The sequence below is a fragment of the Lagenorhynchus albirostris genome, chromosome 5 (genome assembly GCF_949774975.1).
Source record: "Lagenorhynchus albirostris chromosome 5, mLagAlb1.1, whole genome shotgun sequence".
In the NCBI taxonomy this organism is placed as follows: domain Eukaryota; kingdom Metazoa; phylum Chordata; class Mammalia; order Artiodactyla; family Delphinidae; genus Lagenorhynchus; species Lagenorhynchus albirostris.
In genome coordinates, this window is record NC_083099.1 from 7,165,237 (window position 1) to 7,237,325 (window position 72,089).

A 72,089-nucleotide genomic window follows, 5' to 3' on the forward strand; every position below is an offset into this window, starting at 1 on the left:
GAAACGAAAATGAGTTATTTGTAGTGAAGTGGATGGACCTACAGTCTGTCATACAGAGTGAAGTAAGTCAGAAAGAGAAACAAATACTGTATGCTAACACATATATATGGATTCTAATAAAAATAATAATAAAAAGAAAGAAGGGCTAGTCACATAAACAAATTACTCAATTTGTCAGATGACTAAACAGAAACAGAGCTCCAATGACATGACTCAAGCCTCATAGACAACAGAGTGAGCAAAATCAAGACAGTTAAGCCAACATCCTGGGTATTTCTGTTCATCTGTGCTATTCTCTCTGGGAATTGTCTTAGTGAAAATTAAATTATGTGAAGTTTGTGTCCAAGTCTGACAACTTTCTCTCTCCCTCCAAGTATCGTAGTATATACTCCCCTCCTCAACTATTAACACCCCCATCTCACCCCAACTCATCGTGTCTTGAAGTTTCTTCTTGGCCTTCCAAAACTCTTTTCAGGAAAGTGCTGTGAAAACTGATTTATACTGAGGTACCAATGTCTAACAAAATGATGAGTGTGCACCTGAACCTATCACAAATTGTTAATCGGCTCTACTCCAATATAAAATAAACAGTTTAAAAAAAATGTTGATGAATAACTTCCCTCTGAGTTGTCTTATTTTAAGATTTAGCACCGAGAAACATTACTCTAAATGAAGACATCAACACGACATGTTTGGGTGAAGCAAAGCCTTCCTGAAGAGCCTAAAAAGCTGGGCACATAGGGCGCCTCCTATTCATAACCATCCCCATTTGAGGAAAATGGCTCCAGAAATATATTTACACTCTATTGTCCTAACAATATAGAGATGGGGTAACACCAGTGAAAGTGAAAGGAAAGAGAATACAGTTTACAGCCCACAGGGAACTGGTGGGTCAAGCTGTGAAAATAACTTGCAAGTATCACAAGCGAGTCTTGTAGCCACAAAGTAAGGCAGTGAATCATTGCACAACAAGCCTCCTGAGTCTTTGGAAATTGCTTCCCCATAAAAAAAAGAAGTACTTCTTAGTTTTTTAAGAGCAAATAAATACAAACAATCTTCAGGTTGAGGAGGAGGCCTCCCCTAGGAAGGACAGGGTTCAGTCCACACACAGACCCCTTATTTTGGTGGTCAGCAAAGGGAAGTAACCTATAGTGTGGTTTAGACACTGAGAAATTACACTTATGGAACTGATTTGACACTACCTATAACTGGTCAAATCCCATTATGGGGAAGATCATTTTTCTAAAAGCTCAGGATAAATATTTGCCATCATTTTGTGTATTTGCCCCCCCCCCCAAAACAGCACAATTTTCATCTGAGCAGCTATTATCATATTAATGTAGATTTCTCTTTTATCTCTGACACCTCTGGTGGGAAAAGGAGAAATCACAATCCAGAAAAATTAAGAGCTGGTGGGAAAAGGAGAAATCACAATCCCCTTCCCCATGACTCGAAAGAAGTGGTGGGTGCTGAGCTCTGTGGTCCACCTCATCTGGCACATGTCTTGGCTTTAAGAAAATGAGTCAAACTCATGAGTGGACAGAGTTGGCATATGCCTTCTTCTTTACTTTTAGGGTTACCAACAGGCTCTCAGCTTATGAAGCATTGCTCCCTCATTATGTTGCTGTCTGAAACACCATGGTACCTGACAGCTAACCCAGTAGCTAACCCAGCCATCTCTCTGATTTGTGATAAGCTTACCAATGGTCAACTTTCTGCCCAATGACCTTTGGAAAATTTTAAGGGATACTAGTTTATAAAAATTCTCCATCTCCATTTAAAAACCATAACAGTGTCCTAATTCAACGGCTCAAGAAAGTAATAGAGTAACATTTCTTGGCTGAATCAATATTGCATTAAAGAAAGGTGCTATCATTGAAAAGTTATGAATACAAAACAGCTCAATGATGTATTAGTGTCATTGTTTGCTGTCTCTTTCAGTTTGCTTGCATCACTGAATCTGAGCAGAAAGAACCCTTCTCATGTTTGGATTTGTCAGCGAGATCCTATTGGTATTCCATTCTGTCTTGTGTAAAGGTGTTTTACATCTTCCATTCAAAGCACTGCAGGTGCAAAAGAAGCAACCTAAAAACTGGAACGACTACTGAAGCTTATTTAGTATTCATTAGTACATTCTTGAAGAGTTCATGTTTAAAAATCATTTAGTAACTTGTTTATCAAAGAAGGCAAATTATTCCTGCCACTTTTTCTTTGCTTTGTGTTCCAGGAAGTCAAGGTCACTTAGCACAAACTTAGATGCATATAGTTTTCAAAAATTAAGCTTTTTAAAAGATCCAGGGACTTCCCTGGTGGCGCAGTGGTTAAGAATCCACCTGTCAATGCAGGGGACATGGATTCGAGCCCTGGTCCAGGAAGGTCCCACATGCCGTGGAGCAACTAAGCCTGTGCACCACCACTACTGAGCCTGCACTCTAGAGCCCTTGAGCCACAACTACTGAGCCCACACGCCACAACTACTGAATCCCACGTGCCTAGACCCCATGCTCTGCAATAAGAGAAGCCACCACAATGAGAAGCCCTCACACTGCAGCAAAGAGTAGCCCCCATTCGCCGCAACTAGAGAAAACACACGCACAGCAACAAAGACACAATGCAAAGAAAAACAAATAAAAAAAATATCCATATCAGTGATAGATAAAGGACTCTAAAAATCAGTAAGGAAGAGACAAACACCTAAATGGAAATTATAATACCTGGTGGTAATGGAGATTTTTTAAAATAGATATTCTCTTCCATTGTATTGGGTAGTAAATTAACAAAACCTTTCTGAAAAATAATTTGATAACTTCATATCAAAATCCTTAAAAATGTTTTACCCCATGATAAAGCAATTTCACATCTAGTTTACCCAGAAAAGGAGGAAAAAACTTCAGGCATAGGTAAAAATGCTGATAGGTGATCTCTGAAAGTATTAATTATATCATTAGATTCCAGGGAAATTAGACATTAGGTTAGTAACCAAAAGTAAGATTGTCCAGAGCATGGACTATAGCTCATTATCCAGCAGAATACCTGGCACATAGTAAAGTCTTAAAAAATATTTGTTGACTGATTAAATACATAAGTGAATGTTCACTTTAAAATCCAGTGCTACTCAAAATGGGATCTACCAATTGTCAATACCAGCATCACCCCGGAGCTTGTTAGAAATGCACATTTGGGGACCCCAGTCCAGACCTACAAATTCATAACCCTTGGGGGTGGAGCTGAGGAAACTGTATTTTAATAAGCCCTCTAGGTGATTTTGATGTAGACAAAAATTTGTGAAGCACCAGGCAATCTTCAAAGATCAAAATCTCTCGGCTTCATTCTATTTTTAACAATCCTTTTCCACTTCTATCTCTACCACCAGAGTAGGCAATTTGATTCTCCCAGCGGCAGAAGCCTAGTTCTTTCTAAGCCCAGATTCCTCTGGAAACCAAACACAGAAAGAAGCTGAAAGGTATGGAAGACTTTATTGAATTCTCCCTGTCAAGTTTTATTAGGATCCTGCCAGGTTTGTGATTGAAAGACTCCAGATTCTGGAGACAGCGAGAACTGTGTTGAAATTCTGGCTGTACTACTACTTACTAATTTGGCCCCTTGAACAAATTATTTAAATTCTTTGAGTTTCAATTTCTCAGCCATAGAACGGGGTTCAGACACCTATGTGCCAATCTTTCAGAGTACCATCAAATAATATAAAGTCTATAATGCTCCTTGAGGAGCATATATTAAATCCTCAATGAATATTCATCACCTTTCCTTAGATCAGTGCTGGTTTCCTTAAGATACTGTATCTATGCTTAGTAAGCAGGAAGTTATGTAAGCACATATCTTACCATTTTTGGTATTTGTCACAGTGTTTGACACATGTTCAGTTATTCATAGATACTCAATGGTTGATTGATTGACAGGTGTGAGGCAGGGTCAGAGAATCTGGTCCCTTGAACCTCACTGAACTGTCTTAAACCACTTGAGAAAAGAGGAATGCATTAAGCCTGTTACCACCAAAAGAAACACACCTGTGAACACAGTAAAATTCACACTCCTTACCAAGCACTGCTATTCTCCTCGGCCTGTGCTTTTCTTCTTCTGAAAGAGCCGGTCTCTTCAAACATCTGGTAGGCTGCCTTTCAAGCAGAAAGCCCCTGGATGATATCTACCAAGCCAGAGTAAGAGATAACACACAACTCCCAGATGTCTCTCATATGGATGAAGGGAAGTGTTGAAAACACGTGAAGGAGAAGAACTAAAGGAATTTAGGACTTTTTTTCCAAATTGGCAACACAAATTGAAAAGATGACATAATGAGACCAATGTGAACATGGAGCAGAAAAATCTGTCAAAATAAGGCACTGAATCCTTCCTTGGGAACCCATTATAAGGCAGAAGTTATTGTGAAGAATTTATCCTTCAACATAATAAACCCTCCACATTGCAAACTAACTCCTAAGAAAAGAAACACATACACACACACCCCTAGAGACAGTCTGCTATGAAATGAGGGCAGATGGGCAGCGTTGTTAAGTACTTACTCTGTTCCTACCACTGCCAGAGTGCTTGGGGGAAAGGGTAAGTAAGACCTGGTCCTTGCCATGAAGGAACATATAGACCAACAGGCAGGCACATAAACATGAAAATAAAATGAAGAATTACAGTCGCCTTTATAGAGGTTGGATTAGGATACAGCAGGTGCATTGAAAAAAAGAGGGTCAATTCTAGTAATGGTGGGAGGAAGGGAGAGGCTTAAATGGCTTATCTTGAGATAAATATCTAAAGATGAGAGGGTCCTCTGAAGCCTTGCTTCTCAAAGTGTGGTCCACAGCAGCATCACATGGGAGTTTGCTAGAAATGCAAAACTCAGGTCTTTCCCCAGATCTTTCCAAATCAGAATTCATTCTTACATTTTAACAGAATCCCTAGAAGATTCATGGGCACATATACGTAAACCTTTGAGAAGTGCTGATCTAAAGCAGTTTGCAAGGACTGTTAAAGACAGAAAATGGATTGCAGTAGGTTGATTAAATGAGATGAGATACCAAGATAGTGTAGGCCAAGAGTTTAAAACTGGGGTCAATAATCTAAATCCAGCCCACATGTGTACTTTATTAGGACTGTAAAGTGTTTTAAACATTGAGAAATGTCTAATAGAAATCCAGAAACTAACACAACATTGTTAATCAACTATACTCCTATATAAAATAAAAATTAAAAACAAAACAAAAAAAAGAAAACCAGATTTTCTTAGGAAAAAATCAGACTTTTATCCAAATTGGACCCCCATTCCCAAATGAGAGCAAAGGGTTGAATAGAGTGTCAGTTTCAGGCAAAGGTGAGCCCACGATTACCTTACGTTCAGCCCTATTCACTCTTCATCATTATTACCTCTCTGGGTTTCCATAGACCTTTGAAACTGTGACGTTTGAGTTGGGAGCCAACTCTGCTTCTGAGCAAGAAGGGAGAGGTATAGGACAGCAACTAAAATGGAATACAGAGTTAATGAAGGAATTCTTTCTTTGAAGTTGTTTTAGGCTGTGAAGGAAATGCCAGTAGAAAAAGAGAGGGTGGAAATATGAGATGGGGAGGGATAAGGGGCATTAGAAAAAAGGAGATCATATCAAGAGTACAGAAGGGCTTAGCCTATCTCTCCTTCTGAGGCAGGATAGAGGGCAATGAGGGGGTTCAGATATAATTTTTCATGTGCTTACACAGAAGAGTTTCTGCCTGAAGACTCCATCTAATCAATCAGAGACGAGATCTACTGAAAGTGAAGCAGCAGTAATGGGAAATTCGGAAGAAGAGTGGACATTTAGGAGAGCAACCCACTGTTGTTAATGGGGGCAGGAAATCACTGAAGCGTGAAGGTGAATTTTCAAGTGATCCTGGGAACCCCACAGAAGTCAGGGAGCAGAGAAGAAAAACAGCAAGTTTTGCAACAATGTGGTGTTCTGGGATGCTTCCCTCCAGCCACAGTGAGCATCCCAGGACAAGAAAGCGCTTATTTGGATGGGCCAATGTTTGCAGGTTGAATACAGAAGGTCAAGCAGGTACAGATGCTAGGGATGTTGAGAAGAGTGGCTGGAGTGACTTGCCACAAGGTCCTGGCTACACTGCAAAGCAAGGAATACTCTGAGAGCAATAGTAAACTTGGAGAGGAAAGAGGAAACTGAGGAGCTAGAGGTTCCAGCGACTTAGTCACTGGTGGAGCCAGGATTTGAAATCAGCGTGTCTGATTCCAAAATCTATACTCTTTCTGCTCTAACCCTCCATCTCTATGAGTCACACAGAAATATAAGGATAAGTCTCCACTTTTCTGACACGGCACAAGTGGGTTCTATTTGCACTGGAATTCCTGGTGGGAAGCACCAGGAAATCATCTGTACATAGTTAAAGAAGTTGGATGCTTTCACTTCCGTGGCCTCCTCTGCTTCCATTTTATTCCCCATTTCCTCACGTCAACTGTTTTTTATATTCTATTAACATCCTCAAAGTAAAGCAAAAGCAGGGATATTTATATATCACCATCTCTAGACCTGCCAGTTCAAAAGAGGACAAATAAACTACTGTTACACAAGTTCCGTGTGTGTTAAAGAAGCAGGGCTGTCAACACTGAGATTTCTGACTTCAAATTACCACCTTTGGAATTGTACATCTTGCAGATTCATTAAACTAACATGATGATGATAATAACCATTATTTTCTCTCTTACTATGAAGACTGAAACACTGAGACTTCAGAATGCAAATATCAAAAAAAATACTACTGAGATAGTGGGCCCATCTAAAATTAAAGAATAAGTGATTTTAAAATATACTTAATCCCATCTTATATACGTGATTATTATTGTCATTAAAACTGTTGCTTGTATTTGCATGCTGCTTTCAGTGATTTTCTCATGCTTCATTTTACTTCATTTAGTTCACATAAGTGAATATCAAATGTCAGTGCTATATGTATATTATACCCTCAATCATCCAATTACAAATATAATAAGTTCAGATTTGGAAGGAGTGTAATTCCCAACATGTATGAGTTTGAAACAGCAATAGAGAAAACTGTCAGTATGTGTGGAGTTTTTAAACTCTGCTTTAGAAGTTGAGGAAAAATCCTTAATTGAGGAAGGCAAGAAATAACCAGAGAGAAGAAGAATAGTAAGCAATGGAGAACTGTGTTCCAGAACACACTCATCCCAGAAATCTCATTTCCTCTACCTAAATTTAGGGAATGGGGAGAGAAAAGGCATTCAGGAGTCTATAAACCCACCTCTGTTAACAACTGCAAAAGCATTTTGCAGAAGTTAGTCACAGCATTTGCAAATTATTTGCATTCAGAAAGTCTCAGTTCTGCATTAGGTAATCCTGTACCATGATCAAAAGAAATAAAAATAGCTAACTTAGTGTTAATAGGCAACTTAAGCATGCATTTGGCTAGTTATATGTAGTAAAGTGAGACCCATCACTGAACTTTATTGACAAACTTTGTTTAGTTGCATAAGAACAGGACAGGATGCACGATAATTAGTATATTAGTTTTGATCCCCCCAAAAGTTTCATTGAATAAAGGCCAATAAGTGTCAATATGAAAGATATCAGCAAGGGACATTAAATCATCAGATTGAAAAGGGGGTCCTGGTCCACCCAGATATTTCATCAGACACCTGGCAGATTTTCATTCATAACCTAGTAAGAACACTGTGCTTTGGGCATTCTGGCTCATGAAAAGATATCAATGTATGCGTATGCCTCCTGGCATGAAAGTAGATTGAATGGATGTCTGAATTGGTCTAAGAAGTCTTAGTTTAGCTTTTTTCAAAAATGTGCCATTTATTAGCATGGATTCAGTTCTTCTTAGCTAATTCTTTCACTATTTTAACATGTGCTCAATTTTACAGCAAACTTTGTGTTCATTGAAACTAGTTATCTAGACAATATTTGTTACATTAATCTCATTTTTCTGTATTTTTAAAATTGAACCAAATGATGCATACTGATATTCCTAGTCCCTTTTCTTGGTGTCCCCCAAGTGAGTGGGTTCCTTCTAATGTTGACTGACAAGCAACCTAATTTTGATGGATCTGGATGAGCCACCTCCTGCCGAAGACGGTGCTCAGTGCTGTAAAGTTAAAGTAGGTGTAAAATTCAATTCCTGTGCACAGAGGACTTACAATGTGGCACTAGAAATAAACTATAAACAAGAGCTTAGATAGGCAGGTCTTCTGTCCGCCCCTCCAGCTCTGTCTTTTACCACATCACTCTATCCGTGTTCCATGAACACAGAAGTATTCACAACTAACCTAGAAGCTCGTGCTACATGAAGTGTCCATACTGTGGACTCTGTCAGAAATAACCCTCATTTTTCCACAGATGCCTTTATCCTGCCTATTTGTAATACTTGTAACTATAGGCGTTGCCTCATCTATGAAGCCTTTTTTTTTTAACATCTTTATTGGGGTATAATTGCTTTACAATGGTGTGTTAGTTTCTGCCCCACAACAAAGCGAATCAGTCATACATAGACATATGTTCCCATATGTCCTCCCTCTTGCGTCTCCCTCCCTCCCACCCTCCCCATCCCACCCCTCCAGGCTGTCACAAAGCACCTAGCCAATATCCCCATGCCATGCGGCTGCTTCCCACTAGCTATCTACCCTACTATGTTTGTTAGTGTGTATATGCCCATGACTCCCTCCCGCCCCGTCATAGCTCACCCCCCCCACCCATAACCTCAAGTCCGTTATGAAGCCATTTTTGAACCATAAGGAAAGAAACTCCTACTCTGTCTTCTCTTCCTTCACTATATCCCATACTGGCTTTGGTCATAGCACCCAGGGTGTACAGACTAACATCTGTAGACCCCAGAGAAAGCAAACGCAAGGATATGTATTGAGCTGCCCACCACTACAGGTAGTTGGTGCTCGATTCTCTAGAATCTTCTGAGGACATTTATGAAATACATTCCAGAACTGTCCACCTGGGGTACAAAGGAGAGAAGCATTTATTCATGGGTTTTGTCCTCCGTTGTTCACGGGTGACCCTACAGGCATTAACTCAGCCACATTCCATGCAGCACGTATGTGAGTGCTGGCAGATGTTCTCCTCCTTGATATCAAAATATCTACAGGGAAGGAAGCAAGAGTTATGTAGCATGGGTGCAATGCAAGACACTATCAGGTGGTTCCTGGTTTGAAACCAGTCAAAATCTACTAGGTCGTGTCACCATGGCAGTGCCTAGAGTCAGCAGTGGGGCTGAGAATGTTGCATACAAAATCACATTCATTCCTATGGAGAATTCATCAGATATTTCCAGCTTGTCACACATTTCACCAGAATAGTTCTGATATAGCTCATGACAGAAAATACGATAATCTAGAATGAGAAAATGCTCATAACCAGCACACATATTTTCTATATCCACTAACTTTTTCTAGCTAAAATGTGCTATGTTTTGACTCTGCTTAATTTCTTTCAGATACCACCTTTTGACATTTCTGTTGTATTTTCTGAGTAATCTTTGGTGAGGACCCATGTTCTTATCTCCTTTGTAAACACAACTAATGAACTCACTTTTATTATCTTTACTGTATTTCTCATACAATAATATAGCTCAAGAGCCAGGGCGATCAAGCCTAAAGCACATTTCAAGTCCTCAAATGGAAATGTCCATCGTGCTTTCTATTCTCATACTCTTCATCTGTCCTAATCTATTTTCCACCCAACACCCTCCTTTCCAGCCCCACAAGGAAGTTTATTATCATAAATTAGCCCATTAATCCAATTCCCTGGAAGTTAGGTTTGAGCAATAAATGACAGTTTCCCAAAAAATAATATAGTGCCTTTGAGTTAGTTTTTAAACAGGAAAATATTACTCTTAAATGAGCAGGGCACAAGTGGGAATTTGTAGGCTTGTTTTCTCAACTCACTGGCTCACTCTGAATGCAAGAAATTCTTAAACTGTGCCTGGATTAAAGATGAAAGGAGATACCAAGAGGAATAAAATATGGACCAAAGTGTTCACATCTGGCTCCATCCTCTTGAGAATGTCTACTCCTGGAGAGAAGATGTAAGCTATTCAAAACCAGGCTAGGATGACTCCTTGGATAAAATTCTCAACCTTTGCTGGAAAATGACATTGCCAGATGTCTTCTGTCTACTCCCATATTCCCTAAATAGATCAAAGCTTCCATATAAACAAAAGGAAAGGGGTAGGGAGGAAGGAAATGTTTCTGGAACCCTGCTGGGAAACACATGCATCAATGATCTTGATGAAGTAAACCAGTGACTTCTCTTAATAAACTGACACCCAGCCCTTCTAGAAACCATTTAGAAGCAAGAGGCAAAGGCAAGACCATTTTTTTTCTTTTAAAGGCTAAGAATTCTTATATCTGCATAAAATATTTTTTAAGAGATTCCTAGTAGATCCATGAGAGAGTATGCTTATTCTTCACTCTTCAAGACAGAACATTCTCAATTACCTAGATAATATGTGTTACTGTATAAGTCAAAACACACTACCCCTTCTCTTCCACATTCAGGAAGTGCTAGAAGACAGTTTGTAAAGTTTCTGGTCTCTCTAAAGGGGGGAAATAGCAAAGAAAATGGATAGGCAGGGAAGCTTTTCAAAGCCTCTTGAGGGCTTCCCTGGCGGCGCAGTGGTTGAGAGTCCACCTGCCGATGCAGGGGACGCGGGTTCGTGCCCCGGTCCGGGAAGATCCCACATGCCGTGGAGCGGCTGGGCCCGTGAGCCATGGCCACTGAGCCTGCACATCAGGAGCCTGTGCTCCGCAACGGGAGAGGCCACAACAGTGAGAGGCCCGTGTGCCACAAAAATAAAAATAAAAAATCCTCTTGAAAACAAGATTAGAAATACCTTACTAATATTGCTAAGACCAATTGAAGTTGGCAGAAGTGAGAAACTCTCATTTCCTACAGGGGAATAAGCCTTGTTGATTTAATACTTATATTGAGCTCCTGGCTTTCTAACTCTAATATGCACTGGAAGGAAGGAAGGAGGGAAGGAGGGAAGGAAGGAAGGGAGGGAGGAAGAAATGGAGGAGACAGGAACAACTTGTTATCACCTACTATGAGCCAGGTGATATAGAAAATAGTTTCATATTTATTATCTCATTTTAGTACACCTAACTGTTGTGTGATAGACTGAGCGTCTATCAATGGAAGGCTACAAAATGGTTGAGAAAGTCCAATTTTAGAGAAACAAGGCAGTAAATCTATGTTAAAGACTAATTCATGAGATAACCTTGAGCCACCTACAAAGTCCCTTCATGCTTTGGTACCCTCACCATTAAACTGAAGGGATTGGCCTACATAATATTTAAGGTCTAATATTCTATGGCTTAATGATAGACTTCTGTTATTTGAGATAGAAATCTATTATTTGAGCCACACTTGCACCCTCTCTCCCTTCCACCTCACTGGTATTATCAGCATGTATTTCATTGGGTTATCTTCTTTTGTTTATACAATAGCAAATGTTTCAATTAGAGAGATGGGAGGAGTCCCTGGCTCATAGAATGTGAAATTTGCTCAAGAACTGGATGGCAGTGGTCATTTCCTGAAACACCGCATATAAGACACCATGAGATATTCAAAACATTTTTTTTTCTAGCCAAACTTTCTGTATTCTTGTCTCAGAACAAACACTCTGTACACCAATAGTGGAATCCCAACCGCTGCTGTGGTCCCCTGTTTTTAAGCAACTTTAAGGTTCCATAGTATTGGGCTCCAGAACTTAGTCTCCAATGGAGAACCAATCTCATAGGAAGGACTATGCACTGCAGTAGTGGATCCAGCTCACTCACTCTCCTAAGAGGACAAGTCAAACTAATTACCTACACTCGGGCTTCTAAAGCAGAAGCAACTTTACTTAAGGTACATGGGACAAGAAAGGACACAGATTTGGTCCCCGTACCCAAAAGAGGCTACAGCCCCACATCCTCCAAGGTGAAGGATGTGGATGATGGCAGATGCAGTGATAAAGCCTCCTTCTGGCCTATAGACCAGCCATGTAGGGGCCCTACCTCATGACTCGTATCATGAGGAGGCCCTAGGGTGTATCTCAGGCAATTATTGAGACAGGAAAGATGTAACAGTCAGCAGGGGCAGCCCTGGAGTGTAATATCTAGGATTCACTCCTTTTCTCCTATCCTTAGATAGAAATAGAAATTATAGTAACTAAAATCAATGAGTTCTTACCTGTGAAAAGCACAGTCCTAATTGATTTATGTGTTTTGCCTTATTTAAGTATGGAGGGGATATATGTATACATATAGCTGATTCACTTTGCTGTACAACAGAAACTAACACAACACTGTAAAGTAACTATACTCCAATAAAAAATAAATAATTTAAGAAATATATATATGGCAATAATTCTATCAAGGAGGCACCATAATTATATGCCTCACAGAATTATATCACCCTCATTTTGTAGATAAGAAAATTCAGTATGAAAAAGGTTAAGGCAATGGCCCAAAGTTATAGTGCTAATAAAGGCAATGTTGATAGTCACACTCTGTCCTTTGACAAAAATAGTTCTCTTTGCAGAGTCAGATGTCCTAGGTGTTGGGAAGACTTTTTTTAAAAAGATATTCTAACGAATTGAAGTGAGGTGTATTCAGCATCTAGCTTGAGGGCTGGGAGTCTACAACTAGTCTGTCTTTTCCCCTCCCTTAATTACCCTAGATGTACACTTACTGCTCACCAGGACCCTGTATTCCTTTTATGTTAGATTCTTTTTGGCTTTGGAGTATGGTAAGCAAAGCTGGAATTCTTTGTTGCTCATGAGACTGTAGACTCGGGAGACCTTGGACAGAAACCCTGACTCCAAATGAGAGTTTAAAATGCTGATGGGCCAGTGCCTGTCAAGGTCTCATGAGATGACCCAGTGATACCTTTTTTTTTTTTTAATAATTCTTCCACATTAAGGGTGTAGTGGCAGAGCCCCATTTGCAGGGTCATTTCTGGCAACTTGTCCAGGTTCTCTTCTTTGAGCTGTCATCCAGGCATCATGTTGCCTACACTCATTATGCTCACTGGGAGACTGCAGAAACTTAGGGTGGTGAAAATGTTGCCAGTGATAATACTGCTTTTAAGCCTAACTCTGACAAATGAATGTGATTTAAATAAATAAAACTGGTCGTGTGTACACATGTATTATGTTATATTTTGTTATATATAGAATAGATACATTACACATTATATACATAGGCATAGACATAGTTGTAGACATACATATACACATAGTCTAGACATAGACACAGTCATACACATAGACAGATACATACATACACATGAACATAGTCATGGACATACAAATACACATAGGCACTGGCCCAGGCACAGACACAGACTAAGTCACAGGCATAGACATAGTCATAGACATACACTTACACATACATATAAACAAAAACATAGGCAATAGTCATAGACATGGACATAGTCATACATATAGACATAGGCATGGTCATAGGCAGAGCAACAGACTCAGTCATAGGCATAGACAGAGACATTGATATCGATATGGACATGAACATGCATTGTTAGGGTTCAAATCCCAGCTCACAGTTTCCAGGTCAGATTACATGTACTTCCTAAACTTCCTAATCTGAACAGTGGAAACTATGGTACTATGATATTAAGAGGGCTTAAAACTGAGATACTTGGAGTTTAACCACAGTAAACTCCCTTGGCTCCCTCTGCTGTCTCAAAGCTGCCCCACAAGCTTAGTCTGTACTCTGGGCGACATCCTACATTCTTTTTTATCCCAGGATATATCATAGACGTTTATGCTTAGGATATGGATGTGGTCCAAGTATTTGTTTCATAGGATCAGTGTGATTTAATTAATTAATTTATTTGTTTGTTTATTTTTGGCTTCCTTGGGTCTTTGTTGCTGTGCATGGGCTTTCTCTAGTTGTGGCGAGCGGGGGCTACGCTTCATTGCGGTGCACGGGCTTCTCACTAAGGTGGCTTCTCTTTGTTGCAGAGCACAGGCTCTAGGCGCAGGCTCAGTAGTTGTGGCACACAGGCTTAGCTGCTCCGCGGCATGTGGGATCTTCCCGGACAAGGGCCCGAACCTGTGTCCTCTGCATTGGCAGGCAGATTCTTAACCACTGAGCCACCAGGGAAGTCCAGGGATCAATGTGATTTTAACACTCACTTTATGTTAGATGTCTTGATGCTAAATGTTGGATAAGACATTACTGCTCTGGGGATTAGCCCTTGAGCCATGATAACAGGTGCAGCACCTGGATCCAGAGAGGAATTATTTAACGTGCTGATTGGCTAGGGCAAATATGCTAATATATCAAGGACCTAAAGATAAGATTTAGAATGAAACCTTAAATATAATGACTGAATTATTTGTCTTTTTCCATCTCTTACTAATAGTTCCCATTGTTTGTTGTGAGCTATGGGATAATGTGATTGGAGGAAGCTGAATTAGGAGGGGATACACAAGGAGAGACTTATTCTACATAAATAAGGATTTTCAATACTAATGCTCCATGGAAGGCATTCAGGCCATCTAATGGGGGACCACTGCTACTCAACTCATATTGTCAGATCATCCAATTATCTTTAAGAGGCACGAATCAAAATTTATGTGGGAAACCACCAAGTTTTTAAATACTGGCAGTCATCTAAAATTTTTTTAACAATGTGAGGACCAAATACTTATGTCAGCAAGCCAGACTCAGCCTGGCACCACCAGTTCCAACCTATAATGTCAGTTGTTGTAAAGGATCACCTCCCTGAGTTGGGCGAGAGGGGATGTCTGTGTGCATTGTGAGGGGAATAAATCTCTCATACGCTGCAAGCATAACTGTCTGTTTCTCTCAGTCAAACTGCAGAAATCATGACTATTAAAGGGATTCCTGGTACCAGTTTCAAACAGTGTCAATTCCTAATTCTACTGAAGATCAAGAGAGATCTCTCCACAAAACACCAAACAGTACCTGACACACACTGTGGATTCGATAAACATGTGTTTGCTTCCATCTTTGAATTATTACGATCACTTTCCAATCAACCTTTGAAAGAGTCAGTCATCAATGTCTACCATAACAACTTAAATCTCTTTTTGGAAAGAGAATTGTGGGTTTGCCAGTAAACTATTTTATGATAGCAGCTTTGAGTTCTATATGTGATTAGAAAACTAGCAAGTTGGCTCTTCATTGGACCAATAAACACTAGAACCCCGCCTGCAACTGCATGCATTCTGTCAACAACAGAGAGAGGGCTGTGCTCAGTCAGAGCTCCTAGACACCCTTTCCTGTATTTTAAAGGAAGTACAACTTCCGTCTGAAATGCTAGTCATCTCATGAAGAAAATGTGAATGGCATCCTTATCCTTTCACAGGGATAGACACTAATTATATGTTCTGTCAGTATCAAACCACTTTACTGTGCTTGTACTAGGCGACTTAGCATCTGAGCAGAAGTATCTGCAATGTCCTCAGTGAGCAGCAGCAAAGTGAGAAACCACCCCCAGGAGCAACCTAGGATAGAGACATAACAAATGTTAGTGCAAACAAGTACTCAAAGTCTGAAATATTTTGAACCCAGAATGAGATTCTGAAAACAAAAATGAGAGAGGCAGAGACAGAAACAGAGACAGAGATTTCAATTGTTTTTCCAAAATGGAAATGGTTCTGGTTGGTTTCTTATTTCCTTGTGGTAAGATCAAATTCTCTGGAATTGTGGAAGATGGTATGCCTGCCAAAGTCCTGTGTCATTTAGGAAAACCTGCAATTTTCTTTTAGCTATCACTTCCATTTAAAGTTGAATTGTTTTATCCTACAAGAATTTTCAGCAAAAAGGTAGAAAGAAAACCATCCTTGTGACTGCCAGAGAGGTAATAAAACCAAAGGTGAACAGGACTGAAAACTACTCCCAATGAATAACTTTTTTAACAGGTCCACACAGTGGAGGGATGGGGTGGATTTAACTTGACATTCTTTCCTTTAATTGCAGGTGAATTCGCTGTAAGAAGAGCCTGCGTAGTAGGCATCTAACAGCTAAATGCCATCAACTCTTTGTAAATGTACTGAACCCAATCTATGCCTACTGATTTCATCCTATTTTCCTATAAGCAGCTGAAATGTGGTTCAAGGCAGGAAATATACCTGCTTCCAAATCAAAGGTTGACATATAAGCCAGGGTACGAGGAAGATTTCAAGCAGTCACACATCCAGCTTCATATGACCATGGAAGTCACCATCTTCTGGTGCACATATGACAAGAGAGCACATGAACAATCTAAGTCCATAAACAACCCAGGGACACTCACACAGCTAATAATGTCACCTGTCTTTGGCAAGACCCCTTACCTATTTTGAGTTCAGTGGGTCCTAGGAAGCATCTCCTACTGTGGACTAATGCCCTACAGTGTAATTTGTGCCCAATTTTTCTACTAAAACGGTTCTCTTGGAAGTCATAGGAGACCTAGTGATCCCCAAATTGAAAAAAACCTCTTCTTATCTTGACCTTCATTGGCTTCTGTCTCATATTTGCCCCTGTTGCTCATTTCTTCCTTCCTAAGATTCCCTCTTTTCCTGGCTTCCTGGATACTACTGGTTTTCTTTTATTCTCTCTAACCATTTATTCTTGGTCTTCTGTTGTCTCCTCCTGTGACAACCTATACATGTGCTGCCATCAGTCTTATAACCATAAAAATAGCTGATATTTATTGATTTTAATAAGTTGCATTATCTCATTCATTTCTCTCATCCACTCAGTGACGTGTTATTACCCCCATTATATAGATACGAAAACTGAGGCTTGAAGGTTAAATAACATGCCCAAGAACACAGAATAAGAGGGAGAATCAAGATTTTAACCAATGTCCATCTGACCTCTAAGCTCACTTTCTTAACCTGCATCCTAAAATGCCTATTTCTTGCTCTTCTTAGGGCTCACAAGCACTTTACCTACTACCTCTCTGTGATTTCCAAATCTCATTTTCTCCTACCATAGATTTTCAAGTATCAAGTCTGCTTTATACATGCTCAGCACCTTCATTAGATGTCCTCCTAGTCTTCAAATTGAATAAGAAAATTGAGTTCATTTTCTCTTCCAAAACTCCCAACATCCAAATTTCTGTCTACCCAATGAGGCAGATCAGTAAAATATGCTTGGGAAATTGTTCTGTTTTGTTTTGTTTTATCATAAGGGTCTGATCAAAACTAATTCATTAAATGAAGGAAATAATCAGAATGGTGCTCTAGACAATAAGCTACTTGTTGGATGTATATTGAATTCAGGATGGACTAGAAAGCATTGAACTAATTCCAATTCAAGAAAACAGATGAATTTATGCCCAGAATGAGGGAAGACAAAGAAGTATATAAATTGAGTAGGTCTGCCTTCAACACCTACAAATCAGGGAGCCCTAGGCAGTATGAGTGCAGGCCAAAACGTACAGAAGTCAGCTAAGAGACTGCCAAATTTGGGAATGGGAATTTGTTAAACAGCCATTCATCCTGCAGCATTTCCCCCAAGCTGGACAAAAATGACAGTCACCTGACCAAGGGTGTTTATGAGCAGACCCTCTATAAGGCTGACAGCCATGGCTCCTAAGACAGAAGCTAGAGCTGGCTTGGGTGACTTAAATTTTTTTAAACAAATCATTGCACCTAAAAATGCCTTGTAATGTGTATTGACATAATCTTAGTTATCCAACAATTCTGGAAAGCATTTTGCAGCATGTATTAAAATACATAAAAATGTTCAGATTTTTTAAGGCAGTTTATGTTTTTCTGAGGATTTACAAATGATGTTAACTAAAAAGGGAAATATATATACATAAGGGAAATATATATATATATATATAGATATCTTGGCCACACTATTTAATGATACTAAAAATTGGGAAATAACCTACATGGCCAACAAGGATGGAATGCTAAATGAAACATGGCAAGATACTTGACTGGGAAGTTATTAAAAATACAATTTTGCAGGCAGAGTTGGCAAAATGTTTCTTAAAAATATAATTTGAGAGGTGAGAAAAGTAATACAAAATTGTATCTGTGACATAACTAAAACTACATGAAAAGTGCACTTCATATGAAAACTATGAAAAACAATGGAAAAGAATATGAATAAGAATATATTTAATATACACACATATATGTATAAATGAACCACTTTGTTATACACCAGAAACTAACACAACATTGTAAATTAACTAAACTTCAATTTAAAAAATAAAATCAAGGGCTTCCCTGGTGGCGCAGTGGTTGAGAGTCCGCCTGCCGATGCAGGGGACACGGGTTCGTGCCCCGGTCTGGGAAGATCCCACATGCCGCAGAGCGGCTAGGCCCGTGAGCCATGGCCTCTGAGCCTGCCCGTCCAGAGTCTGTGCTCCGCAAGGGGAGAGGCCACAACAGTGAGAGGCCCGCATACCGCAAAAATAAAATAAAATAAAATAAAATCAAGAATATGAAAAAACAATTTTACTTGTCATGGCCAAATTGTAGGTGTTTTTAAATTTAATTTTTATTCATGTTTCTATGAGGTTGTGCAATACATTGTCGTTTTTAAACATCTGGTGCTCACCCTATAGATACGCAGCCCCAAAACAGTTGCAGGGGTTTTGCAGATGTGGCTGAACTCTCTCCATCCCCCTGCTCCCAGGCCTCCCAGAACCACTTGAAATCGCTGCTTGGCGCAGACTGACTGAGTTCTAAAAATGTGGGCTAGTTTCTGAGGTCATCAGGACATAGCAACCAGAAAACAGAAGAGTGACATTTCGTAATGAGAATGAAAAATGACTGAAAGATAATATTTCCACTCTCACGTAGGTAATTCCTGCCCTGTCTATTGCTTATCATTAACCAGTATCACTTGGACTCAGCCATCAATTTGCCTTGTGCACTTGGACAAGGTATCCACCTTCTCTTTCCCTGTCTACGGTGCAGGCGATCTAGTGCACGGGCAGACACACATGCTAACTTTTAAGGTCCTGTCCTAATCTAGTCTCGTATAATTGCTCTGTCATCTTCATGAAAATAGAATACAGAGTTCTGGAGGAAGAATAAATTGGCACGACCTTTCCTGAGGAGGTGTTGGCAGTATATATCAAGAGCCTTAAAAATGCCCATACTCTTTGACATAGTAATTCCACCTCCGGAGTTTATTTTTCCTAAGGAAATAATCAAAAATGTCCACAAAAACTTGTGAACCAGGAAGTTTGCCTTATGCATAATGACAAAAAAATAAAAATTAAAAACAAATTTGCCAAGCAGATAGGAATTGGTTAAGTGACTCCTCTGCAGACGTATGATATATTTTGAAACCATTAGAAAATATGTTTTTAGACTCACAGACTTAGAGAATGAACTTATGGTTACCAGGGGGGAAGGATCAGGGGGAAGGGATAGACTCAGAGTTTGGGATTGACATGTACACACTGCTATATTTAAAATAAAATGTCTTTCCATGAAAAAAAAGAAAATATGTTTTAAAGGAATATTTAATGACATAAAAACAATGTTCGGCATAAAATAGTAAGTAAAAGAGCAGGTGGCTACAATTATAATATAGATAGATATTAAATGATATATATATACATATATAGTTAGTGAGGGAGAAAGAAAGGGAGAAAAAGAGACTAGTTTTAAATATCAAATTTGCAACTTATGACCATCTATGTGAACTTTAGCAAGTTATTTAGCTGCTCTGTGCCTCCATTTTCTCACTGTAAAATTGAAATAATAATAGTACCTACCTGATAGAACTATTCTGAGGACTGAGTTAATAATTTAGCGCTCTCCATCATCACCCAGCCTATGCCAAGCACACAGTAGATATTGGCTGGGTACCCACATGAAACGAGAGGAAACTATAACAAAATCCTTTCGTCTCTTTGCCCTTAATGCATTTTCACACACCAGCTTGAGTTCGATCTCACAACAACCCTAAAGAGTTAATAGAAAAGATGGCCATTTCTAGGTTTCAGATGAAGAAACCGAGACACAAAGGTGTCATAATTAGCCCAGTGGTACCAGATAAGTCCGTGGCAGAACTGGCAGTAAAATCTCCTTTTTAGTCTTCCGTTCTGGGGCTCATGCCATGATTTAAGAAATACTAAAGAATAATATATACAATTTGAGTTTTTTGCCATGGGCATATGTTACCTGACCAAAAACAGAAATTAATGTTGACATTTAAAAGATTTTTTAAATGAAAGGACGCTAAGGGAACATGCAGTCTCATTAACGGGAAGGAATAGACTCTGTTTCCAGTTCTCTGCTTACTTGCCAGCCGCCCAGCAGTGAAAGCACCAAAGCCATCTACTACCTGACAATCCCTCCAGGTGTGTACAGCTGCTATTCAATCCTAAGCACACAGTCCCTGTATAACTGCTTATTTCCTGCAGATGTACAAGGAAGGTAATGCTGTGACAGATTGTAGAGATTCCTTCATATCCCAGGGATCCCTGGCAGACCATTTCAGAGAAACTGAAATAGGACAGCATCCTCCACTACTGGTGGCTGTCTAGGGTCATGTGAAGGTGACTGAAGTTTCCACTTGCTTCTAGTGTTGCAAGTTACCTAAAACCCCTACCAAGTTGACTGTATCTTAGAATAAAGAGATTTTGCTCAATCCAATGAAAATGTATCATTTTAATTGGTACATAAGTAAAAGCCTGAGTGTGGAGCAATAGGAAAGGAAAAATAAACCTGACTTTTGACAATATCAGGGACAAGCAGGGGTCCTAACGTTGGATGGAAAACAAAAAAATGTATTCTGCAAAGGACACATTTGGGAAGCATTTCGCTCATAAATTCATCATGCTAGTTGGAATTCTGATGTAGACTCAGCTTTTCCATGATTGCAGTGAGCAGTGTTAAATTACTCCATTCACCTTTCTGGGTCACATTCACCATCCAAAAAAATCAGGCTCTCATCTATTCCAATGATCCTGTAAGCCAATCAACAGGCGATATAGAAGGCCACCATACAAAATTAGAAGATCTGATGGAGGGACCACCTAAAACCTACACTGCAATAACACACCACTTGGAATGGAAGAAAAGCAAATCTGCTGCTGATACGAAGGCTGCTGAATAGAATAATAGTGTGTCTGATTCACTGTCGCAAAATGTAAAATGCAGGAGAAAAAAGAGGAGCCAAGAAAGGCAGAAATCATTATCTTCAAACTTGAAAAGAATTGGACTCATAAATTCCTCTTCTCCTGCTATCCATCAAAGATTAAAATACTTTCATCTCATTGCTTGCACCACATCAATGTGTTTAATGCCATACAGGGAACGAGTCTGAAATCCAGCAGCTAATGCTCACAGTTCATCTTGGAGTATAAACAGGAAGAAGGGGAAAGGGTAATTTATTTGGTTTAAGAAAAATATCTATCCTCTTGACTCCAAATAATTTCATCCAGAAATATAGAGAAGTGCAGATATAAAATATACAAAGAAAAACATACATAGAATCAGTAAAAAGCAAAATCATTACCCAGCAGGTACATGAGAGTAGCTCCTTTCACTGTCCCCTCAATTCAGCTGACAGCTTCACAACCTCCTGGGCAGCAATGGTGGTGGTATCACACCCTCACCTCCACATCAAGGGTTCACCAGGAGTTTCAAGGGTCTCATCCCCACTGCCTCAACCCCACCCCACCTCGACCTCCCACAAATGCCTGGGATTAAGCCTCTTCATCTCTCAGACTCCAGCTGTCCCACTATATCTTCTTGCTTCAAATGTCATCTCCCACAGGACTGACTTGGCTCCTCGAGTATAGATATTTGTGGGTTCCCTCAAGAGTCTGTCTCCTTCTGCAGTTATAAGCCACTGGCATGTAAACAGTCACCAACCTAAAGACTGGCTTTATTGGCTCCCAGGTATTTCCAAAAAAAATTTGTTTACTAGTTGCCAGCATTTAAGTATCATGAAGACTCACATAAAAAATGAGATTTCAGGCTTCTTCTTAAAACTTGGGATATCTGTTAATACAGGGTTCATACATTAGAAAAACCATCTGTGGGCATGGAGTCTCTGCTACCTTCCTTAGAAGTCACCACAGTCACTATTCAGTCAGAGTCACTCTTTCACATTACCTTCCTGGCCTCTGCATGTACTCTGTGACCTATGACCTACAATACTAAACTCTTTATCATAGCTTTCCAAACCCGTCACAATGTCGTTCCAACTTAGATATGCCAGGCCTGATTTCCACCCACACCACCTTCGTAAACACCTGCTACCACCACAAAACATGCCTCTGTGCTTATTTCCATGCTGGCTTTTTTTTTTTGATATATTGGTGTATAGTTGATTTACAATGGACTTGGAGATTGTCATACTGAATGAAGTAAGTCAGACACAGAAAAACAAGTGTCATAGGATATTGCTTATATGTGGAACCTAAAAAATGGGTACAAACAAACTTATTTACAAAACAGATATAGAGTCACAGATGTAGAAAACAAGATTATGGTTACCAGGGGGGAAAGGGAGGTGGAGGGATAAATTAGGAGACTGGGATTGACATATACACACTACTATATATAAAATAGATAACTAATAAGGACCTACTGTATAGCACAGGGACCTCTACTCAATACTCTATAATGGCTTATATGGGAAAAGAACCTAAAAAAGAATGGATGTAAGTATATGTATAACTGATTCACTTTGCTGTACAGTAGAAACTAACACAATATTATAAATCAACTACACTCCAATAAAAATTTTTTTAAAAAGAAAAAAAAAACAATGTTGTGTTAGTTTCAGTTGTACAGCAAAGTGATTCAGTTATATATACATGTGTATCTACTTTTTTTACATTCTTTTCCCATTCAGGTTATTACAGAATATTGAGCAGAGGTCCCTGTGGCTTTTATGCTGAGTCCCCTCCTTATCGTTGTCTTGCCTTACAGAATCCATTACTCAGTCACTATGAATCAACTCAAATTATGTCACCTCTTTATCATCTTCCCCAATCTCTTTCCCTAGAACTCTCATCACTACCATTTCCATAACATTACTGGAGCAATTGCCAAAATGTATTTACAATGTTAATGGTAAGAATCCCTAAACTTTGTCAGGGATAGTGTCGCATCTTATTTTCTCCATGGAATCTAGCATAAGTATGGCCAGCACTGGATGTCCTAAAAATATTTGTTCAAATAAAAGTAGATACCAAGGACCATGGCTGGGATGCTAATGCTATTCCACACCTCCCCGCACGCCTCTTCCTTCAAAGGAAAGAGGCCAAGGGGAAACAGCTGTAGTATGTTGCTCCAAGATCTCCCCAAAACGCAAGGATGATCCCACTAAGATCCCTGACCCATGTCTTTGAATATAATGGTATGGAGATAATTTCACCTTAAACACCTAGTTATCTGAGAATGACTTGGTTGTGGCTCTTTTCCCCCCTGCCAAGCAGAAAACTGAGTAATTCCTGGAGGCAATAGACTGCCAGCCAAAGGTTCCTACGTGGTCTGGTGGGGGGATGGGGTGAGGGCTGGGTTGGCCAGGAGCAGGTTTTGTGCAATTCTTTCTATGACCCCGTCACTTGCAAGCCACACTGCCATTCTCTGCAGCTAGAATGGACTCAACTCTTGTAATGTTGTTCTGCTGAGATAAGAATTGGGATCATCACAACCATAGCGTTAAAAACGTTATAGCCTTCATAAAAACAATCACATCAGCTATAAAACGGTAGGTGATCAAGGTTGCCACTCCACTCTCATCATAACTTGGTTTGACATGCCTGGATGGAGAAACAAATTACAGGTAATTCCTAGCCCACCTTCCATTACAGTGGGAAATGATACATTGCAGACTGCCACAGTGGTAAGGAGAGAATAAATGTTTTTCAAATGATAGGAAATAAGACTGGAAAAGAGATTGCTGGATAGATTGAGATAATAGTTTCTGAGAACTGGAGTCATCACAAAACTGTTCTGGGGAATATGGGGTTCAGAAAGATTAGCTGAAGTACATTGGTACTCATGCCCCTCATTTATTATAGAAATAGCATATACTCTAGAATCTCTCACATCTTCAGTTGTCCAAGGTCTAGCTGCTGGGTCACTGAATACATACCTATGACCTTGAGCAAGATCCAATCTCTTTGTATGAAAAAAAAATGTTTATGCCTTCATCTGGAAAAAACAAAACAAACAAAGAAAAAAAGCAATAGGAATCCTGCTACTGAAACTACTGCTGCTTAAATTCAGAAGTTCTTTTAAGGGTTAAATAAGACAATGGAGACACAATAATTAACCTAATGCCTGGAAGACAGCAGATTCTAAATAAATCAATGTTCGTGACCTTCCTCTACCCACACCTCTGAAGTTTTCTGCCATTCAAGGTAAACTACCTCCCAAGTCCCACACCCTCACTCACACACACACACAAACACAGAACTCCTCTATCTGCACCCCATCACACACCCTATCCTTTCTCTTGCTTTGTCCACTGCATAGGCAACCCATGTGTGGAGGTATATGTACTAGGGTTTTATAAAGTGAGCTTCTATCTGCTATCATGCCAGAGTAAGGTCAGATATATAAAGTTGTGCTTAAGGATATTAAACACACACACACAAACACATCAGGAACTTTAAAGACCTCACAAGTGTGACTCAAGGCAGAGTGATTCAAATGCCCCCAGGCATCATCTTTCTTCTTCTGGGGACTCCTTAAAAAATGACTTGGAAATGCCCTGTCATGTCTCACTGCACTGCCTTGATCACTGCTAACAGATCATGGAACCATTTGGAAGCTGATGAGGTGTAAGTATTACGGTTCAAAACTCAGTGACAACCAAATGTAAAATAGATAGCTAGTGGGAAGCAGCTACATCACATGGGGAGATCAGCTTGGTGCTTTGTGACCTGGAGGGGTGGGATAGGGAGGGTGAGAGGGAAACACAAGAGGGAGGGTATATGGGGATATATGTATACATAGTGTAGATTCACTTTGTTACACAGCAGAAACTAACACAACATTGTAATGCAATTATACTCCAATAAAGATGTTAAAAATAAATAAATGTTAATAAATGTAAAAAAAAAACCTCAGTGACACAGGTATTACAGTGACAGATGGCCCAGCCAGGTCAAAAAGCAGAGGGAGGTAGAGGGCTGCCTGACTAGCACAAGTCCTATTAATGTACAGTGACTGTTAATCTGGTGACTGTCTGAAAAAGTTAAACCAATTTCATAAATCAGCAATGGGGGAAAAATATTTTAATGACAATTATAGACTGGGAAATGTAGACAGCAGGGTGGTGGTGATCCCTGCCCTGTCCCAATCGGTAGGTATCCTAGTCATTGGACCCTTTCCCTCAAAGGAGTGTTCATGAATTTTTTTTTATTTGGGGGCAGGGGCACAGCCCCACAGAATAAACTTGTTTCCCTTGCTGGGTGTTCTCCCTAGGTGGATCCACATGATAAAATTCCAAGCAGAGAAAGCTGGGGGAAGTGACAAGCCAGGCACTGTGCCCTTATGTTCTAACTGGCATTTATGCCTTAAGAAAAGCTTGGTATCTCATTGCACAGAATTGCTCTGTCTAGCTGGACATTCCTTCAGCCATGCAAGAACTTCCACATGGATGCCTCCTCTTCTATCTCCCTGACTTCCTTGAAATCCCCACTTCTCCCATCTTTCCCAACTGCTAACTCTCCCCCAGCAGTTAACAAGGTCCTGTCTCCTCTGGGTCATGGAAACTTTCAGGCCTGAAATGAGGCTTTTTGGCCCAGAAATATTCATTTCTGGTCCTGGGTAAAAGGCAGTGGAATGGATTTCACACCAATGTGCAGTGACAGAAAAAAAGACCAACTCCAGGGTGCCATTTGCTTTTTGACTGGTTTATCCTTAGCTTTTGTTATCTACAGACTTCAGACATCTAACAAGGACCTACTGTATAGCACAGGGAACGCTACTCAATATTCTGTAATACCCTATATGGAAAAAGAATCTGAAAAAGAATGGATACATATATATGTACAACTGATTCACTTTGCTGTACACCTGAAACTAACACAATATTGTTACTCAACTATACTCCAATAATTTTTTTTAAAAGAACATGAAAACAAATAAGCAAGTGTGGATGTGTTCCAGAAAGACCTGTATTGATGGCAATTAAATTTGAATCTGATATTAAAAACTTCAGACATCTTATTTTTCAAGGGTTAATTATCTACCAATAACTATTGAAGTCCGTATGTAAGATTCCCACTTCCCCAGCTACCACTTCTCTGTGGACCTTATTTTGGTAAACACACATCCACATCTCTATGGATGCCCTTCCCATGTTCGATGCATCATGCAATAACTCCATTACATTGCATCTTCCTATCCGAGGGAAGTCCAACTTTAATGGGGTGCACCATCAAATAAGGGTAGAGGCAGGCTGTTAGCTGGGCAGGTGCAGAGCATAGCTGTTAGCCCAGCTCTATATCTGAAGAAAGAAGACTGAATGCAGGCTCAGAGTGACAGAAGGGCCCAAGATGAAGTAGATAGGGCCAGCTCAGGTCCGTTGGCTTGGGACAGGAAGTTGATGTCCTCGTAATGGCAAGCTTCAGTTGCTCCCTCAGCCAAATCATTCTTAGTACCATCCAGGAGCTTCCCCAGGGTATAGGAAAAGGGAAAAAAACTACTTCCAACCAACAATTCTGGTTCAATGTTTTCAAATTTTTACTAGGCTAAAATTTCCTTCGCTACAGACACAGTTGTGGCTAAAAGTCTGGACTAAAGCTTGGGCCCCTGGGAAGGGAGTAGGAAAATGGAAGAAACCATACTGGGTTTCCTCTAATGTCAATCCTTGTTACACTAATTAGTATCAGTAAGTATAACCTGATAGAGTTGTCAAACATGGACGTAGAGAACAGACGTATAGCCACCAGGACGGAAAGGGGGTGTGGGATGAATTGAGAGAATGAGATTGACATATATACACTACTATGTATAAAATAGATAACTAATGAGAACCTACTATATAGCACAAGGAATGCTACTCAATGCTCTGTAGTAACTTAAATAGAAAGGAAATCCAAAAAAGAGGAGATATATGTATATATGTGGCTGATTCACTTTGCTGTACAGAAGAAGCTAACATAACATTGTAAAGCAACTATACCCCAATAAAAATTAATTTTTTTAAAAAAGCCGATAGAGTTGTCAAGTAAAGATAAGACTAAATAGATACACTTCACAAAAATTTTTTAATTTCTTTTTTAATTATTGAGAATAAATTGATACATAACACTGGGCAAGTTTAAGGTGTACAAACTGCTGATCTGATAAACTTATATATTGCATTACCCCCATGGTGTTAGCTAACACCTCCACCACATCACAAAATTATCATTCCTTTTCTCTGGTGAGAACACTTATGATCTGGTCTCCTACCAACTATCAAGTATATAATATAGTATCATTAACTACAATCACAATACTGTGTATTAGATCCCCATAATTTGTTCATCATCCAACTGCAAGTTCATTCATACACTCTGACCAACATCTCCCCAATTCTCCGCCTGACTCAAGGTCCTGGTAACCAACACTCTGCTCTCTGTTTCTATGAGTTCAGCATTTTTAGATTCCACATACAAGTGAGATCACACAGTATTTGTCTTTCTCTGTCTGACTTACCTCACTTACCATAATGCCCTAAGGTCCATCCATGTTGTCACAAGTGATTCAATTTCCTTCTTTCTCATAGATGAAAAATATTCTTTTGTGTGTGTATATATATATATTATATATATAAATTATTTGTTCATTCATTCACTGATGGACTCAAGCTGTTTCCATATCTTGGTAATTGTGAATATTGTGGAATAAACATGGGAGTGGAGATATCTTTTTGATATCCTGTCTTCATTTCAATTAGATCTATACCCAGAATGGGATTGCTGGATCATACTGTTAGGTGTATTTTTAATTTCTTGAGGAAACTTCATACTGTTTTCTATAGTGGCAGAACCAACTTACATTCCCACCAACAGTGCACGAGGATTTCCTTTTCTCCTTATCCTCAACACTTGTTATCACTTGTCTTTGTGATGACAGCCATTCTGACAGGTGTGAGGCATATATATCATAGTGTTTTATTTTTAACATCTTTATTAGAGTATAATTGCTTTACAAAAGTGTGACATTCTCTGCTTTATAACAAAGTGAATCAGTTATACATATACATATGTTCCCATATCTCTTCCCTCTTGCGTCTCCCTCCCTCCCACCCCTCTAGGTGGTCAAAAGCACCGAGTTGATCTCCCTGTGCTATGCGGCTGCTTCCCACTAGCTATCTACCTTACGTTTGTTAGTATATATATGTCCATGCTTCTCTCTCGCTTTGTCACAGTTTACCCTTCCCCCTCCCCATAGCCTCAAGTCCATTCTCTAGTAGGTCTGTGTCTTTATTCCTGTCTTACCCCTAGGTTCTTCATGACATTTTTTTTTCTTAGATTCCATATATATGTGTTAGCATACGGTATTTGTCTTTCTCTTTCTGACTTACTTCACTCTGTAGGACAGACACAAGGTCCATCCACCTCACTACAAATAACTCCATTTCTTTTTATGGCTGAGTAATATTCCATTGTATATATGTGCCACATCTTCTTTATCCATTCATCCGATGATGGACACTTAGGTTGCTTCCATCTCCTGGCTATTGTAAATAGAGCAGCAATGAATATTTTGGTACATGACTCTTTCTGAATTATGATTTTCTCAGAATATATGCCCAGTACTGGGATTGCTGGTTCATATGGTAGTTCTATTTGTATTTTTTTTAAGGGACCTCCATACAGTTCTCCATAGTGGCTGTACCAATTCACATTCCCACCAGCAGTGCAAGAGTGTTCCCTTTTCTCCACACCCTCTCCGGCATTTATTGTTTCTAGAATTTTTGATGATGGCCATTCTGACTGGTGTGAGATGATATCTCATTGTAGTTTTGATTTGCATTTCTCTAATGATTAATGATGTTGAGCATTCTTTCATGTGTTTGTTGGCAGTCTGTATATCTTCTTGGGAGAAATGTCTATTTAGGTCTTCTGCCCATTTTTGGATTGGGTTGTTTGGTTTTTTGTTATTGAGCTGCATGAGTTGCTTATAAATTTTGGAGATCAATCCTTTGTCAGTTGCTTCACTTGCAAATATTTTCTCCCATTCTGAGGGTTGTCTTTTGGTCTTCTTTATGGTTTCCTTTGCTGTGAAAAAGCTTTTAAGTTTCATTAGGTCCCATTTGTTTATTTTTCTTTTTATTTCCATTTCTCTATGAGGTGGGTCAAAAAGGATCTTGCTGTGATTTATGTCATAGAGTTTTCTGCCTATGTTTTCCTCTAAGAGTTTGATAGTTTCTGGCCTTACATTTAGGTCTTTAATCCATTTTGAGTTTATTTTTCTGTATGGTGTTAAGGAGTGTTCTAATCTCATACTTTTACATGTACCTGTCCAGTTTTCCCAGCACCACTTATTGAAGAGGCTGTCCTTTCTCCACTGTACATTCCTGCCTCCTTTATCAAAGATAAGTTGACCATATGTGCGTGGGTTTACCTCTGGGCTTTCTATCCTGTTCCATTGATCTATCTTTCTGTTTTTGTGCCAGTACCATACTGTCTTGATCACTGTAGCTTTGTAGTATAGTCTGAAGTCAGGGAGCCTGATTCCTCCAGCTCCATATTTCATTCTCAAGATTGCTTTGGCTATTCGGGGTCTTTTGTGTTTCCATACAAATTGCAAAATTTTTTGTTCTATTTCTGTGAAAAATGCCAGTGGTAGTTTGATAGGGATTGCATTGAATCTGTAGATTGCTTTGCGTAGTAGAGTCATTTTCACAAAGTTGATTCTTCCAATCCAAGAACATGGTATATCTCTCCATCTATTTGTATCATCTTTAATTTCTTTCATCAGTGTCTTATAATTTTCTGCATACAGGTCTTTTGTCTCCTTAGGGAGGTTTATTCCTAGATGTTTTATTCTTTTTGTTGCAATGGTAAATGGGAGTGTTTTCTTAATTTCACTTTCAGACATTTCATCATTAGTGTAAACGAATTCCAGAGATTTCTGTGCATTAATTATGTATCCTGCTACTTTACCAAATTCATTGATTAGCCCTAGTAGTTTTCTGGTAGCACCTTTAGGATTCTCTATGTATAGTATCATGTCATCTGCAACCAGTGACAGCTTTATTTCTTCTTCTCTGATTTGGATTCCTTTTATTTCCTTTTGTTCTCTGATTGCTGTGGCTAAAACTTCCAAAACTATATTGAATAAGAGTGGTGAGAGTGGGCAACCTTGTCTTGTTCCTGACCTTAGTGGAAATGGTTTCAGTTTTTCACCATTGAGGATGACGTTGGCTGTGGGTTTGTCATATATGACTTTTATTATGTTGAGGAAAGTTCCCTCTATGCCCACTTTCTGCAGGGCTTTTATCATAACTGGGTGTTGAATTTTGTCAAAACCTTTCTCTGCATCTATTGAGATGATCATATGGTTTACGTCCTTCAATTTGTTAATATGGTGTATCACGTTGATTGATTTGTGTATATTGAAGAATCCTTGCATTCCTGGAATAAACCCCACTTGATCTTGCTGTATGATCCTTTTAATGTGCTGTTGGATTCTGTTTGCTAGTATTTTGTTGAGGATTTTTGCATCTATGTTCATCAGTGATATTGGCCTGTAGTCTTCTTTCTTTGTGACATCTTTGTCTGGTTTTGGTATCAGAGTGATGGTGGCCTCGTAGAATGAGTTTTGGAGTGTTCCTCTCTCTGCTATATTTTGGAAGAGTTTGAGAAGGATAGGTATTAGCTCTTCTCTAAATGTTTGATAGAATTTGCCTGTGAAGCCATCTGGTCCTGGGCTTTTGTTTGTTGGAAGATTTTTAATCAGTTTCAATTTCAGTGTTTGTGATTGGTCTGTTCATATTTTCTATTTCTTCCTGATTCAGTCTTGGCAGGTTGTGCATTTCTAAGAATTTGTCCATTTCTTCCAGTATGTCCATTTTATTGACATACATTTGCTTGTAGTAATCTCTTATGATGTTTTTTATTTCTGCAGTGTCAGTTTTTACTTCTCCTTTTTCATTTCCAATTCTACTGATCTGAGTCTTCTCCCTACTTTTCTTGATGAGTCTGGTAATGGTTTACCAATTTTGTTTATCTTCTCAAAGAACCAGCTTTTAGTTTTATTGATCTTTGCTATCGTTTCCTTCATTTCTTTTTCATTTATTTCTGATCTGATCTTTATGATTTCTTTCCTTCTGCTAACTTTGGGGTATTTTTGTTCTTCTTTCTCTAATTGCTTTAGGTGCAAGGTTACGTTGTTTATTTGAAATGCTTCCTGTTTCTTAAGGTGGGCTTGTATTGCTATAAACTTCTCTCTTAGAATTGCTTTTGCTGCATCCCATAGGTTTTGGGTCATCGTGTCTCCATTGTCATTTGTTTCTAGGTATTTTTTTATTTCTTCTTTGATTTCTTCAGTGATCACTTCGTTATTAAGTAGTGTATTGTTTAGCCTCCATGTGTTTGTATTTTTTACAGATCTTTTGCTGTAATTGATATCTAGTGTCATAGCATTGTGGTCGGAAAGGATACTTCATACAATTTCAATTTTCTTATATTTACCAAGGCTTCATTTGTGACCCAAGATGTGATCTATCCTGGAGAATGTTCCATGCACATTGGAGAAGAAAGTGTAATCTGCTGTTTTGGGATGGAATGTCCTATAAATATCAATTAAATCTATCTGCTCTATTGTGTCATTTAAAGCTTCTGTTTCCTTATTTATTTTCATTTGGGATGATCTGTCCATTGGTGTAAGTGAGGTGTTGAAGTCCCCCTCTATTACTGTGTTACTGTCAATCTCCTGTTTTAAAGCTATTAGCAGTTGCCTAATATATTGATGTGCTTCTATGTTGGGTGCATATATATTTATAATTGTTATATCTTCTTCTTGGATTGATCCCTTAATCATTATGTAGTGTCCTTCCTTGTCTCTTGTAACATTCTTTATTTTAAAGTCTATTTTATCTGATATGAGAATTGCTACTCCAGCTTTCTTTTGATTTCTATTTGCATGGAATATATTTTTCCATCCCCTCACTTTCAGTCTGTATGTGTCCCTAGCTCTGAAGTGGGTCTCTTGTAGACAGCATATATATGGGTCTTGTTTTTGTATCCATTCAGCAAGCCTGTGTCTTCTGGTTGGAGCATTTAATCCATTCACATTTAAGGTAATTGTCGATATATATGTTCCTATTAACATTTTTTCAATTTGGGGGGTTTGTTTTTGTAGGTCCTTTTCTTGTCTTGTGTTTCCCACTTAGAGAAGTTCCTTTAGCATTTGTTGTAGAGCTGTTTTTTTGTTGCTGAATACTCTTAGCTTTTGCTTGTCTGTAAAGCTGTTGATTTCTCCATCCTATCTCAATTAGATCCTTGCCAGGTAGAGTAATCTTGATTGTAGGTTCTTCCCTTTCATCACTTTAAATATATCGTGCCACTCTCTTCTGGCTTGTAGAGGTTCTGCTGAGAAATCAGCTGTTAACCTTATTGGAGTTCCCTTGTATGTTATTTGTTGTTTTTCCCTTATTGCTTTCAATAATTTTTCTTTGTCTTTAATTTTTGTCAGTTTGATTACTATGTGTCTTGGTGTTTTACTCCTTAGGTTTATCCTGCCTGGGACTCTCTGCACTTCCTGGACATGGGTGGCTATTTCCTTTCCCATGTTATGGAAGTTTTCAATTATAATCTCTTCAAATACTTTATCTTGTCCCTTCTCTCTCTCTTCTCCTTCTGGAACACCTATAATGTGAATGTTGTTGCGTTTAATGTTGCCCTAGAGGTGTCTTAGGCTGTCTTCATTTCTTTTCATTCTTTTTTCTTTGTTCTGTTCCACAGCAGTGAATTCCACAGCAGTGAATTCTGTCTTCCAGATCACTTATCCGTTCTTCTGCCTCAGTTATTCTGCTATTGATTCCTTCTAGTGTAGTTTTCATTTCAGTTATTGTATTGTTCATCTCTGTTTGTTTGTTTGTTTTTAAATTCTTCTAGGTGTTTTTTAAACATTTCTTGCATCTTCTAGATCTTTACCTCCATTCTTTTTCCAAGGTCATGGACCATCTTCACTATCATTATTCTGAATTCTTTTTCTGAATGGTAGACCTCCACATCATTTAGTTGTTTTTCTGGGGTTTTATCTTGTTCCTTCATCTGGTTCATAACCCTATGCCTTTTCATCTTGTTTATCTCTCTGTGAATGTGGTTTTCCTTTTACAGGCTGCAGAATTGTAGCTCTTCTTGCCTCTGCTGGCTGCTCTCTGGTGGATGAGGCTGTCTATGAGGCTTGTACAAGTTTCCTGATGGGAGGGACTGCTGGTGGGTAGAGCTTACTATTGCCCTGGTAGGTAGAGCTCAGTAAAACTTTAATCTGTTTGACTGCTGATGGGTGGGGCCGGGTACCCTCCTTATTGTTTGTTTGGCCTGAGGCAACCCAACACTGGAGCCTACCTGGGCTCTTTGGTGGGGCTAATGGCAGACTCTGGGAGGGCTCACACCTAGGACTATTTCCCAGAACTTCTGCTGCCAGTGCCCTTGTCCCCATGGTGAGCCACAGCCACCCCCACCTCTGCAGTAGATCCTCCAACACTAGCAGGTAGGTCTGGTTCAGTCTCCCCTGGGGTCACTGCTCCTTCTCCTGGGTCCCGATGAGCACACTACTTTGTGTGTGCCCTCCAAGAGTGGAGTCTCTGTTTCCCCCAGTCCTGTCGAAGTCCTGCAATCAAATCCCACTAGGCTTCAAAGTCTGATTCTCTAGGAATTCCTCCTCCCATTGCCGGACCCCCAGGTTGCGAATCCTGATGTGGGGCTCAGAACCTTCACTCCAGTGGGTGGACTTCTGTGGTATAAGTGTTCTCCAGTCTGTGAGTCACCCACCCAGCAGTCATGGGATTTGATTTTAATGTGATTGCACCCCTCCTACCATCTCATTGTGGCTTCTCCTTTGTCTTTGAATGTTGGGTATATTTTTTGATGAGTTCCAGTGTCTTCCTGTCGATGATTGTCCAGCAGCTGTTGTGATTCTGGTGTTCTCGCAAGAGGGAGTGAGAGCATGTCCTTCTAGTCCACCATCTTGTTTCCTATTTAAATGTGTTTTCTTTAGTGGAAATTTTTTGCACATATATTGAATAGTCAAGTTTCCATCTAAATATAATGTTTTTTCTAGTATTTTACTCTAGGCATGACTTTTATAGACATTATGCCTGGTTTGTAATATCTGCTGAAGAAAAGGGCATGTTACTGACTTCTCCAAAGCTGAGGAACCAAGGTAATCACCTCCAACATTGAGAGCTAGTAATTCTATACAGTAAATCAACCCATTCAGTTGCTAACAGGTACATTTTATAAACTGTTTTATCTTGAAGAATTCAACTGAGAAATTTTCTGTCAAATTTAAGTATTCCATGGGAACTTTGTTGATGCTTCTTCATAGCAGATTAAAATTAAAATGGCCATGATCTGTGAAATCAAGTTGAGAGCCATTTGTTCATGAATTGGTTTGGATTCTGATCTCCTTTTCCAAGGAAAATCATGCCACTGCCCTTGGGTCTCTTCTCAGCCCATCTTCCTGATGAGGTAAAGTTTTCCCCTATTTCAAATTTCATGAGAGAATGTCAACATTATCCAAAGAGCAGCAAAACATTGAAGCCATAGTAAGTGTGAAAGACTATTTGCAGTCCAAGTGTTTGTCAGAAAGTATAACATCAAATGCACTAACACTCAAAACTTATCAAAATTTTGTCAAAGGAAATATTATTTCTAGAAAATTACCTGAAGAAAAAGTAGCCCATCCATTCCTCTAACATTCAAAACAACATATCCTTAGACTGAACCTTACCATTACAGATGTATATATATAGGGCACCCTCTTCTCTGCACCCTCTTTACCCAAGGAAAAATTTTAAACTATCTTACTAAATCATACATTATTATACCACCAACACACACTGAGAAACATTTCTATACAGATATTGTTGAGAACATCATTCATGACATACTTTATGTCATCTTAAGAGTAACTTATGGGTAAAAGTTAATTTCATCAATTAGTAATAGATTGCTTCCTTTGAACAATTGGTTTGTTTAATCTTACAAATGCATGAACTGTGTAATTTGATTGCTTTCCTCTTTTTTGGTTGCCAGAAAGTTCAGAGATAAATATTGGGACCATTCATCCAGGGTCTTACAGTGTACATTCTGCATTTTAATTTTAAACTTCTATTTATACCTTAATTTTTATTGTTGTTGTGCTTTCTTTGATTAGTTACTTTCAGCTGTTGTATAACATTCTGTCAATCCTTTTATTTGGGGGGGGGAGGATAAGATTTTTAAAATAATCGAATTCACATAACTAAGCATCTATTATTTACATCACATTTTCTTAGACACCGTGATACCCTTTCTGTAACTTATCTTCTCATACAAATACCTTACCTGGGATCTGAACATTTAATTGAAACACAGGCAAACATTCATCAGTAGCAAGAATGTTGAGAAACTCTCTAAGGATTTTCAAGATCATAAAGGACACTCCACTGGGAATATTTAGAACCTTATTATTGTTTCTCCCTAAAAGAAACAAAGGCTGGTATGAGTCATGATTGTCCCGATAAGTTACGTACATTTTAATTTAATTATATATTTATAAAAATAAATCATAATTTATAAAAATAAATTGAATCAAATTTTATTCCACAATGACTGAGGGAAAGTTTGAGAGACAAACTCAAGCTTTGATAAAATGTTTGAGAGATTGAATTTGGGACTAAGAACAGGAGAAAATTACTGAGTTATTTCCTTGATATTAACTGGGCTGTCAATAGAACTACATTCTTCTTCATCAGTAGCAAGTGTGCTGAGTATTTACAGCAGTTAAGACTCTTTCTGCCCTCAAGAGCCTTGGAAATCTCGTTCCATTTCCTATATCTTATCACAGAAGAGGTATTATTTTATTAATTGTCCTTCAGTTTTCTTCATTTCTTCTTTTTAATGCACATCTAAATCTCAATGTTCTTTTGTACTTCTTTATATTCAATGTACTTTAGCTAACTATCCCAATAGTTTGGGATTAGTGAACCCAGTTTGCAAGGTTAACTAGATTCTTGGCAAATTTACCTGCTAAAATGGAGCAGAATCTGTTTTACTTCAAGATTCCCATTAATTTATTACTTCTTCTAACTTAAAATAAGACAATAACTTTGCAAACTACCCCTTCCTGTAGCATGGTCCCTTCAGTCTGCAGCATCACTGAGGATGCCTGCTCTTGTCCCTCCATACATCTTCATCTCCATAGTAGCACCGCACGCATTAATAATGCAAAGGGCGGCAAGGGCACCACTGCCATGCTTGTCACAGGGACAAAGCTAATCATGAAATCCATTACCTCATTATTCATGGCTATCTTCCCTAGTAGTGACTGATGGAGGTCATTCTCATCAACAAACTCATGATGGCAGGAATTCAAGAGCCTCCTTCAGCAAGACACTAGGAGCAAGAGCAAACTCACAGTTGTTCTTTTTTCTTTGGTGTCATGTGAAAAACTTATTCCTAGAGCACTACTAGACAGCCACAGTTATTTGGGAGCAAATTCCTCCTCTTCAACTTCTCTGAAACATTCAGCCTCTATAACCTCAATAGTCCCTCTCCACCAATGCAGCTCCTTATTTCTGTTGAAACTCAAGGAATAATGAGTACCAGAGTTTGCTAGACAGGAAGTTTCAACTGAGGCACCAAGATACCATAGGTATCAGATATGAAGGTGGGCTGTTAAACAGAACAAATGTTGTTTTTCAAAGGAGGTAGCATAGAATCAATCTGATGACTGACCCTCAATGAAGACTTTAAAAGACTGAGCAACTTGGAGATTATGGAGAGAGAGTATGTAAAGAAATTTCTTTGGGGAGAACTGTTCCCTTACTGCAACTCTCAGCCCCCACTTTATTCTCCCATCACCAAGGGGACAAGGGTAAAATAAGCTCCTCTCTTCAGCTCCAGCCAAGACAGAGGCTTCACTTTATTCATATTAGCCAAAAACAGAAAACAGTCTATAGGTCCATCAATAGGAGATAAACTGTGCTGTAGTCATAAAAGAGAACACTACTCATCAATAAAAAGGAACTAAAGACAAATCTCATGAATGCTTGACAGGAAAGTAAAGACAAACTCTCATCTGTTGGCTGATCTTGGAAGGTCTCAGTGCTCTGTTGGTTATTGCCTCCCCAGCTCTCCCCCATCCATCAGAAAACTGCACAATAGCTTCTCGCAGCATCCTGGAAAGAACCAGACTTTCTTCATTGTCTCTACATACCCATTTGCCCTTAGACAATTCTGCATTTAAAAATAATGCAAGTTTTCATTTTTCTCTTCTTAGAAAGTTCAATTGTAAAATGTTAACATGTTCATCATTGGGGGTTGAAAAATCCCTACATCCTTCATATACAGAAGTCTTAGGTAGATATTACGTTGAAGGTTAAATGTGGGTTCCAGACTTCTTTGATGTAATAATATGAACTCCAGCTGGTGGACAAACTCTGGTCATGGCAGGCACTGTAGTGGAGCCAGTACAGACAGATGGGTAAAGTGCTGCTTCCAAAACATTTCTCAGATAAACAGAAAAATTCATTCATCACATTAAGTAAAACTGAGAAACAATATTGAGAGGAATGCAACCACTTAGGAATCATGCCTTTGGAAAATGTGACACTTGATGTGTGCATTGACCATCGAAACAGAAGACCAGTTCCATGGATACTACAAAACAGAGCTAAAGTATGGTTTAATTTTAGTTAACTTGGATGATTATTTTTAATTTTTTATTGGAGTATAGTTGATTTACAATGTTGTATTAGTTTCAGGTGTACAGAAAAATGAATCATTTATACATATATATATATATATATACATATATATATATGTATATATATACATTCTTTCTTTTTTTTTAGATTCTTTTCCCATATAGGTTATTACAGAGTATTGAGTAGAGTTCCCTGTGCTATACAGCAGTTCTCATTAGTTATCTATTTTATTTATAGTACTGTGTATATGTCAATTGCAATCTCCCAGTTTATCCCCCCCCCTTATCCCCTAGTAACCATACTTTCAATGATTGAAGTTAAAAGCCAAATGCTATAAAAGCAACCATATTGTAAATGTTGTATTCCCTGGAATGGGGTCGAAATTCTGGAAACCGTAGTCACATCTTTCTGGTGACAAATTGGCCTTGGAAATTGTCAGGTTGGACTCAACACACAAAGGGACCCTAAGGTTGGGAAGAAATACAAGGTGCAGCTGGTGGGTGGGGAGAAAAGTGAGATAACAAGCAATAGTCACACAGGGTTAGGGGCTGTGCAAAAGGAGATGGGAAATCAATATTCAGCTATCAAGAGAGGGCATGTACCCAGGACCCATCCTCTGTTCTCACTGCGAACCTTGACTATGTTACACATCATCTGAAGACTAGAGTGAATCCTAATTTCAACCCAGAAGTGTCATATATTTACAGTATTTTCTAGGATCATCTTTAACATATCCCCAGTTAGGAATTCAAGGACCAAGTTTCCGTATATGATTTATGTAATTGATTCAACTACCTTCCAGAGTTTCTGAGCCCCAATTTCTGTAAGTGTAAGTAGGGAAATTTTATTTTTCAGTTTACCATGTTGGTTTTTGTTCCTTTTTATCAAAGTATAATCCATGAATTTTCGGTATCTGAATCCACTGGGGAGCTTATTAAAAATGCACATTCCAGGCTCACCCAAGATCTAAAGCTTCAGAGTTTTGAACCTGGGGATCTGCATTCATAACAAGGTCTCCAGGTACATCTGAGGGCCACTAAATTTATGAACTATTGCAATGAAAAAGAATGAAAGACTATGTCTTCCCTGGTGGTGCAATGGTTAAGACTCCGCCTGGCAATGCAGGGGACACGGGTTTGAGCCCCGGTCCAGGAAGATCCCACATGCCGTGGAGCAACTAAACCCGTGCACCACAACTACTGAGCCTGAGCTCTAGAGCCCACGAGCCACAACTACTGAAGCCCGTGTACCTATAGCCCATGCTCTGCAACAAGAGAAGCCACATCAGTGAGAAGCCCTCACACTGCAACGAAGAGTAGCCCCCGTTCGCAGCAACTAGAAAAAGCCTGTGAGCAGCAATGAAGACCCAACGCTGCCATAAATTAATTAAGTAATTACTTTAAAAAAAAAAAAGAATGAAAGACTAAGGCTTCCCCTACATTTGACCCCCAAAGTCAAGAAGGCAAGAGTAGGGACCCTAATCTCCCCAGCCTACCTGCTGATTTGAGCTCCTAGGGATGCTCTCAAGATATCCAGTGTTTCTGTAGAGGTCCACCAAGATTCGAACAGATTACTGTCCCTCTAGATGCCAACTCATAATAAAGATTCTTTTATGTTCTCTGGAAGCAGCTAAAGTTTTGCACACTTTCTATGAAGGAAAACTTGTCTTCAGAACATTGCTAAAAATCTTCTAATTAGAATTTCACTTAGAAATATTATTTCATGCTACCCCACTCCTGGGAAGTCTTTCACCTCTCTTCCATTGTCCTCTGCATCAAGGCCTGGATAAACAAAGTCCTAACTGCACAATTCTATACCGAGAATCTATTAAGCACTTACCATGTGCCTAAAATGATGTTAAGTACTACAAACACAAAAATGAGAAGAAAGAGCCCAAGCTGTCTGGGATCACAGTCTAACAGGAAGAAAAGGCAAATACACTGATGATGACAGCACAGTGTGATCACTGGTGATAGATTGTTCAGGGATCCCAGAAAAATGGCATCTAAACCAATCTGCACTTTCAAGGAAAGTTTCCTGGAAAAGGCCCTGCCTGTGACTAGAAGCATGAAAAAGAATTTACCTCTTAGAAATGTAAGAGGGCAGATGGTCAGAGGACTTACCCACATATTTACCCCACGTGAAGAAGGACATTTATGCAAATCCTATTCAGGAGTAACATGGAGCTCTCCAAGGTAGCATTCCAAAAAAGCCTCAGCAAAGCTCTGGTGTTCCAACGACTGTGCTGCATAACAAATCACCCCAAACACAGTGGCTTAAACACCAATAATAACTTTTCCCACTCATGCTTTCTGTGGGCAAGGCAGGGTTGTCTGCTCCACAATGTCTGTCTGAGGTCTCGGTCAGAAGAGGTAAAGGCTGGGGCTAGAGTCATTTGGAGGCTCATTCATGCACATGTGGCCATGACTGCTAGTTGTCAGCTGGGGACATTGTCTCATCTCCATGCCAGCCTCTCTGTGTGGTCATTTTGCATGGGTTAGTTGGGCTTCCTCACAGCATGGCTGGATTCCAAGTGTAAGCATCCCAAGGAGAGAGCCAGGCACATGCTCTGCTTTTTTATGACCTAGCTTTGGAAGTCACATAGCAGCACTTCTGACACTCACTATTTGTCAGAGCAGTCTCAAGCTCCCCACCAGATTCAAGGGGAAGAAATAGTCTCCTTTTGGGGGGAATGGAGTGTTAGTTCCATTATAAGAATAACATGTGGCATGAGATATATCTTTGTACATGTATTTGTACATGTATTATACATATTTTATATCAATTATATATGTACATATATATATACACATATAATATATATATATGCACAGCCATCTTTGGAAAATATAATATGCCATATCTAGACTATTAATATAAAGAGAATAGTTGAATATCCAGCTTGAGTATGCCATTCAACATATAAAAATATATAAAAATAATAGAAGAGAAAATAGCAAATAAATTTAGGTGTACATATTGTGTACATGCCACTCACAACTCCCACTGCTATATTTAAAAAAGATAACCAACGAGGACCTACTGTATAGCACAGGGAACTCTGCTCAATATTCTGTAATAACCTAAATGGGAAAAGAATCTGATAAAGAATATATATATATATATATATATATATGTAACTGAATCACTTTGCTGTACACCTGAAACTAACACAACATTGTTACTCAACTATACTCCAATATAAAATAAAACAATTTTTTTAACCCATATTGCATATGAGACTCATGGCTAGGTCAACTTTCTATATTGTCTCTTTGTCTTCAAACACACGTCATATCTACATATAAAAATACAATCTTTCCTGAATCCATCATATAATATCTTTCAGAAATTTGAGCTTTTAAAAACTCTGAAGAAAATGTGTCCAGCATGTTTTAAACTTGTTGCAGTAAAACAAAGCAACAAGAACCCCAGGTCCAATTTTATAGATCTATGGCCAGGAAAATGTTGTCATCTCAAGGTCTAGATTGCAAACTTCCAGTCCCCCGTCTGAGAAACATGTTGACAAATTGCCCCTTTCTACACTCCGTGGAGTCATTAACTGAACTTACCTGAACTTTATCATAAAAGGTTCTTGGGTTGTTTTGTAATAGGAGGCCAAAAGTCATAATCACACAAGTAGCCACGGTTGTCACTCTGCACTGGACAGGGGAGAATTCATAACTGGCCAGCCTGGACTCTTTACACCCAAACAGAAACTTCTAAGAAAAGAGCATCACAGGTTCAGCTGCCACTGCACTGTTCTCCTCCATTCTCCCTCAAGGCTTAAATTTAATGCCTACCTGACAGTCTGTGATGCTGCTGCTACATTGACACATGCTTTGTACCTGCCCCAGTGGGGGAGGGAAGACAGGAACCACTGAGTTCACCCTTTCAATTTGCCAGTTTCCTATCGCATCTGAGTCATCCCTGACGTGGCCTGTGAAGTGTGACCCAGCAATGGGTGGTCATGGGCTGTGCATTAAACTTCAGCTCTAATCCCAAACTGCATGTTAGGGGATTTAAAGCCAGAAGTTTCTAATCAAAAGGGCATGAAATCATCACATTGACAATATTAAGAAACAACTACATGGCCCATAGAAGTTTGCAACCAGTTGAGGATTAAGAGGGGGAAATTTTCCTCCAAAGACCAATCTCTTTAAGTCTTTGAAACTTCCCAGGGTAGCTGAGACAGTAACCCTTGCTCTCAATAGTTATAATAAAACAGGAACATCAGGACTTCCCTGGCAGTCCAGTGGTTAAGACTTCACCTTCCAGTGCAGAGGGTGTGGGTTTGATCCCTGGTCAGGGAACTAAGATCCCACATGCCTTGCAGCCAAAAAACAAAACATAAAACAGAAGCAATATTGTAACAAATTCAATAAAGACTTTAAAGATTGTCCACATCAGGATAGACCTAGAGTCTGTCATACAGAGTGAAGTAAGTCAGAAAGAGAAAGACAAATACCGTATGCTAACACATATATATGGAATTTAAGGGAAAAAAATGTCATGAAGAACCTAGGGGTAAGACAGGAATAAAGACACAGAACTAGAGAATGGACTTGAGGATATGGGGAGGGGGAAGGGTAAGCTGTGACAAAGGGAGAGAGAGGCATGGACATATGTACACTACCAAATGTAAGGTAGATAGCTAGCGGGAAGCAGCCGCATAGCACAGGGAGATCAGCTCGGTGGTTTGTGACCACTAGAGGGGTGGGACAGGGAGGGGGTGAGGGAGGGAGATTCAAGAGGGAAGAGATATGGGAACATATGTAATGTATAACTGATTCACTTTGTTATAAAGCAGAAACTAACATACCATTGTAAAGCAATTATACTCCAATAAAGATGTAAAAATTAAAAAATTGTCCACATCAAAAAAGAAAAAAAAAAGAAAGCAAACAAGAATGTCATTTAGACATAAAACTAATGTATTTTGGTAGTTTTATGGTTGGTGGTTTTTTTTTTTTTTGGTTTTTTTTGTTTTGTTTTTTTTTTTTGCGGTACGTGAGCCTCTCACTGATGTGACCTCTCCCGTTGCGGAGCACAGGCTCCGGACACGCAGGCCTAGCGGCCATGGCTCACGGGCCCAGCCGCTCCACGGCATGTGGGATCTTCCCGGACCGGGACACGAACCCGTGTGCCCTGCATCGGCAGGCGGACTCTCAACCACTGTGCCACCAGGGAAGCCCTGGCTGGTGTTTTTTAAGAAGAATAACTGTTTAGAGCATTAGCGCATTAGAAACTAAACCCCAAAGTGAGAGATCTAGGCATAAAGAAAGGTTTTTAAGGAAAATTGTAGCTTTTATCGAGGTCAAATGGCAAAAACATCTATTGCTCTCAGCTCTAGTGAATATTTTAGGCTTAAACATTAAAAGGATTGTAAATAAACAGATATAGATTGGCCCAAGGAACTAGTTATAATATATCATTTATAAAACTCTTCAGCCTTTACGTGTACTGATTGGAAGCCAGCCCCGAAGTCATCTTGCTAATGGTTAAAAAAGACAGCTGTGGGCTTCCCTGGTGGCACAGTGGTTGAGAGTCCGCCTGCCGATGCAGGGGACACGGGTTCATGTCCCGGTCCGGTCAGATCCCACATGCCGCGGAGCAGCTGGGCCCGTGAGCCATGGCCACGGGACCTGCGCGTCCGGAGCCTGTGCTCTGCAACGGAAGAGGCCACAGCAGTGAGAGGTTCGCGTACCGAAAAAAACAAAAAAACAAAAAAAAAAACTGCTGTATGATAAAATGAACACTCTTCATGTGAAATGGGTTTACCAGCCTGTGAGCTGGAGAACAGGTGTTTTCTAGAGTTCCACTGCCAAAACCCAGTCCACTCGGTGAGATCCAGTAAAAACAAACTCTACTAGTCTGTATCCAGCCTCAGCTTAGATGATCCAGGTAAATGCTCAAACATTTAAGGTTTTATTCTTCTCCCCTTGTGGCTCTCCAAGACAGCATCTGGATGTATTAGAAGTATGGCTTGGATGACCTTGCAAGCAGTGTGAGTGGAGGAAGATGAAGTCCTCAAATATTCAGTTGTTCTCTGAAGACTCTGTGCTGTCAAGGGTTGGTCTCTGCCCTTCCCTGCACTGCTGTACTGAGCCCTTGTGAAACTGGCCTGTGGATGGGGGAAGAAGTAACGTGCATCCAGCCCTGGATGGAGTCCACGGTTCCAAACATTTACCTCTGCTCCTGCAGCTGACTCCTTCGGAAGACCATTTGAACTCCTGGATCTTTTGCATCCCCTCCCAGAGTGTTCAGGAATATTCTTGGCCCTCTGCTTTCAAGCAAAGAACAGAAAACTGGGAGCTCTGTCCAAGTTCATCCATTTTTCTGTCTCCTGCCAACACCTCTGTACAATTGCTCCCCAGCCTCACTTCAAGTAACACCAAGCTGAAGGTTAAAGTTCTCACAGGACCTCAGAGCTTCCCCCGACTTTTCCCTGGAAAGTGCACTTCATCTTATGTCCTCAGAAATTTGCTACATCACTGGATGTCTCTAAAGCCACTCACTCTTGCTAAAATCCAGCCTCAAAGAGTCAAGTCAAGGAATACAAAGAACACTCACTTTTTTCTTCTCACTTAGCTACCGTCTCTCTCCCCATGATATACTAGAATGGTCAAGTCCATTACACCTGGACTTTGACATATAATAGAATTCCTTTCTAATACCATCTGGCTTTCAAAACCATTGTTTTTCTATGGAGGTTTTAAAAGAAATATCAACATTGAAACGCAAAGTTGATGGATTTATCTTGAAGATTTTAAAAATTTCTGAGGAGGGGGCCTCAGCATCTGTATTATTTTTTTTTAAAGCTTAGGAGTTGATTCCAGGGCACACCCAGGGCTGACACTCACTGAGCTCAGCCTTGCCTTCCCTGACAGAAACCTCTTGGGTCTGCATGTAGAGAGCTCTATTGAAACCTACTTTAAGAGGATAATTAGACATTTAATGTTTATACAACAGAATCTCCATTAATCTCTACATTAGCATAGAAAGATATCTGGAATAATATCTACCTAATAGGAATTATCACTCTATAAGGATAGTGGGATTTGGGATGGATATTTTTGCTCTTGCCATCTTACTTTCCAACACTGATTATTTTTTTCTAAGTGATATTTATCATTTTTATAAAACAAATGATACCTTTAGAAAATAAAAAGAAAATAAAAAGAAAAAATAAAAATACGAAGAGGAGCACATTCATAAAGATAACCAACACAGTGATTCATGAAAAGTTGAAGGTAATCAATAACAAGGGAATAGTTAAATCAACTATGATATATCCACTCAATGGAATATTATGCTTCCATTAAAAATTATCATTATGAATTTCTATGTAGCAGCATGGAAAATGTTTATATTACAATGTTAAGTAAAACAATATGAACAGGAGTTATGGGTAAAGTATATCTATAGAAGCATAAAAACATAAATATTTTACAATGTCCCATTACTTAATATCTTATTACTTCCCCTCCCCAAAACTTTTAATTAAACAGTGACTTCTTAAAGATTTCAAAGTCATGAATTCCTAAAGGTACAGATTACTTGGGGACATACTATCTCTCAGCAGAACAGCTCAAATCACACAATGACTGCCATCACCTCTTTGACAAACACAGACGTGGTTAAATTGATTCATTTCAAGAAGCTACAGGGAATACGGGAGCTGCTTTGCAAATGGGAAGGAAAGAAGAAAAATGGAAGAAAGCTGAGAGAGCTGAAACACTTTCTTTTGTACAGTGGCTGAAAATCTTCCAGGATGGCAGTGGAGACAAGTCCTGGTTTCTCTCTGAAGTTGCCTTCACCCAGAACTGTATCCACTAAAATAAATGATTATAACAATAATATGAAATTCAATGCCAAGCAAAAGAGATATATTATGCAGAATCCCCAGGTGTCTTAGGTAGAGGAAACAGAGATTTGTCCTTTGTACTCAGTGGGGGCAAGCTGAGCCTTGAAGAGTTGGGGGTAGAAACAAGGCATAATCCTAGGTATGAGGCCTCTCCTTTTTATAGGATGGATAGAAAAGTAAGGAATGTAACCTGGGACCAAAAGAGAAGGAAATTTGGATAAACAAGTAAAAAGTAAATCAAAAGATACGAGGGATGACATGAGTGAATCTAGAAAAGCATAACATAGGAGGAAGGTAACATCTAGGTCAGGCAGGATTGGAGGTAAATTGAAGATATAACTAAAAAGAAAACAACTTGGTTATCTGCTCCTATAATCTTGGTTTACAGCTATTACATGTAGCTCCTGTCATACTAATTTAGGGCTATTCCATCAAGCTTCTATTTCAATCAACTCTTGTATTAACACAGGAGGCCCCCGTAATATGGATCTTCCTGGAATTCCTTCACTTGTTGAGGTAGCCGCTTCCAGGTGCTGTGGACCCCAATACCCATAACAGTCCTCACAGGTCCCTCTTTTCTCACAAGGGATCTAGTAATTTGCCTGTACAAGGGATCTGGTTGCAACAATGGCTGGAACCTTGTCATCTTCCTGGTACTCTTGCCCTGCAGGCAAACAGTGAAGGAAGTGAAGATTTTTTTATTCATTACAAGTCATTCAACAAATGTATGCTGAATCCTCACCATGTCTAGGCACTAAAGTGGCTATGCAACAGAGTGAGACCCTGTGATGTCTTCCCGGGACAGACTCCCACCGGGGTCCTCCATCTGCCTCTTGTCTGTAGAAAAACTTTTGCCAAACAATAAACTTAATCAGAGAAATAAAATGCTGAAGCAAAGGAGAGCAGTAAAACAAGACCAAATAGTAATAGTTTAGTCACCAAACAAAATCAAGGACCTTTAGTTCTTCCTCAAGGGCTATAGGTAATATTCTGGGCCATATTCTTTGATCTGTTTTGTAGATACTGAAACCCCCATAGGTGGAAGAAGTTAACTACATGATGACCAGACTGTAGCCATGACATAAGCTGCTCTATCTTACACAATTCCGAGAACTGGCCTCAAGGAAATGGAAACAAACAGACCCTGGAACTAAAGACTATTTCTACTTAAAACAATCAGGATGACACTGATAAGACCACCACATGACTAATTTCAAGACGACTGTCAGAGCTGCCTGTGCTGTTGTGCATGTAGCCCCCTCTCTCCATCTATACACCCCTGAAACTCCCATTTATTTATTTATTTATTTATTTGGCCATATGCGGGCCGCTCACTGTTGTGGCCTCTCCCATTGCAGAGCACAGGCTCCGGACACACAGGCTCAGCAGCCATGGCTCACGGGCCCAGCCGCTCCGCGGCATGTGGGATCTTCCCAGACCGGGGCACGAACCCGTGTCCCCTGCATCGACAGGTGGACTCTAAACCACTGCGCCACCAGGGAAGCCCTGAAACTCCCATTTAAAGGTTCTTGCTCCCTAATTGGCTGGGTGAAGGGGCTTTTGGATATGAGTCAGTCTTCTACCCAGGTTGCTTGGCTTCTGAATAAAGCAATGTTGCCTTTTCTACCAACATTTGTCTCTCAAGTTTTGGTTTTTGAGCAGTCAGCTGCCAAACCTGAGTTCAGTAACAGCTACAATGGAGAAAAGACAAAGAGGCTCCGGTTCTCATGGTGCTCACATAGTTGCAGGAAAGAGAAGTAGTAACAAGCGAACAAATACATCTGACAAGGACTATTTTCATAATGTTGGAGATTTCACCTTAAAGCTCATATGAGAAGGACACAGTCAATTATGCTGCTCACACTATACCCTTTGGAGTGGGTAAGTGTGTGAGTGTGCGCATGTGTGTGTATTCCATTACTGTAATAGATTCATCGCTTTGCTATGAATTGCAATTTGGTCATACCATCTCATAACAAACCTGCTCTCGTTTCTCTGATTAGCAATATATGAGGCATTGGAAGAGACACAGAGCAGGACACCAGGTGAGATGCATCTCTGTCCTCCACACACTTGGGATCTAATAGTGGAAACAGGTAAGTGTTGACATAATGATGGTAGAAGAAAAAATGTAAGTCCAAGAGGAGAGGTGAAGTCCAACTGTTATGAAAGCATCGAAGCCCAGGGTTGTCAAATGACTTGACCGAATTCACACAGCTTCTCAGTGAGAGCTAAAAGCACAGCAACCGCTTCCCTACACAACCCCAGAATGTCAAACTGACAGCACCAGCATCTTTCAACAGCCCCAATATAGGATTATTCCCTCCTACGGGGTTTCCTCTTTGCCTGTAGATCCAAGTTTAACAGAGTCAGTAGCAAGAACAGTAAATTGAAAGTTAGTAGGACTAGACTCTGCTGGGAAATTCGGTAAATCCTTCATCTCTGTTTCTATTTCTGCATCTTCAAAATGAGGCAACAAGATTGAAGCCAATAACCCATCATGTGGGGAGGAAAACTAGCAATTTCTGATGTCTTATTTTATACAAGACCCTGCATTAGATCCCATATTACATGTGTCATTTAATGCTCATGACATCTCGGTGTGGTAGAAATTACCCCCATCTTGCAGATAAGTGAATAATTAAAAGAGGTTAAGAACCTTGCCCAAGATCACACATGTGCCAGAGCCAGAAATCAAAGGCGATCTCTCTGCTCCTACCCTCTGTGCTGCTCAGCACCTAACCACTGGAATAAAGTGAGCTCCTTATTAAAAAGGTACCATGCAGGTCTGAGACATGAGAAGCAGCGTCAGCCGTGTGGAAAACCCTGCTGCAGTTGTGAATAAAAGCCCTTGTTGGAACTTTAATTTTAGGACTTAATCACTAAGATAATGTACGTTTTATAAATATGTGATTTAAATTAATTTTTCTTCTAGTAACATGTAGTTTTAAGAAGTTTCCTGTATTTAAGAAGTTTCCTGTAATTATACCCAAATAAAGAACACAGAGAGAATTACATAAACTTAAAGGTGAAGGAAGACCTAAGAGAGAAGTGTTCTGCCTGGAGAAGAAGCCAGAGTTTGTTAAATATTCACACAGGCCAAAGGCACTCTCCACAAACCAACTTCCCTCCTTCCCTTGGCAGCTCCTCCCACCCTCCTGCTGTCCTGTGCCAATGCTCATTCACCCTGCTCTTCTCACACCATTTAACTATCTAGCTATCCTCATACTTTTTCTGCTGCACTCCTGCTTAAGGGCCCAGAGTATCAGAGGATAAAGAACATTCAGAGGCTGATGTGACCTAAATAAACGTCACCAATTACAAGCTGTGGGACCATGAGAACATTCTTTCAACCCCCTAAGCCTCAGTTTCCTCCACTGCAAATGGAGAACTTGAGGTTTCCCTGTTTCCTATGAGATGATGGACAGGGACGTGGGGACACACCTGTGGTGTTTACAGCTGAGGAAATGTTCTTTCTTTGCAAAACCAAAACCTCATGGTAAGAACCAAGCACAATGGGCATGTCATATCCACTTCCTGTTGCCCATCCTCAGCCATCTGTAGATGGGAAAGAAGGTAGCCAGGCATGGTGGGAGGAACACTTGTTTGCTCCTCTTAAAAATGGCAAAACCAATACAGCAGAAATTAACACAATATTGTAAAGCAATTATACTCCAATAAAGATGTTAAAAAATATATGGCAAAAGCTACTCTGGAAAACTGCCTACCCAAGAAAACTTTAGTTCTTTTAATATGACTAGTGAGGGGGCACCTTCAAGATGATGGAGGAGTAAAACTTGGAGATCACCTTCCTCCCCACAAATACATCAAAACTAAATCTACATGTGGAACAGCTCCTACAGAACACCTACTGAATGCTGTCAGAAGACCTCAGACATCCCAAAAGGCAACAAACTCCCCACATACCTGGGTAGGGCAAAAGAAAAAAGGAAAAACAAAGACAGAAAAATAGGGACGGGACCTGCACCTCGGGGAGGGAGCTGTGAAGGAGGAAAGTTTCCACACAATAGGAAGCCCCTTCACTGGCGGATTGTGGGGTGGGGGGAGCTTCAGAGCCATGGAGGAGAGCACAGCAAAAGAGGTGCAGAGGGCAAAGCAGAGAGATTCCTGCAGAGGATCGGTGCCGACCAGCACCCACCAAGCTGAGACACTTGTCTGCTCATCTGTGGGGTGGGCGGGGTCTGGGAGCTGAGGCTCGGGCTTTGGAGGTCAGATCCCAGGGAGAGGACTAGGGTTGGCTGCATGAACACAGCCTGAAGGGGGTTACTGCACCACACCTAGCTGGGAGGGAGTCTGGGGAAATCTCTGGACCTGCCTAAGAGGCAAGAGACCACTGTTTCAGGGTGTGCAAGGTGAGGGGATTCAGAGCATCGCCTAAATGAGCTCCAGAGATGGGCACAAGCCGCGACTATCTGTGTGGACACCAGAGATGGGCATGAAATTTTTAGGCTGCTGCTGCAGCCACCAAGAATCCTGTGTGCAAGCACAGGTCACTATCCACACCTCCCTTCCCTGGAGCCTGTGCAGCCCACCACTGCCAGCATCCCGTGATCGAGACAACTTCCCCGGGAGAACACACGGCATGCCTCAGGCTGTTGCAACATCACCCTGGTCTCTGCCGCTGCAGACTCACCCTGCATTCCGTACCCCTCCATCCCGCTACCCTAAGTGAGCCAGAGCCCCCTAATCAGCCGTTCCTTTAACCCCCTCCTGTCTGGGCAAAGAAGAGACACCCTCGGGCGACCTACATGCAAAGGTAGGGCCAAATCCAAAGCTGAACCCCAGGAACTATGTGAACAGAGAAGAGAAAGGGACATTTCTCCCAGCAGCCTCAGGAGCAGCAGATTGAATCTACACAGTCAACTTGATGTACCATGCATCCCTGGAATACCTGAATAAACAACGAATCATCCCAAAATTGAGGCAGTGGACTTTGGGAGCAACTGTAGACTTGTGGTTTGCTTTCTGCATCTAATTTGCCTCTGGTTTTATGTTTATGTTAGTTTAGTATTTTGAATTTATTATCATTGGTAGATTTGTTTATTGATTTGGTTTCTCTCTTCCTTTTTTTATTTTATATATATATTTTTTTCTTTTTCTCTTTTTGTGAGTGTGTATGCTTCTTTGTGTGATTTTGTCTGTATAGCTTTGCTTTTGCCATTTGTCCTAGGATTCTATCTGGTTTTTGTTTTGGGGGTTTTTTTTTAGTATACTTTTTAGCACTTGTAAAGATTGGTTGGATGAGGTTTTCGTTTGGTTGCTCTCTTCTTCCTTTCTCTCTGTATTAATTTTTATTACTTTTTTATTTTTAATGATTTTTTTCTATTTTAATAACTTTATTTTATTTCTTTTCTTTCTTTCTTCCTTCCTTCCTTCCTTTCTTTCTTTCTTTCCTCACTTTTCTTCTGAGCTGTGTGGATGACAGGGTCTTGGTGCTCTGGCCAGGTGTCAGGCCTGAGCCCCTGAGATGGGAGAGCCGAGTTCAGGACATTGGTCCACCAGAGACCTCCTGGCCCCATGTAATATCAAACAATGAAAGCTCTCCCAGAGATCTCCATCTCAACACTAAGACCCAGCTCCACTCAACAACCAGCAAGCTACAGTTCTGGACACCCTATGCCAAACAACTACCAAGACAGGAACACAAATCCACCCATCAGCAGAGAGGCTGCCTAAAATAATCAGTTCAAAGACACCCAAAAAAACACCACCAGACATGGTCCTGCCAGCCAGAAATTCAAGATCCAGCCTCATCCAACAGAACACAGATACTAGTCCCCTCCACCAGGAAGACTACATAGTCTACTGAACAAAACTTAACCACTGGGAGCAGACACCAAAAAAAAAATGGGAAATACCAATTTGCCGCCTGCAAAACAGAGACCCAAAACACAGTAATTTAAGCAAAATGAGAAGACAGAGAAATACACAGCAGATGAAGGAGCAACGTAAAAACACACCAGACCAAACAAATGAAGAGGAAATAGGCAGTCTATCTGAGAAAGAATTCAGAGTAATGATAGTAAAGATGATCCAAATCTTGGATATAGAATGAGGAAAATACAAAAAAAATGTTTAACAAGGACCTAGAAGAACTAAAGAGCAAACAAACAACGATAAGCAACACAATAAATGAAATTAAAAATTCTCTAGAAGTAATCAATAGCAGAATAACTGAGGGAGACAAATGGATAAGTGACCTAGAAGATAAAATAGTGGAAATAACTACCACAGAGCAGAATAAAGAAAAAATAATGAAAAGAATTGAGGACAATCTCAGAGACCTCTTGGACAACAGTAAATGCACAAACATTCAAATAATAGGGGTCCCAGAAGAAGAGTAGAAAACTAAAAAAGGGACTGAGAAAATATATAAAGAGATTATAGTAGAAAACTTCTGTAATAGGGGAAAGGAAATAGTCAAGCAAGTGCAGAAAGCACAGAGAGTGCAATACAGTATAAATCCAAAGAGGAACACATATTAATCAAACGATCAAATATTAAATACAAAGAAAAAATATTAAAAGCAACAAGGGAAAAGCAACAATTTACATAAAAGGGAATGCCCATAAGGTTAACAGCTGATCTTTCAGCAGAAGCTCGGCAAGCCAGAAGGGAGTGGCAGGACACAATTAAAGCGATGAAGGGAAAAAGCTTCAAGCAAGATTATTCTACCCAGGAAAGATCTCATTCAGATTTGACAGAGAAGTTAAAACCTTTACAGATAAGCAAAAGCTAAGAAAATTCAACACCACCAAAACAGCTCTACAACAAATGCTAAAGGAAATTTTCTAGGCAGGAAACACAGGTGAAGGAAAACACTTACTATAATAAACCCAAAACAATTAAGAAAATGGTAATAGGAACATAAATATCTATATCTACCTTAAATGTAAATGGATTAAATGCTCCACAAAAATTGACTGAATGGATACAAAAACAAGACCCATATATATGCTGTCTACAAGAGACCCACTTCAGTCCTAGAGACACATACAGACTGAAAGTGAGGGAATGGAGAAAGATATTCCATGAAAATGGAAATGAAAAGAAAACTGGAGTAGCAATTCTCTTATCAGACAAAATAAACTTTAAAATAAAGACTATTACAAGACACAAAGAAGGACACTACATAATGATCAAGGGATCAATCCAAGAAGAAGATATATGAATTGTAAATATTTATGCACCCAAGAGAGGAGTACCTCAATACATAAGGCAAATGTTAACAGCCATAAAAGGGTAATCAACAGTAACACAATTATTGTAGGGGACTTTAACACCCCACTTTCACCAATGGACAGATCATCAAAGATGAAAATAAATAAGGAAACATAAGCTTTAAATCATATATTAAACAAGATGGGCTTAATTTACATTTATAGGACATTCCATCCAAAAACAGAAGATTACACTTTCTACTCAAGTGCTCATGGAACATTCTCCAGGATAGATCACATCTTGGGTCACAAATCAAGCCCTGATATATTTAAGAAAATTGAAACTGTATCAAGAATCTTTTCCAGCCACGCTATAAGACTAGATATCAATTAGAGGAAAAATATCTGTAACAAATACAAACACAGGGAAGCTAAATAATACACTACTAAATAACCAAGAGATCACTGAAGAAATCAAAGAGGAAATCAAAAAATACCTAGAAAAAAAGGACAATGTAAACATGATGACCCAAAACCTATGGGAAGCAGCAAAAGCAGTTCTAAGAGGGAAGTTTATAGCAATACGATCTTACCTCAAGAAACAAGAAACATCTCAAATAAACACCTAACATTACATCTAAAGCAATTAGAGAAAGAAGAACAAACAAAAAAACAAAAAAAACCCAACAAAGTTAGCAGAAGGAAAGAGATGATAAAGATCAGATCAGAAAAAATCAAAAAATGATAGAAATGATAGCATAGATCAATAAAGCTAAAAGCTGGTTCTTTGAGAATATACACAAAATTGATAAAGCATTAGCCAGAATCATCAAGAGAAAAAGGGAGAAGACTCAAATCAATAGGATTAGAAGTGAAAAAGGAGAAGAACTGACACTGCAGAAATACAAAGGACCATGAGAGATTACTACAAGCAAGTATATGCCAATAAAATGGACAACCTGAAAATAATGGACAAATTCTTAGAAAAGCACAACCTTCTGAGGCTGATCCAGGAAGAATTAGAAAATATGAACAGACCAATCACAAGTAATGAAAATGAAACTGAATAAAAATCTTCCAAGAAACAAAAGCCCAGGGCCAGATGGTTTCACAGGCAAATTCTATCAAACATTGAGAGAAGAGCTATCACCTATCCTTCTCAAACTCTTCCAAAATATAGCAGAGGGAAGAACACTCCCAAACTCATTCTCTAAGCCCACCAACACCCTGATACCAAACCCAGAAAAAGATGCCACAAGAAAAGAAAACTACAGGCCAATATCACTGATGAACACAGATACAAAAATCCTCAACAAAACACTAGCCAGCTGAATCCAACAGCACATTAAAGGGATCATACACCATGATCAAGTGGGGTATATCCCAGGAATGTAAGGATACTTCAATATATGCAAATCAATCAATGTGAAACACCATATCAAAAAACTGAAGGAGAAAACCCATATGATCATCTCAATAGATGCAGAGAAAACTTTTGACAAAATTCAACACCCATTTATGATAAAAACCATCCAGAAAGTAGGCATAGAGGGAACTTACGTCAACATAATAAAGGCCATATATGACAAACCCACAGCCAACATCATTATCAATGGTGAAAAACTGAAACCTTTTCCACTAAGATTAGGAACAAAGCAAGGTTGCCCAGTCTCATCACTATTATTCAACATAGTTTTGGAAGTTTTAACCATAGCAATCAGAGATGAAAAAGATATAAAAGGAATCCAAATTGGAAAAGATGTAAAACTGTTTGCAGATGACATGATACTATACATAGAGAATCCTAAAGATGCTACCAGAAAACTACTAAAGCTAATTAATGAATATGGTAAAGTACCAGTATACAAAATTAATGCACAGAAATCTCTTGCATTCTGATCCACTAATGATGAAAAATCTGAAAGAGAAATTAAGGAAACACTCCCATTTACCATTGCAACAAAAAGAATAAAATACATAGGAATAAACCTACCTAAGGAGACAAAAGACGTGTATGCAGAAAATTATAAGACACTGATGAAAGAAATTAAAGATGATACAAACAGATGGAGAGATACACCATGTTCTTGGATTGGAAGAATCAACATTGTGAAAATGACTCTACTACCGAAAGCAATCTACAGATTCAATGCAATCCCTATCAAACTACCAATGGCAATTTTAACAGAACTAGAACAAAAAATTTCACAATTTGTATGGAAACACATAAAACTCCGAATAGCCAAAGTTATTTTGAGAAAGAAAAACGGAACTGGAGGAATCAGGCTCCCTGACTTCATACTATACTACAAAGCTATAGTAATCAAGACAGTAAGGTACTGACACAAAAACAGAAATATAGATCAATGGAACAGGATAGAAAACCCAGAGAGAAACCCATGCACATTGGTCACCTTATTTTTGATAAAGGAGGCAAGAATATAGAATGGAGAAAAGACAGCCTGTTCAATAAGTGGTGCTGGGAAAACTCAACAGCTTACATATAAAAGAATGAAATTAGAACACTCCCTAACACCAAACACAAAAATAAACTCAAAATGGATTAAAGACCTAAATGTAAGGCCAGAAACTATCAAACTCTTAGAGGAAAACATAGGCAGAACACTCCATGTCAAAAATCACAGCAAGATCCTTTTTGACCCACCTCCTAGAGAAATGGAAATTAAAAACAAAAATAAACAAATGGGACCTAATGAAACTTCAAAGCTTTTGTACAGCAAAGGAAACCATAAACAAGACGAAAAGAGAAACCTCAGAATGGGAGAAAATATTTGCAAACGAAGCACCTGACAAAGGATTAATCTCCAAAATACACACGCAGCTCACTCAGCTCAATATCAAAAAGTAAACAACCCAATCCAAAAATTGGCAGAAGACCTAAATAGACATTTCTCCAAAGAAGGTATGCAGATTGCCAACAAATACATAAAAGGACGCTCAACATCACTAATCATTAGAGAAATGCAAATCAAAACTACAATGAGGTATCACCTCACACCAGTCTGAATGGCCATCATCAAAAAATCTACAAACAATAAATGCTGGAGAGGGTGTGGATTAAAGGGAACCCTCTTGCACTGTTGGTAGGAATGTAAACTGATACAGCCACTATGGAGGACAGTATGGATATTCCTCAAAAAACTAAAAATAGAACTACCATAAAACGTAGCAATCCCACTACTGGGCATATACCCTGAGAAGAACTTAATTCAAAAAGAGTCATGTACCACAATGTTCATTGCAGCTCTATTTACAATAGCCAGTACACGGGAACAACCTAGTGTTCATTGACAGATGAATGGATAAAGAAGATGTGGCACATATATACAATGGAATATTACTCAGCCATAAAAAGAAATGAAATTGAATTTTTTGTAGTGCAGTGCATGGACCTAGACACTGTCATACAGATTTAAGTAAGTCAGAAAGAGAAAAACAAATACCATATGCTAACACATATATATGGCATCTAAAAAAAAAAAGGGCTCTGATGAACCTAGGGGCAGGACAGGAATAAAGACACAGACGTAGAGAATGGACTTGAGGACAGGGGGAGGGGGAAGGGTCAGCTGGGATGAAGTGAGAGAGTGGCATGGACATATATACACTACCACATAGCACAGGGAGACCAGCTCGGTGCTTTGCGACCACCTAGAGGAGTGGGATAGGGAGGGTGGGAGGGAGAGAGACGCAAGAGGGAGGGGATATGGGGATATATGTATATGTATAGCTGATTCACATTGTTATGGAGCAGAAACTAACACACCATTGTAAAGCAATTATACTCCAATAAAGATGTAAAAATATATATATATGACTAGTGAGCTTTGGGCACAGAAGTCGACTGAGTCCTCGTTGCAACATTTAGTAGCTATGTGACCTTGAACAAGTAGCTAACTCTGTTTGGGTGCCAGTCTAACTTGGAAATAAAACCATTACTGGCCTAGCCTCCCTCACAGGAAAGGCGTGATGTCCGATGGCACCTGGGATGTGAAGGCACCACTTATGTATCAGTCATAACTTTAAAGTGATTGGAGCTGCCTGGGGGAAGAAAACGTCAGGAGAGTGGAAGGTAGATCTGTTCCAGCTCCTGGAAAGCAATTTACTTGTGCCCTCAAAGGCAAAAAGTCAGTCAGAATTTAATTTCTTCATAAAACAGAGGACTTCTAAGCCTTTTCTCACATCTATGTCAGTCCTGATTCTCCAAAGACAGTCTGAAACTCACTTCATAATTCATACCCTCTTCTTTTCTTTTATATGACTCTGATAAATGCAGCTAGTGTAATTTCAAAATCCTTACAAGAAATGAAAATTACTACTCCAGTTACATCTTACTACACACAAGAAACTTAAAGTCAGGCAGTGTCTTATACATCCTTCCATCCCCGGTATTTAGCACAGTACAAAAACAGAAGCTCAATAAATAACTGCTGAATGAATGACTAAACAAAATCCCATATATCTATACATGTGTGTGTGTGAGTTTGTGTGTGTGTGTGTGTGTGTGTGTGTGTGTACATCCTGGGCAATTTTTTCAGAATAATTAGACATTTGAGGCCCCTAAGACTAAACCTCCACTTCTGCAAAGAAAATGTAGCTACTTTATTTGTTTTTATAATTGATTTAATCTTCCTAAGGTATTGGTTTATAGTAATGATAGAGGTGTAAGGATGGAGCTTGAGAGGGAAGGTTCTTTATCTTAACAGAAACAATTAATTAGAAACACTTTATGTAAATTTGTTTTCCTTCATCAGTAGAACTTTTTCTAGCAATTATTTTTCTATTTAGGTATTAAGACTCTACCTCTGCAAATTCAACCTCCTTTTTCTTACCATCTTAAAGCCTTCAGTTATTCTATTTCATTAAAATTGCTTCTTGCAGGTGGATATAGACCATAAACGTATTGTATGGATTAAAATTGCAATTATACTGTTGAAATCCCACTTCTAAAATCAAAACAACAAAAAAATAGGCTACTCATTTTTGTCTAGATTTGAGGAAGGCGGATTAAAGACACATGAACATCTTAAGATAAATAATTTTATTTGCTGCAATAATAATTTCATCTTTTCAAACGAGTAAAGATTTAGAAATAGATGCTTTTCTTTGGGCTTCCCTGACAGTGTGTAGATTGGTAATATCAGCCCTCTCCCAACTGCCAATGCCCTCACACTGACCTAAGTTACATACACACTCACCTTTATCTTTAGTCTCTTCCCAAGAATTATCCTTTACAGGTCTTATCCCATCATAATCCTGCTTTCTGTCACATAATCTGAGTAGCTAATCCATACCATGTTAATATAATATTCTGATAAAAAAAATAGTTCAGTTGTAACAGACTTACTTGGGCTTCTACTCTGGCCAAGATAGTGTATCAGGGACTGGATTTACTCTCCTGCCTGGAACAACCCAAAATAAATAAATAATAGTGGTCATCAGGTAACAAAATATAATAATGTCTGAAAGATGGGAAACAAGTGAAGTATGTCCTATATCAGCCCCGGATTACTGCGTGTAGTAATTTTTTAGGCCATGGTACAGGGAGGGAGACTCCAAGCAGAGCATAGTTGAAGAAGTAAAGCTGTGCTGAAGAAATGAAGCTGTGGGTCCAGGGAGATCAAGATGGCTAGAGTTACAGGGCAAAATACCAAAGAGAAGAAAACTACACAGAGAGAGAGAAAACTATGGAGATCTTCAGAGGGTTCCTTCCCAGCTTTTAGCTGAGTAATAATTAGCATATGCATGTGAGGAAACCATCCATGTTGGGGAAAGAATTACCTAAAGGGATTAGAAGTAAAAGTGGCTGGTATTCACAAAGCACTGGAAACAGTGTCTGATCACTCCAGCCAGCTCCTTCAGCCAGACTGGAAAACCTCATAACTGATTGAGTATTTAGTAAAGTATTCAGAAGCATTCTACCTCACTAGTGGGGAAAATTAACCCCATGCTATTATAAATACTGTTCTTGTCTGATAAGATCAAGCTGTTTAAAAGTAACTATACGAAGTTTTAGAGCAAAACTCAAGAATATTTACAAGAATAGAAAAACATGCAACACCCAACAAGGTAAAATTCAGTGTCTAGTATACGATCCAAACTTACCAGACATGAAAAAATCAGGAAACTATGACATAGTGAGGAGAAAAGTCAATCAATCCAAAATGACTCAGAAATACACAGAGGATAGAATTCATAGGCAAGGACATTAAAACAGTTATTATAACAATATTCCACATGTTCAAGATGCTAGAATATGTGTTAGAAGAGATATCAAAGGTATAAAATGATTCAAATAAATATTTTAGAGATGAAAGCTGTAATGTGAGAGATGAATGGTAAACTGGATGGAACTGAGGGCAGATTACACATTTCAGAAGAAAAAATTAATAAACCTGAAGATATAACAATAGAAAATAACCAAAATAAGACAGAAAAAGAATGAATGAGAGAGAGACAATAGACCATCAGTGAGCTTTGGAAAACCTTCAAGGGGCTTCCAAAGGGGTATACATGTAATTGGAGACCCTGAAGGAGTAGAAAGGGATGAGGACAGAGAAAATATTTGACCAAAAATTTTCCAGATTTGATAAAAATGATAAACCCAAAAATTCAAGCTTGGGACTTCCCTGGCAGTCCAGCGGTTAAAACTCCATGCTACCACTGCAGGGGGCATGGGTTCAATCCCTTGTCAGGGACCTAAGCTCCCGCACACCACATGGGCAAAAAAAAAAAATTCAAGTTCAAAAATCTCCAAGCACAAGTAACATGAAGAAACCTACACCAAGGCACATCATAATCAAATTGCTGAAAAATTGATTTAGAAACCTGCCTCTCCCCTAAGGAAATCGCTTTCCTACAGCCCATTTCACTACACTTTCTTATTCTTCATTGTCACTTCTGGGCCATTCTTTCTCATACTTCCCTTAAAATTCTCAGCTTTGCATTTTATGTTATCACAGTAAATTATCTGCTACCCCTCATTATTGTTGTCATCTACTGCCCATGGGTTACTCCCTTCCAATTCTTAATATTTTTAGCTCTTGGTTCACTGTCCCTCTCCCCAAGACTGCTATTGCACCATTTCTTAGCAATGTCAATATATAAATAAATGATCTTTCTAACACTTCAACCACTCAGTTCCTTGAACATCTCTTTTTCTTTAATTGAATGAAAGATTCTTTAATTTTCATAGCACTTTATAATTTTCAAAAGTTTCACATACATGATTTCGTATAATCCCATAATAACCCATTTTTTAACCCCCCACCCCTGTCTTCCCCCTCTCCACTGGTAACCACCAGTTTGTTCTCTATATCTATATATCTATCTATCTATATATATATATATATATATATATATATATATATATATCACATCTTTTTTATCTATTCATCTGTTGATGGACACTTAAGTTGCTTCCATACCTTGGCAATTATAAATAACACTGCTATGAACATTGGGGTGCATGTATCTTTTCAAATTAGAGTTTTCATCTTTTCTGGATATATGCCCAGGGGTGGGATTGCTGGATCATATGGTAATTCTATTTTTAGTTCTTTGAGAAATCTCCATACTGTTTTCCACAGTGGCGGCACCAACTTACACTCCCATCAACAGTGTAGGAGGGTCCCCTCTTCTACACATCCTCACCAACATTTGTTATTTGTGTTCTTTTTGATGAAAGCCATTTTGACAGGTGTGAGGTTGATACCTCATTGTGGCTTTCATTTGCATTTCCTTGATGATTAGCAATGCTGAGCATCTTTTCATGTGCCTGTTGGCCATCTGCATTTCCTCTTTGGAAAGATGTCTATTCAGTTCTTCTGCCCATTCTTTAATCAGGTTATTTGTTTTTTTGATTTTGAGTTATATGAGCTGTTTATATATGCTTATCAGTCATATAATTTATAAATATCTTCTCCCATTCACTGTTGTCTTTTCATTTTGCTTGACCACTTCTTTATCATAGATTATGTCCCCCACTGCTCCAGTGGTCCTGCCTAGAACTTGTCATTACAATAACTTGCCCAATCCATATCTCTATTTTATGCATCCCATGCTTTGACTTGCTTCATATTCCACTGAGAAAATTGAAGCAATCAGGATAAAACTTCCAGAGATTTTTCCCCCAACCACATCTAACTACCTACTAGTGTCAGTACAGTCTGCTCCTCATTTCTAAGTACTGCTACAAATGAACAATTCAGATGATCCCTTCCTTCTGTATCCAAGTCTATCCCCCTTTCCACTACCAGGATTCATTCTAGTAGTTCTCCATTCTCTTTCCTGTATCATCAATGATTCCCTCTTGCTGGATCACACCCTTCAAATTGTCAACAGGCTGTTATTTCATCTACTTGAAAAACAACAGCAGGGACTTCCCTGGTGGTGCAGTGGTTAAGAATCTTCCTGCCAATGCAGGGGACATGGGTTTGAGCCCTGGTCCAGGAAGATCCCACATATCACCAAGCAACTAAGCCCATGCACCACAACTACTGAGCCTGTGCTCTGGAGCCTGTGAGCCACAACTACTGAGCCCACGTGCCACAACTACTGAAGCCCGTGCACCTAGAGCCCGTGCTCCACAACAAAGACAAGCCACCACAATGAGAAGCCTGCACACTGCAACAAAGAGTAGCCCCCACTCACCGCAACTAGAGAAAGCCCGTGCACAGCAATGAAGACCCAATGCAGTCCAAAATATAATTAATTAATTAATTAATTTTAAAATGATACAAAGCTTGTATCATTATACAAAAATGTATTAAAAAAAGAAAAACACAGCAACACACAAACCTTCTCTTACAAAAAAATCATTTTCCATAACTTGAAATAACTTCTTATTCTGATAATTGTTCATTAAAGGGGAAGAATTAAGCTTTTAGGAGAAAGCACAATTGATCCCCAGTTGATGAATAAAAGCTGTCCTTTACCAAAAGAACAAAATAAAACAGAAAGCCAGACAAAAAGGTAGGGAAAAAATGTTAAAATTTGAAAATCATCATTGAAATTCTTCCAATTAAGTAACTGATTTAGACACTAAATGAATTATACAGAGAAATAGAATATCCACACAGAGCCAAAGTATCACTACACAGGTTGTTTGCTAATTGCCAAAGGGTAACTGTACCTTTTAATAGAAATATCATTTGGACACAATCATAACCAAATAATATAGAAATATAGAAATTTAGAATCACTAAGACAACCTAGTATTCATGCCTCCTAGTGAAATGCAATATGGAATATACAACATCACCCATGAAGAATTACTGACAAAAGTATTTAGTTTAAATCCAATCAAGCACTTAAATTGTTTCTGCTAATTAAAATCAAGCCTATATATTCTTAAATTATTATTTTTTTTAATTTCTAGACCCTGCCTTCCAGCTTGTTCACTGTTTGTAGCAAAACTTCTTGAAAGTATCATGTAGTTGCTGGCTTCAATTCCTCTCCTCTAATCCTCCTTTGAACTATTTCTGGTCAGACTTTCACCCAAAGCATGTCACCAAATCCATTCTTAACCAAAGTCACCGATGTCCTCCAAATTGCTAAAACCAATGATCACTTCTTAGTCCACAGCATCTTGACAGATCAGGAGCATTGATGCCTGACCACACCTCCACCTTGTTACCTTTTCTTCACTTGGGCTCAAACATCATACTCCTCTCTCACTGGAAGTTCATTCTTAGTCTCAGTTGCAGATTCCTTATCTCTCCTGGACCTGTTAACTGGAGTATTTCAAGCCTCAATCTTTGGACCTCTTCTCCTTATATGCCCTCATTTCTTTGACGATATCATTCTGTCTGCCGTCTTTTACTACCATCTCTACACTACATCTCTTATGTTGACACCTCTCTCCAAGAATCATATCTCCAACTTCATCATAAACTCCAATCATATTGTAATATGATCCCCTTGGATGTCCAATATTCACTTTAAGCATGACATTGCCCATAACTGAACTCTTGATCTCCCTTCCCCAAACCTGCTTTGTCCATATATTTTCCCATCTTAACTGATGGTAATTCCATCCTTTCAGGTGTTCAGGTCCAAAATCTTGATTTCATCTTTTACTCTTTCTTTCTTTCTCTCACCCTATATCTAGTCAGTCTTGTTGTCTTTACTTTCATTATACATCTAAAATCCAACTACTTCTCACTTTTCTCCAAGCAACCATAGTCTCTTGATCACTGCAGTAAATCAGTCATGATGGCTCTCCCTGCTTCCACTTTTGCCCAGCCCCTATCTATTCTCATCAGGTTTTAAAAGGATCACTTTCTACATCTGTGATTCTATTTCTGTTTTGTATTGGTAAATAGTTCATTTGTACCATTTTTTTAAAATTCCACATATAAGCAATACCACATGATATTTGTCTTTCTGTGTCTGACTTACTTCACTCAGTATGACAACCTCTAGATCCAGTGGGAAAGGGACAGGGGAGAGAAAAATTGGGAGATAGCGACTGACACAAACACACTACTATATATAAAATAGATAACTAATAAGAGCCTACTGTGCAGCACAGGGAACTTTACTCAATGCTCTGTAATGACCTATATGTGAATAGAATCTAAAAAAGTGTGGAGATATATATAGCTCCACAATTTTTTATATATATACATAACTGATTCATTTTGATGTACAGCAGAAACTAACACAACATTGTAAATCAAGTATACTCCAATAAAAATTAATCTTTAAAAAAGAAAAACTATTAAATTTTATAAAAGGGTAAAAAAAATTTAAAAAAAGGATCCCTTGACAGCTGGGTCTGATAGGGACAGAATCCATATTTGTCCAACAAAGCTCTTTAAGATCTGATCCCCACCTCATTAACTCTTTCGCCTAAATTTCTAATATTCCTAATATTTTCCCCTTACTCTGCTGAGGTACAGAGGCCTCCTTGCTGTTCCTAGTATATCCCAAAGAATGAGCTAAAACAATGCCACGGATGATTAACAGGTCTTTACATCCATGGCTTCTTTGTGTCCTATCCACAAATACCAGCTTTTCTGTACTGTATTCTAATAGAACATTTCTTCCTTGAAGTGCCCCACGGATTGGTAGAGAAAATTTTAACGTTAAAGGACCTTCAATCACTCATTCATTCTACAAGCATTCGCATTTGACTTTGGGTCAAATCCTTAGTGGGTGCAGATAAATGAGACAAGATCCTTCCCTTCAAGTCAAGTGAGGAAAAACAACTTCAGAAAATAATTACAATGCAAAGTGGTGGATATGGATAGATTTCAAAGTACTAAAAGAGCACAGAGGAGGAGTACTTTAATTTGGCTGAGGATGACCAGTTGTGACTTTCCAAAGGGAATCATGTCTGAACAGTTAAATCTTTTTACCACTGCAAGGGAATGTCATTAGGCATACAGCAGAAAATCCTTGACATCAATTTGCTCATTTGTAAATCTGAGATGATAATACTTGCCTCACAAGTTTGTTTTGAGTGTCAACAGAGGTGATATACACCCTTTCAAGTATCATAACAGTGTTACCTATAGATATTATTCCTTCCCTGGCCTCTTGCCCACCACCCTCCACACAGAAGCACGTACTTCAGAAAGTATAGTATCTGTTCATACAGCTTCAAACATTTGATGAAATAAACTTATGAGCTGAGTACCTAAAATTCAATATCTTGAAAAACTTGAGTGCTTTCTTATTTTTGTTTTAGCCTTATAAATCTTTTTGAAGAAATGAACCATAGTTTGTTTCTATGTTTCTAATAGGGCAATGCTATCATGTTTATCTACACAAACCCAGTCAATATGCATTGACTTGTGTTTTAATATTCATGAAACAATGGTTCCGTTCAAAAGCAATCCTCTGTATTTGAGTCTATTTTAGGCTGTGAATGAACAACTAATAGAACTATAGTTAATGCCAGCTACATCAGACAGAACGCTAAAGCAACAGCTTGCTTGACTGCAATGCACCTTGGAAGAAACACAATTCACAAAAAATTCTCTTAGCAATTAGTTTTTACCCCTAACATTTTTCTGGAACCCACTGTGTGCAGACTGATGAACTGAGTAATATTGGGAGAGGGAAAGGAATTCATTGTTAAGATTTCTGCACTTGTCTTTATCATGGAACAAGGGACTCACCTCTGGTTTTCCCCGATAAAGTGACAGATATCTTCTGCTGCTTTTAAAAATAATTAGTAAGGAAAAGTGTCTTAGAGAATAAAAATTACTATGAATTGATACTGCAGTGGTTTTTAAAAACATCACACATTCTTCAATACCACTCTCATGAAGAGGTCAGATCTATATCCCCTCCCCTTGAATATGGGCAGGGATGTGACTGCTTTGATCAATAGAAGAGAACAGAAGTGACATTCTATGATTTCTGAGGTTAAGTCACAAAAGCCCATGCAATTCCTCCTGAATCTCTTAGAATTCTCTCTCCTGATGCTTCCTTTTGGGATGCTCCCATTCAGAACCAGCCATGAGAAGCATAATGCACATAGAGAGGCCATGTGTATGTGTACCTGTCAACAGCTCCAACTGAGCACAGCCTTTGCAACATCCTGGTCCACATATCAGACATATGAGTGAAGAAATTTGCAAATAATTCCAGCTCCCATTCATCTGAGCCACCGCTCAGCCATTTGAGACTTTCTGGCTGAGTCCCCAGACTTGGTGCACCAGAGACAAACCATCCCTGTGGTATCCTTCTGAATTCCTGACCTCCAATTGTTATTTTACCCTACTTTTTGAGGTGTTTTATTTTGCAGCAATAAGTGACTGGAAATGGTGGTTCATAAATGGTAACAATTAAAATAGCTAACATTTAGGGGAATTCCCTGGTGGTCCGGTGGTTAGGACTCAGCACTTTCATTGCCGAGGCCCAGATTCAATCCTTGGTTGGGGAACTAAGATCCCACAAGCCATGCAGAGCAGCCAAAAATAAAAATAAAAATAAAATAAAATAAAGGCAAAAAAATCTAAAATTTAGATAACTACAGGAGATGAATATGTTTTTCATGCTGTATAGAGCTCATCTAAACAAACAGGAAGGTTTCTGGAGATAGAAAGTTGGACTAAATATCCAGAAAAGTTTTCAATGAGATGATATGACAACTCATTCTTTCCCCACATATCTTAAGATGCACACATAGTGCTTTAACTACATTTGCTAACTTACCAGTCAAGTCAGAAAGACCAAAAAAATCATCAGTTGTTGATTGTCCTGTCTTTATCAGTCTCTAGATATGAGAGAGATAAACTGGAAAGTAGAAATTCAGGTTAATGGACTTACTCTGCTAACTATATCAACCCTAGTTGCCAAGGCGGAGGTGGGGGTGAGACAGGAAGAGGGCAGGGCACAACCTTTAAAAGAATGACATAGCCCAAGGACACGACATAAACTGATTAGAACCAACTAGGTCCAAGATGGCGGATGAGCCAACTTCCACTAGACCTTGAGCCTCCATATATGCTTATTGTAACACATCAGCACAGCTAAATGACACACCCACAGGCACCATGACAGTTCCAAGGCTGATCACAAAAGGTCAAAAAGTGCAGTGGCCCAATTCCTGGAAATCCCCATCTCTTCCCCCAAATAGCTGGAATACTCCTCCCATTCATTAGCCTATGAAATTACCCACCCCTATAAAAACTGACAACCCTGTACCCTGGAGTCTCTCTCACCTTCTGAGATGGCCCACACTCTATCTATGGAGTGTGTATCTCCCTGAATAAAGCTTCTTTCACTTTACTATGGCTCACTCTTGAATTCTTTCCTGCACAAAGCCAAGAACACACACATGATGGCTGTCCCAGGGACTCAGACGTGACCTGGGACGTGACTATCTTCTCATACCCCACTCTCTTTCCTGAAACAAGGGGAGGAAAGGGAGTTTGGGATTAGCAGATGCAAACTATTATATATAGGGTGGATAAAGAACAAGAGCCTACTGTATAGCACAGGGAACTATATTCAATATCCTGTGATAAACCATAATGGAAAAGAATATGAAAAAGAATATATATATGTATAACTAACTTTGCTGTACAGCAGAAATTAAACACAACGTTGTAAATCAACTATACTTCAATGAAAATTTTAAAAAATATATCAATATATTTTAAAAATATATCAAATATATTATATCAATATAATGTTACAAAATTATTTAACAGATATTATATAATGGGCTTTTCTCAGTGTTGCAGAGAAGATGCAAACTCTAAGTTTTAAAATTTCAGATCTTAATACGTGTTAAAGAACAAAGACCACAGAAAGGTAAAACTAAATAATATTCACAACAGCCAAAGTCTTAGTCTTTTTTTTAATATAAATTTATTTATTTATTTTGGCTGCGTTGGGTCTTCATTGCTGCATGTGGGCTTTCTCTAGTTGTGTCGAGTGGGGGCTACTCTTTGTTGTGGTGCATGGGCTTCTCATTGCAGTGGCTTCCTTGTTGCAGAGCACAGGCTCTAGGCACACAGGCTTCAGTAGTTGTGTCACGAGTGCTCAGTAGTTGTGGCTCACAGGCTCTAGAGTGCAGGCTCAGTAGTTGTGGCACATGGGTTTAGTTGCTCCGTGGCATGTGAGATCTTCCTGAACCAGGGATCGAACCCATGTCCCCTGCATTGACAGGCAGGTTCTTAACCACTGTGCCACCAGGGAAGTCCAAAATCTTAGTCTTTTTTAATGTACAAAATATATTTTAATTGTTAAGATTTCTCTATAACCTCAGTTTAACCAATTGTTTTCTGAAAGATTTTTCATTACTAATTAGCCCTCAAAAAAGCAGACAATAAATATCTCCTTTTGCACCAAGGGTTGTAATTTTCCATAGCTTTGACTTTTGTTTAATACCCCATAAAGAACATTGTACATTTTTGCTGAATTTTAAAATGCTACCATTCTGTAAGGTAAAGGACTTAGTGCTAAGTGAAATGTGAAACGTTTTCCTCTGAGAAAAAACTAAAATGTGCCAAATATATCACCACAAAGAAAGGAAGGACATTCTTCCTGATGTCTACTCCAGTAATAACCTCCCTGGGGAGAATTTTGAAAGGATTTGAGCATTTTAAATGTCCTGATCTAAATTAGTTAATTAAAAATATGGGTGAGCAAAGTCCACTAAGGTTATAAGGAGAATAGTCAGCAATCCTTTATCACAATGCCCTGTTCAAGGATTTCAAGATACTTGATTAACAGTGGCAATTCTCATTTAGATTTGTTATCTGATGGAGCAGAGTTGTTATTGATCCAACAGTTAACCTCACTGCAGGCTTAGGGTGTGAAAATAATAATCTCTCTATATAGTGTGCCTGAAGTCACTGACGGTTTCAGTAATGATTAGATGAAAGAAGTGATTAAATAGCTAATTCCTTAAAACTCTCATTCCATTTCTATTGATGTTTCAGATTTTCCACACACTTCATATTTTATCTTCTTATCCTTCCCTCTTCATTTCTTCCTTTCCTCTTTTAAAATGATTTATGAAACTAAAAAAACGAGTTTTAGTAGAGTTAAAATTGTTAGGGATGAAAACCTTTTTCTCCACCCTCTTAGATTCAGTGACTGGGGGCATGCAAATTTAACTGACAAAACACATATTAACATAAGAAAAAGAGTACAAATATATTAATATTTTGTATGCACAGGATTTCAAAGAAAAGAAGTGAAACTAAAGCAGTTAGACTCAGGGGTTTATGTACCATTTTAACAAAGGAAATGGAATTATTCTTTGAGGAACAATAAACTGTAGAAAAGTTACTAGGAAATAAATGGGGGAAACTAATGAAAGAGAGGGGTTATTTTAGTAATGTTTGTTTATGCAGACACATCTCAGTGCAGACTGCAGTAACAACCTTCACAGAGAAAAAGTTATGCCTGAAACTGAACAGGACCCTGTGGGGTCCTACTGGATACATATCCTTTTTGTGTCCCCCAATTCTTGTTTGCTGATAATAGGCTTCATTCAGCCTCCTTGACTTTCTTTGAGTTCCAAAGGGCAGATTCAAACAGTTGATAATCAGGGAAGGGAGTGGATGCAGAGACAGGGAGGAGCAGTCAAGAAACAACAGTGCAGAGTCCTGGTTTCTCCTCAAATAATACACATAACAATACCTTTGAGTTCTTCTGCAGGAACTAAGGCCCCCACCCAGATGGAGGATAGTAACTTCAGGCTGAGCACAAGATTCCTGGGACACCACTTGCTTACCTGACCACCAACAATCAGAGTAAATTCTGCACACAGCAGAAGATAACAAAGACTCTGATCCCCTCCCCCAATGATTCTCCCTTTAAAATTTTTCATGGTCAAGCAGAATATTAGGAATTGGTTTTTGGACATGAGTCCACCTTCTCCCCAGGTTGCCAGCCTCCTGAATAATGCAGCCTTTCCTTTCTAATCAACACTTGTCTCTCAACTGTTGGCTTTTGAGCCACAAGTAGTCAAAACATGCCCTGCTTTTAGGTAGATTAGAAGAGAGTAAAAAACTCTTCCTGTATCCATTTTTTTGTTTGTTTTTCCTGGCTGCACAATGCAGCATGTGGGACCTTAGTTCCCAGACCAGGGACTGAACCTGTGTCCCCTGCATTGGAAGCACAGAGTCTTAACCACTGGACCACCAGGCAAGTCCCCCTGTATCTGTTAATTCTAAGTTGCCTTCAACTCAAAATAATTCTTTTGCCAAAGTGGAATATTTGGGAGCAACATGTTCTGGACCCCTTCAAAAATCTTCATTTCATTTTATCATATCTTACTGACAGTGATTAAGGATGTCTTCTACATCCACTATATAAAATGGTAATTTAACATAAGAAGAGAAAACTTGACCAAATATTAGGTTTTAAAGACTATAATTTTCATGAAGAATGGAATGTAGACATGAGATCAATGCTTTCAGAACTTTTTCTACTAAAAATTCATGAAATATCAGAGAGCAATGGGCTTGGGCTACATCAACACAATGCTAAAACATCTGGAGGAGAAGCGGAAAATGAAAGCAATTGTTCAGATACCTTGTCTACACAAAATTCAGCCATCCTGCTGTTTGCTTTCCCCAGACCAAACATCTAGATGATTGATGAAATTCCTTTCATTTCTATTTGTGTATATGAATATCCTCATTTACTCTTATTTTAACAATGAATAGCGTCTCTTGGAGTGGGATTCTAATCTGATTGTCTCCTCCACTCACTCTTTTTCTTCTTTCAATCTATGTGTATATATTTTTAAAGCACAAATAAAAGAAAAAAATAGTATATTGTTTGTATTTTCTTATTTTAGAGTAAAATAAGTGTAGAACAATGGCTGGGTGGTTTGAATTTTCTTTGCGGCATCTAGCACACCAAGTGCAGTCAATAAACATTAAGCCATCAAATAAATCAGAATTCCAAACTGTTGTCTGAATTGAAGATTACATTATAGTGAGCTGCTTTTGCAGCAGGGTGAATTTCAGAAAACAGACTCAATTGATTGGCTGTTCTCAAACATTAATGTGCTTATAAATCTCCTGGTGATGCTATTAAAATGCAGATTCTGATTCAGTAGGTCTAAGATGGGCCCCCAGACATTGCATTTCTATCAAACTCCCAGGTTACACTGATGTTGCTGGTCCATAACTGAGTAGAAGCAGGTTGATAATTGGCAAGGGGGAAAAGTCAAATCTGCCTGTTCAGCAGTTCTAAAGAATATTTATTGTAAACAATATTCCAAAAAGATTTAATTATCAAAGAAAAAAATTTTAAGTAGAATAAAACATCATTGTTTTTTAAGTCCAAAAAAGTTTTGAATAAACTTAAACCATCAAGAAAAAAAAAACTCTCAAAATAAAATCTGTAATCTAAAACTAACAGGGCTACTTACCTGGAAAAAAAAATGGTTTGCAAAATACTAAAGAGATCAGAGTTAACAGGAAGTAAAGGCGTTCAGAATGAGCCTCCTCAAGATATATAACTTTACACGTGGATTATTTTGAGCTGAAGACAATCAAGACCGTTTGAACTCAAAAGAAACTATTGCCCTTCCCTTAATTACCTAGAAGATTTTAAATTGGGGGTCTTTCCCCAATGAGAATTATTACCAAAGATAAATTTTATCTGTATGGCAGGGCAAACAGCTAATCACCCAACCTTTGCTTGTCTTCTTATTGTCCTGTAAATTTCCCTCTTCCCCTCTGAAACTCCAGGTCCTCTTTCCCATCCCTTAGCTCAGGGTGGCGTGTATACCTCATTTTACCCTTCTGTCTTTGAACCTCTCATGTATGGAGGGTTCCTGTATGTATGAAATAAAATTTGTTTTTCCCCTGTTAGTCTGTCTCATTGTGATATGATTATTAGAGTAATCAAAAGAACCTATGAAGGGTAGTAAATTCTTTCTATTCAACAGAGGAAAGAGTAGAAAAAAATAGTTTTAAGTTAGATGTACAAATATAAACCAATAGCTACTAGTACAGGTCCTGAAACCACCCTCCTCCCCCTCAAAAAATCAGTCTTTTAGGCTATATATATATATATATAAAATAAATTAGTTACATCTTCAAGTATAGAATAGTAAACATCATAAAAGCATTCATGATTTTATAGGAGAGCAGAATTTGCCACCCCAAAATATGTCTGTTTCGCATAAGGATTATTTTAAGCTGATTATTTTTTTAAGAAACTGCAAACACAGGGAAAGCTCTGAAAATCTAATACAAGTTACTGTTTTTGTAAGAGACATTTATATGTAAAAGGGAAATTTCCACTTGTAAGGGTATCTCTCTCTCTCTCTCTCTCTCTCTCTCTCTCTCTCTCTCCAGGGAAGAAGGGAAAGACTCTAAATCTCTAGAAACTCTTATCAAAGGAGATGGTAATGGCTTATACCTGCACGTATAAAAACCTTACCTGCTTTACTCTGCTTTTTCTGGTCACTTCCCAGAACTGATTCCCCAGCCGCAACATTCACTTTTGTCTTTAGCAGAAGATGGCATTTGAGGTAAGAGATTTCACCAGTTGGGCAAGTTACTCAGTTTTCTTTGGTCTCTTCCATGTATATATGTTATTAAACTTTGGTTTGTTTTTCTCCTACTAACATGTCTATACTAATTTAACTAGTAGACCAGCCAAAGAACCGAGAAGGGAAGAAGGGGAAACTTTTCTGCCCCTACAATTTTAATAAATTAAT